The following is a 72,089-nucleotide window of genomic DNA, read 5'->3' as shown; positions in this document are numbered from 1 at the left end:
TAGGTTTAAATTGCCTAAGTGTATCTCATTTCCTCATGATCCCTCCTTACTTTGAGCTGTCGCTATTAGCCTTCCCTATTGCAGACTGAAGAACATTGATCATATTTGTTCAAGTTACTCCCAGCCTCTCCATTTTTCTGCGGATAGACCTTTGCCTCTCATTAGCGGCCAACCATTTCAGTTCCACGCCAACATGTCTGTTCATGGCTTCATGCGTGGCCAAACTGAGGCCACCCTTAAATCGGAGGAGCAGCGCCTAATATTCTGACTGGCCCTCTCCAGCCGGATGGCATTAACATCGGCTTCACCTGTTTCTGCTGGCCCACTCCCCATTCTCCCTCTCTTCTCCATCACTCTGTCCCCTTTCCTCCAGCTCTCCACCCCCTTCCCTCTCCATTCACAGAGCCATACTCCCCCCCACCCCCTGTTTGCTGCTGTGTCCTCCCTCCCTTATCCACCTATTACCTCCTGTTTGTGGGGCTGTGCTCTTCCCCCTGCTCCTCCCATCCACCATCTATTCAGGCACCTGCCTACAATTTGCTCATACCTTGAAGAAGGGCTGAAGCCCAAAACATTGGTTTTGTATCTTTACTTCTGCTACATAAACTACACTGTTTGACCTGCTCAGTTTCTCCAGCGTTCTGTTTTTACACCAATCACGGCATCTGCAGACTTTCATATTTGACTCATTTGCCTGTCATTTAATGGCCTTGTCCAGGTCCATAGGTCTCGCTCCTCTTTCCATTCTGAATTTGAGATATTTTAATTCCTACATCATTGGAATTGTGCCAAAAGATGCATAAATATGTGTGTGGGAGAGAGAGAGAGAGAGAGAGAGAGAGAGAGAGAGAGAGAGAGAGAGAGAGAGAGAGAGATTACAAAAGCAGAAACTCTCGACCAATCATAACCAACTCAATGGTGGAGTGTGATAGTACAGATCTATCACCAATGTACATAGTGTATATAGTTACTGTATCTAGACTGTGCCTTACAGCGATTGGCTGAGAGCTAAGCCACACCTATTGTCTGGGCCTTAAAGGGTTGTGTCCCTAGCCAGGTCAGATCATTCCGGACTGGTCGGCCACCTGTGAAGAGCTCCGGTCTTTTGCTAATAAAAGCCTTGGTTTGGATCAACAAGTCTTTGGTTCTTTCGACGAGCTCTACATGGAGTTTGTGGTTAATGGCAGGATTCTTAATGTACAGAAAAACGGAGGGATCTTGGGGGTGCAGGGTCTACAGGGTCCCTCAAGGTTACCACGCAATTTGATAGGGTGGTCAAGAAAGCGTATGATGTGCTGGCTTTCATTAATCGGAGAATTGTGTTCTACAGACACGAGCTCTATAAAGCTCTGGTTAAACCACACTTGGAATATTTGGCTCATTTCTGGTCAACACATTACAGGAAGGATGTGGAAGCTTTGGAGAATTTGCAGAGGAAATTTACCTGGATCTTGCCCGGTTTGGAGATCGGTCTTGTGAGGAAAAGTTAACAGATCTCTTTGGAGCAAGGAAGGATGAGAGGGGACATAATACAGGTGTACAAGATTATGAGGAGCATAGATGATGTGGACTGCCAAGCACCATCAACAACGACATATACCAGAGGATATCTGTTCAAGGTGAATGGAGGAAAGTTTAGGGGAGACGTCAGAGGTAAGGTTTTGTACACAGAGAGTGATGGGTGCCTGGAATGTATTGCCGGAGGTGGTAGTGGAGGTAAAATAGGAGGATTTGAAAGAAATTTAGATGGGCACATAGATGTAAAAGTAAATGAGGGTTATGCATGTGCGGTCGGGAAAAATCAGGTTGTTGTGGAGTAGGTTTACATGGGTCGTCACGACATCATGGCCCAAAGGTTCTGCGCTGTGCTGTAGTGTTCTATGTTCTGTTTCCACAAATCCTATATCAACCCCTTTTTATTGTTGCCTCATTCCCATCAACTTAATTTGTCCTCACTACCCTGCATGGGTTTGGGATGCGGGAGGAAACCAGCGTACCCAGATTAAATCCAAAGGGAACTTCCACGGAGACAGCACGCAAGGTCGGAATTGAGCCCCGATCTCTGGCATTGCGAACATAGGTCCCACAGGAAGTATGGTTTGCCCATAAACTACAAAGGGACACCTAGATACACTGAGGGGCTGACACAAAGAGGTTCTTGTCGAACCAAAAGTCCAACAGAAACACCTTCTCACATGTGGCCACGATTAGTAGCTTTCAGACTGTAAGGCAGAAAAAAAAATTAGTTAATTTATCATCTGATTGTACAGTATAACCCGATGAAATGGCGGGCACTGGTCCTTGGTGCAAAAACATGCTGTGGTGATATGTTTTATCCATTGTATATATTTATCATTGCCTGTTGTATATATGGAGCTGGTCCGCCCACTGATGACTCATACCCTATAATTCCACCCCCGTGGTCCTGGGCCATAAAGGTCGAGCCACCTTTCCCTTCCCGCCCTTCCTATCCTGGGATCCAGGCCAGCAAGGTTCTTCTGTGTATTAAAGCCTATAGTTTCCTCAACCTAGTCTTTGTGCTTACTGGTAGTGCCCTACACATCAAACACACACACACACACAGACGTAACACACATAGAGACAAGCCAAAGAATGATGTCCACAGATTCATTGTGTGTTATGAGAGGGAGTTAGATGGATACTTTAATGAAGGAGCTGGTTGACTTGACCAAATGGAATACTCTTTCAGGGATCCGGTGCAAGGCCAGTTTACTTAAATGACCTTCTTCCATACTTGAATCATTCCAACAGCAGGTCATTGAAACACCTGTCCCGGTGTTGTTAATTCCACATCATTCCTTGTAACTAGCTGCAAAGTTTCTTTCCTCAATTATAAATCAACAGTGGGGTTTCAGGAAATCTGAGGGCATGCATGGTCGATTGTCAAGGGATGTCATCGTATCCATTTTGGCATTTTCCCTTCTATGTCTGTGAGCTCCTGAGCATCTCCACCTGCCTGTGATAATTATTCCTGATTTGTTATTTCAGATGAAAGGATTTGACCTACTTAGTCATTTATTTTTAAGGCTTCATGAAATGTCTGTTGTGAGCTGTGGAATTCAAGCGTGAAGGACTCGTGTGATGGAGGGAAAAAAAAAAGAAGAGGTGTAATGGAGAATAAAAAGGATGAGCTATCCCTTTCGGCAAAGGTTAAGGGGAAATTCAACTGTGCCATCTATGATCAACATTAATTCATGCAATGAGAAATGACCACACTTGGAGTATTGGGTTCAGTTCCGGTCAGGAAGGATGTGGAAGTTTTAGAGAGGGTGCAGAGGAGATTTTCCAGGGTGTGGCCAGGTTTGGAGCATTTGTCCTCTGAAGAAGGGGTGAGCGAGCTAGGCCTTTTCTCTTTAGGTGACAGAGGATGAGAAGCAACTTAATAGAGGTGTATAAGATTATGAGGGGCATAGACAGGGGAGAAAGCCAACACTTTTATGTCAAGGCTGCAATGGCCAGCAGCAGAAAACACCTTGTAGTGACATGTTTTCTCCTTGTACATTATTCTCTACCTGTATTCTGTTGTATGTATGAGGCTGGCCCGCCCACTAATGACTCATCTCCTATGTTTCCTCCCCTTATGACCTGGCCATAAAGGTCCACCTCTCTCGCCCCTTCCGACATTCCTGTACCTAGATCCGGGCCAGCCAAAGTCTTGTGTTTATTAAATTGATAGGCTCTATCAATAACCACAAAGTTGAGAGCAGGGGAATGAGAGGCTTTAATAGACACAAGACTTTGGCTTTTCCAGGTAATGCACAATCCTTGGGACCAGGCCTTTGAATATGTCCCATTATAGCCTTGTCTCTCCACTCCATCCTGATGCACCTGGAGAACAATGCCTCATACGCCAGGCTGCTGTTGATCGACTTCAGCTCAGTGTTTAATACGATCATTCACCGGTGGCTGGTGGAGAAGCTGTCCTCGCTGGGACTCACCACCTCTCTCTGCAACTGGATCCTGGACTTCCTTACAGAAGACCACAGTCTGTCCGAGCCGGTAGAAGAACATCAAGCACCGTCACGCTGAGCCGTGGTGCACCTCAGGGATGTGTGCTCAGCTCGCTCCTGTACACGCCTCTGACCCATGACCACAATGCCAGATCCACCTCCGACAGGGTCATCAAGTTTTCAGATAGAAACATAGAAGATAGGAGCAGGAGTAGGTCATTCGACCCTTCGAGTCTGCTCCGCCATTCAACGAGATCATGGCTGGTCTTAAAGTTCAGTACCCCGTCCCCGCCTTCTCTCCGTAACCTTTAATACCCTTAGACTGAAGAAATAGATCTAATTCCCTCTTAAATATATTTAATGAACCTGCCTCTACTGCCCTCTGTGGCAATGAATTCCACAGATTCACCACCCTCTGGGTCAAGAAATTCCTCCTCATCTCGGTCCTAAATGGTTTGCCTATTATCCTCAAACCATGGCCCCGGGTTCTGGATTTTCCCATCCTTGGAAACATCCCATCTGCATCCATTCTGTCCAGTCCTGCCAGAATTTTATAGGTCTCTATGAGATCCCCTCTCAATCTTCTAAACTCCAGCGAGTCCAATCCCAATTTGCGCAATCTTTCCTCATAAGTCATTCCTGCCATTCCAGGTATCAGCCTGGTGAATCGCCTCTGCACTCCCTCCATTACAAGAACATCCTTCCTTAGATAAGGTGACCAAAACTGCACACAATACTCCAGGTGGGGTCTCACCAAGGCCCTGTACAGCTGCAGTAAGGTATCCTTGTTCCTAGACTCAAACCCTCTTGATATGAAGGCCAACATACCATTTGCTTTTTTAACTGCCTGCTGTGCCTGCATGCTCACCTTCAGAGACTGGTGTACAAGTACCCCTAGGTCTCTCTGCACTTCCCCATCTCTTAATCTATTGCCATTCAAATAGTAATTTGCCCTCCGGTTTGTATTACCAAAGTGGATAACCTCACATTTATCCACATTGTAGTGCATTTGCCATGTATCTGCCCAGTCCCTCAATTTATCCAAATCACACTGGACCTTCCTGACCCCCCTCTTCAGTGCACACAACCCCTCCTAGCTTAGTGTCATCTGCAAATTTGGAGATATTACATCCAATCCCCTCATCCAGATCATTAATGTAAATTGTGAACAGCTGGGGTCCCAGTACAGATCCCTGTGGCACCCCACTGGGTCACCGCCTGCCACTCAGAAAATGAGCCATTTATCCCAACTCTCTGACTTCTACCTGCCAGCCAGTTCTCAATCCACATCAATACTTTACCCCCAATCCCATGAGCCTTGATTTTGGAAGCCAGTCGTTTATGCGGGACCTTATCAAAGGCCTTTTGGAAGTCCAGGTACATCACATCCACTGGCTCTCCCCCATCTATTTTACCTGTCACCATCTCAAAGAATTCCAATAGATTTGTCAAGCACGATTTACCTTTTGTAAATCCATGTTGACTCTGTCCGATCCCTTCTCTGCTAGAATTAATAATGGATTCCATAATTTTTCCCACTACTGATGTAAGGCTCACCGGCCTATAATTCCCCGCTTTTTCTCTACCCCCCTTTTTAAATAGTGGGGTAACATTAGCTACCCTCCAATCCATGGGTACTGATCCTGAGTCGAGTTCTGGAAAATAATTCTTAAAGCATCTGCTATCTGAATGGCCACTTCCTTAAGTACCCTAGGATGTAGATTATCAGGCCCTTGGGATTTATCTGCCTTCAATCCCATCAATTTCCTCAAGACCATGTCCTTAGAGATACTGATTTCTTTCAGTTCCTCCCTTGCATTAGTCTCTATGTTTCCCAACATCCTTGGGAGGTTATTTGTATCCTCTCTTGTAAAAACAGAACTAAACTAAGAATTTCATTGGTCTGCCATTTCCTTATTCCCCATTATTAATTCCCTGATTCCGACTGCAAAGGACCTACTCTGGATTTCACCAATCTTTTCCTCTTGACATATTTATAAAAGCTTTTGCAGTCGGTTTTCATATTTGCCGCAAGCTTACTTTCGTAATTTATTTTTGCTCTCTTGATTAATCCCTTTGTCCTCCTTTGGTGCATCTTGAACTGCTCCCAGTCTTCGGTTGTGGTACTTTTTTTGGTCAATTGATATGCTCTCTCTTTGGACCTAATGCTGTCTCTAATTTCCCTTGTTATCCACGGTTGAGTCACCTTTTTTGGTTTATTTTTATGCCAAACCGGTATAAACGATATATATACATGTATGTATATATATACACACGCTGCTGAAGATCCAACTGCGCTGGGTAGGTCACGTCTCCAGAATGGCGGACCATCGCCTTCCCAAGATCGTGTTATATGGCGAGCTCTCCACTGGCCACCGAGACAGAGGTGCACCAAAGAAGAGATACAAGGACTGCCTAAAGAAAGCTCTTGGTGCCTGCCACATTGACCACCGCCAGTGGGCTGATCTCGCCTCCAACCGTGCATCTTGGCGCCTCACAGTTCGGCGGGCAGAAACCTCCTTTGAAGAAGACCGCAGAGCCCACCTCACTGACAAAAGATAAAGGAGGAAAAACCCAACCCCAACCCAGCAATTTTCCCTTGCAACCGCTGCAGCCATGTCTGCCTGTCCCGCATCGGACTTGTCAGCAACAAACGAGCCTGCAGCTGACGTGGACATTACCCCTCCATTTAATCTTCGTCCGCGAAGCCAAGTCAAAGAAGAAGATATATATATACACACACACATAAAATAACAAATACATGTGCGTGCACACACAAAAACCCACCAGAAGATAATACACATACATTCACACACACACAAAATAACATATACCCACAATAACACATATAGATATTTATAAAATATTTTAAAATTATACAAATATAAAATATATATTTATTTATTTATTATATATACCCACATGTGCTATTTAAAATAGTTAACTATGTGTATGCCAATTTGCTCATTCCAGTACATGTGTTGAATTCAAATTCCTAAACACTGTTATGTGCATTTTCTATTCTCCATATATAGGGTGTCCCCGACTTACAACTGAATTGGGGACAAAAAAAATTGGTTGTATCTTCCAATGGACACAAGTCTGAATTGTGCCTGCACATGTGCATTAATGAAGACTTATAGCCAAACTCTTCAATGAAATCTTTTTCTTCCTTGTACGTTTGACAATATTGAACTCGTTGATCAACCTCGGCGAATCTTTCCTCATCCTGGTTCAGTCGGTGTTCTGGGGTCCCAGTGCTGGGCATGGCCCTCTTGATTCCTGTGCACGTGCGTTAGTCTTTGGTTGGCGCATGCGTAAGCCCTCAGTGGGTTCACGTATTGGAGTTCAGTTGGCACATGCACGAAAATTAAATGCACTGACGATATTGAATTCATTCCCTTGACTCTCACCCGTGCACCAACCGAACTCCAATACTCCAATACAGGAACCGATACTTGAAGATTCGCGCATGCGCACAGGAATCAAGAGAGCTGCGCCCAGACTAAGGACCCCGGGACACTGACTAACAAGGTAAGTACGCACAGTTTGGCTCTTACGTGCTCTCTACCCCTATTATAGTTTGTCAAATACAACATAAACCATGTACATTTAATTTTATTTATTTATTTTTTTATTCGATCATATATGCGGATATAAAAATATACCTGCCCTTAATACGCCCAGTGATGACAAGGATGTGGGTCATGCCTTCTCTGAACAAGCTCTGGTTAGCGAAACAACCCATCCACAGGTTACAAATCGATTTTACAGTTGTCCATAAATTGATATACAAAAACTGCTCAATATGGTAATGATCTCTCCACAGTATCGTAATGAATGGCATTAACAGCATACTACCATATACATCTGAGAACAAAGAAGAATTAAAGTAGAGAGAGAGAAAGCCTGTCCCGCATCGGACTTGTCAGCCACAAACGAGCCTGCAGCTGACGTGGACTTTTACCCCCTCCATAAATCTTCGTTCGCGAAGCCAAGCCAAAGAAGAAGTATACAACTATGTGCATACCACTTTTGAATTTCCTGTTATATGTAGGGGTGTCCTCAAGTCAGATGTTCAGAAACTGGGAACACCCGACATTAAGCATGTGTCCCCGTGAGATTCCAGCTGGCATGGACTTCTGTACATCGGAGAGACTGGATGCAGACTGGGAGATCGCTTCGCTGACCATCTTCACTCTGCCGTGGCATCAGTGACAGTGATCTCCCAGTGGCCAACCATTTCAATGCTGCGCTCCACTCCTGCGCCGATATCTGTCCATGGCCTCATGCCCTGCCAAACCAAGCTATCCGTAAACAAGAAAAGCAATGCCAAATATTCCGTCTGGGCACCCTCCAACCGGAAGGCATGAACATCAGCTTCTCCAGATTCTGCTAGCCCACTCCCCATTATTCCTCCCTTCTCCATCCCCCCTCCAGCTCTCCACCCCTTCCCCCTCCTTTCACAAGGCCATCCTACCCCCCCCCCCACCATTTGCTAGTGTGCCCTCCCTCCCTCTTCCACCTGTAACCTTCTGTCCATGCTCCCCCTTCCCCTTCCCCCTCTCCACCATTTTGTTTGGGCACCCACTTACATTTTTCGAATACCTTGATGAAGGCCTGAAGCTCGAAACGTTGGCTATGTATCTTTATCTTTGCTGTTAAAGTACGCTGCTTGTCCTGCTGAGTTTCTACATTATTGTGGGTTTTTACTTCAATCACGGTGTCTGCAGACTTTGGTGTTTTGCAATCGGTTGATGTGGTCAGGACCTGTGTACTGACAAACACCCAGCAGTGAAATATTAATGACTGCCAGATTGAAATGTTAACACTCTGAGCATAATTGAAATGGGGACATTTGCAATTAAATCATGTTTTTTTTTCACACGCTATTTGTATTTGGATAAGAAAACATTTATTTTCTGTTTCCTCTCCAATCAGTCATGACAGCAACAAACTCCAGATTTTCATCTAATTTGCAAAGAGGGTAAGTTTCAAAGCCTGCTGGTTTTATAATTTATTTTCATAGACAGTCCAAGATAATCAAAATTAATTTCGTTACCTTAAACTCGGATAAACAATTTATCCTTTGGAGCCATCACAATATAAGATTGTATTTAAAAATATCTTCTCATTTCGCTGACAATCTTTTTCACAAAGAGGCCTCAGACACCAAAGTGAATCCAATTAAGATCAATTGAAATAAAAATATGATGTATATTCTGGCTGGCTGATTGCTATAATTCAATATTTTTTAATGCAAAGCTCTTCATTAAAAGGAAATAATGCTTCAAGAAAGAGGAAAAAGTCAGGTGAAGGCAGGAGGAACAAATTAGACACATCTCTCATTCAGAATACCCCTTTCTTCATTGTGTAATGACACTCTTGGTGCCTGCCACATTGACCACCGCCAGTGGGCTGATCTCGCCTCAAACCGTGCATCTTGGCGCCTCACAGTTCGGCGGGCAGCAACCTCCTTTGAAGAAGACCGCAGAGCCCACCTCACTGACAAAAGGCAAAGGAGGAAAAACCCAACACCCAACCCCAACCCACCAATTTTCCCCTGCAACCGCTGCAATCGCGTCTGCCTGTCCCGCATCGGACTTGTCAGCCACAAACGAGCCTGCAGCTGACGTGGACTTTTTACCCCCTCCATAAATCTTCGTCCGCGAAGCCAAGCCAAAGAAAAAGAATGACACTCGTACTTTCCTGCCAAGGGAGGTGGTTTCAACACCTGAAACATCATAGAATCATCAATTCATATAAGTCTTTGGCCCAAATTATCCACGCTAACCAAGTTGTCTACTTTTCCTAGTCCCATTTTCCTTGGCCCAAATTATCCACGCTAACTTTTCCTGGTCCCATTTTCCTACATTCAGCCATATTCCTTTAAACCAGATGTTTTCAAACATTTTATTCCCACTTACATACCCCCTTAAGTTTTCCTTTACTACCCCAAGAGCACCCTATACCACCTATGGGGCGTGGTTCTGTGATAAGGGTAAAGAGCTGGAGGAAAGACGCTGGAGATGTTAATGCCTTCCAGAATATTCTCCTCCAGTTTACAGATGGCCACGGTATAGCAGTGAATTAGGCCATGAGGCACAGAATTTAAATGGTTGGCCGCTGGGTGATCCCTGCCATTGATGTTGATAGAGTGAAGATGGGGTGGTGAATGTCTGCCAAGCTGCCTGTTTCTCCCCTCTGGCGAGCCTTCCTGTACTAACATTGGCTGTGCATTATCTCCACTGTTAAGGACATTCCCCTTGGATATAACTGTATCTGCACCTATTGTCTTTCATTATTGTACCATGAGTTTCTGCTAATAAAAGCCACGATTATTGTTTGACCACATCGTCTTTGTCTACTTCATCAACTGGCACTTCAGGTGGTCAGCGAAACTATCTCCCAGTCTGCATCCGGTCTCTCCGATGTACAGAAGTCCATGCCAACTGGGAACTCACCGGGTCACATGCTTAATGTAGGATGTTCCCGGTTTCTGAACATCTAACTTGAGGAGATCCTAATATAACAGGAACTTCAAAAGTTGGATGAAACAAGGGGAACACGACCCAGTCCACATCAAGGGCTCAGTAGTGGAGAGGGTCAAGAATTTCAAATTCCTGAGTGTTAATATCTCCGAGGATTTGTCCTGGAGCCTCTATGTTGATGGCATCACAAAGATGGCTCACCGGCGGCTATACTTCGTGAGTTGTCTTAGGAGATTTGGTATGTCACTGAAGACGCTTGTAAACTTCTACCTTGGTGAGCATTCTAACTGGGTCCATCACTGCCTGGTATGGAGGCTCCAACTCTCAGGGCAAGAATAATATCCAAAGGGTTGTTAACTCGCCCTGCAACATCGCAGGCACCAGACTTCACTCCATCGAGGACATCTACATGATGTGGTGTCTTAAAAAAGCAACCTCTATCCTCAAAGACCCTCATCACCCAGGTCATACCCTCTTCACTCTGCTACCATTGGGGAAAAGGTACAGGAGCCTAAAGGTGAGCACTCAGCGACACAAGGACAGCTTCTTCCCCGCTGCCATCAGATTCCTGAAGAATCAATGAACCGCCTTACTTTTTGTGCAGTATTATTTGTTATTTTTTTATAGTAATGTTATAATATGAATGTTTTCACTATAAGGCTGCCGCAAAACACTGAATTACATGACTTGTTCATGACAATAAATCGTGATTCTGTATATTTTCCTGTCATGAGTGCTCTGTGGTTAGTAAGGGAATGCTGATGGTGGTACATGAGTGGAAAAGAAAGTTGAGAACCATTGCTTTAAGACCTAAGTGTCTTTGAAAGATTAAAATTGTGCCCAGTTCTCACACTTCAATTGATAGCTTTTTCCACATCCCAACCAATCTCTGTGTGAAAAAAGTCATCTGAAATATTGTTCTTTAATTTTAGACTCCCCTGCACTGGGGAAAAGTCCATGACCTATTTACGCCAATATCTGAGCAAAAACTGGGCAGGTCAGCAGTGATGTCATTAGTCCATAGGAGCAGAAGAACTAGAAGCAGGAGGAATTTATATTGGCCGTCAAAGAGAGGCATCTGGGAATAAAGATACATAATTCCCTGAAAGTGTCATCACGGGTAGATAGCACCATAGATCAATGTATTGAGTATTGGACTTGGGTTAGTACCATAGAAACATAGAATATTACTGCACAGAAACAGACCCTTTGGCCCTTCTAGTCTGTGCTAAACCATTAAATGTTCAAATTTAGCCCACATTCACCATCTCAGCCAACAGCTCGTTCCACATTCCTACCGCTCCGTGTGTGAAGATCCCCTTCATGTTCCCGCTAAATATTTTCCCTTTCACTCTTAACCCATGTCCCCTGGCTTGTATCTCACCTACCCTCAGTGGAAAAAGCCTATCTACATTTACTCTGTCTGTCCCCCTCATCATTTTAAATACCTCTATGAAATCTCCCCTCATTCTTCTACGCTCCAGGGAATAAAGTCCTAGCCTGTTTAACCTTTTTCTGTAACTCAGTTCCTGAAGTCTGGGCAACATCTAGTGTAAATCTTCTCTGCAATCTTTCCATCTTATTCATGTCTTTTGTAGTTAGGTGATCAAAACTGTTTACAATACTCCGAATTTGGCCTCACCCATGTCTGATACAACTTTAACATAACATCCTATACTTGATACTTTGATTTATGAAGGCCCATATGCCAAAAGATCTCTTGACAACCCTATCCACCTTGAAACCACTTTCAGGCTGTGACAAACCAAGAACCCTTTTAATTTTGTTTGGGACTAAAGGGACTTTGTTAGTACTAACAAAGGGACAGCAATGGAAAATACACTAGACAATGATAAATTCAAAAATAATGGTTTTTATTAAACTATTAATAACATCATATTTCTTACTTATCTCTAAACTCAACTCTAAATTTAACCCCAATATGTCCAAATATAAATGTGTATGTGTAATAAAGTCCCAACCTCTGAAAGGTCCATTTTTAAAACTTCAGCATTATTTTAGTCTTGCTTGAAGGACTTAAATTTTCAGTTCAGAAATAATTATAAAACACTCTTAAACATCACATTTTCAGGCATTTAAATTCACAATTCTTTTGATGAGTTGTCCTTGAGATATAATCTTCAAGCAGAAGTGACCATCTTCTGAGCAACAAATGTATCTCCTGTGAAAAGGAGAATACAAATCCTGTCTTCCCAGGATCAAATATTTTTCTTTTGAATTAAGACTTTGGAATCCGTTTTCCAAATGATAAAACCATATAACCACTTACAGCACAGAACAGGCCAGTTCGGCCCTACTTGTCCATGCCGTAGCAAATCCCCACCCTCCTAGTCCCACTGACCAGCACCCGGAGCTAACCCTTCTAGTCCCCTCCTATCCATGTAACGATCCAGTCTTTCCTTAAATGTAACCAATGATCCCGCCTCGACCACGTCTGCCGGAAGCTCATTCCACATCCCTACCACCCTCTGTGTAAAGAAATTTCCCCTCATGTTCCCCATAATTTTCCCCCTTCAATCTTAAACCATGTCCTCTAAGTTGAATCTCCCCCACTCTTAATTGAAAAAGCCTATCCACATTTACTCTGTCTGTCCCTTTTAAAATCTTAAACACCTCTAACAAGTCCCCTCTCAATCTTCTATGCTCCAGAGAAAAAAGCCCCAGTCTGCACAACCTTACCCTGTAACTCAGACCCTGAAATCCTGTCAACATTCTCGTGAACCTTCTCTGCACTCTCTCTATTTTGTTTATATCTTTCCTATAATTTGGTGACCAAAACTGTACACAGTACTCCAAATTTGGCCTCACTAATGCCTTGTACAATTTCATCATTACCTCCCGACTCTTGAATTCAATACTCCGATTTATGAAGGCCAACATTCCAAATGCCTTCTTCACCACACCATCTACCTGAGTATCAGCCTTGAGGGTACAATTTACCATAACTCCTAAATCCCTTTGTTGCTCTGCACTCCTCAATTGTCTACCATTCAATGTATATGACCTATTTAAATTTGCCTTTCCAAAATGTAGCTCCTCACATTTATCTGTATTAAATTCCATCAGCCATTTCTCAGCCCACACCTCCAGCCTTCCTAAATCACCTTTTAATCTACGGTAATCTACCTCACTGTCCACAACACCACCAATCGTTGTGTCATCCGCAAACTTGCTTATTCAATTCTCCACCCCTACATCCAGATCGTTAATATATATAACAAATAATAGTGGACCCAGGACCGAACCCTGAGGAACTCCACTAGTCACCGGCCTCCAATTGGACAAACAATTTTCAACCACTACTCTCTGACACCTTCCATCCAACCATTGCTGAATCCATTTCATTACCTCTTTATTTATACCTAATGCCTCCACCTTTTTTCCTAACCTCCTGTGGGGAACTTTGTCAAAAGCTTTACTAAAGTCCAAATAGACAACATCCACAGCTTCTCCTTCATCAACCTTTTTTGTAACCCCCTCGAAGAACTCAATCAGGTTTGTCAAGCATGATCTACCCCTGACAAAACCATGCTGATTACTCCCTATCAAACCCTGTACCTCCAAAAATTTGTAAATAGCACCCCTCAGAACACTTTCCATCAACTTGCCCACCACAGACATCAGACTCACGGGCCTATAATTCCCAGGTTTTCATTTGGACCCTTTCTTAAACAGAGGAACCACATGTGCCACCCTCCAATCCTTTGGTACCACCCCCGTGGCCAGTGACATCCTAAATATCTCTGTTAATGGCCCCACTAACTGTCCACTAGCCTCCCTGAGTGTCCTAGGGAATATTTTGTCCGGTCCGGGAGATTTATCCACCTTTATCTTTTTTAACACAGCCATCACTACCTCCTCGGTTATCCTTATATGCTTCATGACCTCCCCACTATTTTTCTTTACTTCAACTGGTTCAACATTTTTTTCCCTAGTGAATACCGAGGCAAAGAAATCATTCAAAATTTCCCCCATTTCCTCAGACTTCTCACTCAGCCCACCCTCGCTATCTATATGGGGTCCAATTTTATCTCTCACTAATCTTTTACTTTTAATGTACTTATAGAAACTCTTTGGATTTATTTTTACTCTGTCAGCCAAAGCCTCTTCATGCCTTTTTTTGGCCTTCTAATTTCTTTCTTAAGATTCCTTCTACACTCCTTGTAGTCCTCCTTCAACTTCTCAGCTCCCTGCTTTTTATACCTCTTGTACAACTCCCTTTTTCTCCTAACCAAATTTCCAATATTCCTCGAAAACCAAGCCTCCCTATGACTTCCAGCCTTTCCTTTGATCCATACTTGGACATAACTACTCTGTACCCTCAAAATTTCTTTTTTGAATATCCTCCATTTTTCATTAACATCCTTACCTGAAAATATCCTGTCCCACTCAATACTCCCCAAATCCCTTCTTATTCCTTCGAAATTTGCTCTTTTCCAATCCAGAACCTCAACTTTATGCCTCTCCTTGCTCTTCCTTAAAACTACCCTAAAACTAACAGAATTATGATCGCTAGACCCAATTGGTTCTCCAACATTAATGTCCGCTACCTGACCTAGCTCGTTCCCTAACAGGAGATCCAGTATTACACCATCCCGAGTCGGTTCTTCTACTAACTGATTTAGAAAACAATCCTGAACATATTTAACGAACTCCAGCCCATCCAGCCCTCTAACCATATGGGTATCCCAATCAATGTGTGGGAAGTTAAAATCTCCCATGATCACTACCCTATGATTTTCACACATATACATTATCTCCCTACAAATTTGTTCCTCTAATTCCCTTGGCCCATTTGGTGGTCTGTAATACACCCCTATTAGCACCCTCTTGCCTCCTCCACCCCTCAATTCCCTCAATTCCACCCAAATAGCCTCACTGGTCAATCCCTCCATACCATCTTGCCACCTCACGGCAGTAATGTCCTCCCTAACAAGCAGAGCAATTCCTCCTCCTTTTTTAATCCCTGATCTATCATATCCAAAACAAATGTATCCCGGAACATTAAGTTGCCAGTCCTGCCCCTCCTGTAGCCAGGTCTCACTAATTGCCACAATATCGTGACCCCAAGCTCATCTACCTTGGTCACTATGCTTCTTGCATTAAAATATATGCATCTCAGAGAATGACCTTCACATATATTCTCTTTTTTACCTTCTACCCTGATCTCCATCCTACCTTTCTTATCTTTTTTATTCCTAGCTAGGCGGCCATACTCCCTGGACACTGCTCTCACACTCTGTTCCCCACCTCCCTGCCAAACTAGTTTAAACCTTCCCCCACAGCTCTAGCAAATCTACTTGGTCCCCTCCAGTTCAAGTGGAACTCCTCTCTATCACTGCCTCTGCTTCCCTTATGATCCTCAGTTCATCCAATTGCAGCTCAAGCTCCTTAACACGGTCACTCATTATATGCAATTGAATGCACCTTTTGCAGGTGTAGTCGTCAGGAACAGCTGTGCAGTCTCTGACTTCCCACATCCCACAATTGGAGCACTTAACTACCCCAACTGACTCCATTTCCTCCTTTCTTACTATAATACCCTTTACTAATAAGCTCCTTCTTAGCCCCTGCTCACCGAAGTCCCTCGAACCAAAGTCCCCACTCCTTCACTGGGCCTCGAACCAAAGTCCCCACTCCTTCACTGGGCCTCGAACCAAAGTCCCCACTCCTTCACTGGGCCTCGAACCAAAGTCCCCACTCCTTCACTGGGCCTCGAACCAAAGTCCCCACTCCTTCACTGGGCCTCGAACCAAAGTCCCCACTCCTTCACTGGGCCTCGAACCAAAGTCCCCACTCCTTCACTGGGCCTCGAACCAAAGTCCCCACTCCTTCACTGGGCCTCGAACCAAAGTCCCTCTTGTACAGGTCCGACCTTCCCCAGAAGAGATCCCAATGATCCAGAAATCTTATCCCTTGCCCCCTGCACCATCTCTTTAGCCACGCATTCATCCTCCACATCCTCCTATTTCTACCCTCACTAGCTCATGGCACGGGCAGCAATCCAGAGATTACTACCTTGGAGGTCCTGTTTTTCAACTTCCTACCTAATTCTACATAATCCTGTTTCAGGACCTTATCCCCACTTCTAACTAAGTCATTGGTCCCCAAATGGACCACGACTTCTGGCTGTTCTCCTTCCCCTTGCAGAATGCTATGTACTCGATCAGAGATATCCCTGACCCTGGCACCAGGGAGGCAACATACCAACCTGGATCCCCTATCTCTTCCCACAAACCTCCTATCTGTCCCTCTGACTAATGAGTCCCCAACTACAAGAATCCTATTCTTATCCTTCTTTCCCTTCTCAACCTCAGGGGCAGCCCCTGTGCCAGATACCTGACCCCCATGACTCGTCCCTGATAGGCTGTTCCCCCCCAACAGTATCCAAAGCCAAATACATGTTGCTGAGGGGCACTTCCACAGGGGTACTCTGCACTGGCACTCTCCCTCCTTTCCTCACAGTCACCCAATTCCCTGACTCCTGCCTTCTAGGGGTGACTGTCTCCCTGTAACTCCTCTCTATCACTGCCTCTGCTTCCCTTATGATCCTCAGTTCATCCAATTGCAGCTCAAGCTCCTTAACACGGTCACTCATTATATGCAATTGAATGCACCTTTTGCAGGTGTAGTCGTCAGGAACAGCTGTGCAGTCTCTGACTTCCCACATCCCACAATTGGAGCACTTAACTACCCCAACTGACTCCATTTCTTCCTTTCTTACTATAATACCCTTTACTAATAAGCTCCTTCTTAGCCCCTGCCCACCGAAGTCCCTCGAACCAAAGTCCCCACTCCTTCACTGGGCCTCGAAACAAAGTCCCCACTCCTTCACTGGGCCTCGAACCAAAGTCCCCACTCCTTCTCTGGGCCTCGAACCAAAGTCCCCACTCCTTCACTGGGCCTCGAACCAAAGTCCCCACTCCTTCACTGGGCCTCGAACCAAAGTCCCCACTCCTTCACTGGGCCTCGAACCAAAGTCCCCACTCCTTCACTGGGCCTCGAACCAAAGTCCCCACTCCTTCACTGGGCCTCGAACCAAAGTCCCCACTCCTTCTCTGGGCCTCGAACCAAAGTCCCCACTCCTTCACTGGGCCTCGAACCAAAGTCCCCACTCCTTCACTGGGCCTCGAACCAAAGTCCCCACTCCTTCACTGGGCCTCGAACCAAAGTCCCCACTCCTTCACTGGGCCTCGAACCAAAGTCCCCACTCCTTCACTGGGCCTCGAACCAAAGTCCCCACTCCTTCACTGGGCCTCGAACCAAAGTCCCCACTCACTCACTGCGCCGCTCCCTCTTTTTCTACTCCTTTTATTTTCCCCTTACCAATTAACCCAAATTAACTCCCGGCTCCTCCTCCTCCTCTCACCCGACACCAGGCACTGACTCACTGTCTCCTCCGACCCCAAGTCTGACCTGACTGAGCCCAAGTCCCAGTAAGTGCAGCTTTTATTTTACTCCGTGTATCTAAATTCTTCTGCTTTCTTCTCTCCTATTTTATTCAATTCTATATTAACCCGTGCTGATTTTTTTATTTTCAAAAAACGAAGTAAGAAATCTCAATTGTGCCACTCGGTAATAATTTAGAAAGTTAAGAAGCTGTAAACCTCCCAATTCGTATTTCCATGTTAACTTTTCCATAGCAACTCTTGACATTTTACTCTTTACCTTCCCAAAGAAATTTCCTGACGTGTGAACTGCCTGTTCAATAGTGGGAACACGGAGAGTTTCATCCACCCCATCACAGTGAGGCATTACTCCCTCGCGGAAAGGCCAGTAAGCCATAAAGTCTCTGTGACTTCGAAGTCCCAAATGGCTAATGTCCGTGGCTACTGTGTAGTGACTGACCATGCGGGGCTCAGACTACAAAGACTTTAAACTCCTGATGATGGTCACAGCTCTGCGCTACCATGCTACTGGGGTTGGACTTCAATGCCAACTTTAAAGTGAAATGATGGAGTACGATGGGCCCCATCCCCCCTTTCACTGTCTGTAAATGGCAGTTTTTAAACCTCCCACTGCGCTCCACCATCAAGAACACCCGGCCCCTTTCAGCAACCTGAAGATTGGCCACTGTGCATGACCTGTGGACTCTCAACTCTCAAGATTACCCCTCCACCACTGGTCGCCAACCTCACCCTCGACCGTAAACCCGTTGCCACCAGGTGCCTGCAGTACAGTTCAGGGGACTGGGCCTTTATTAGGTTAGAGGTGCAGTGGCTACTCAATGAGGGGATCATTGAAGCCAACACCTGCTTCTGGAGAGCCTGAGTTGTAGTGGTGAGGAATGGGGAGGAAAACAGAACGGTCATTAACTACAATCAGACCATTAACAGATACATGAAGCTGGACGCGTACCATCTTCCCCACAAATCCCATATGATAACCAAATCGTTCTCTTCACCATTGATCTAAAGTCAGCATACCCCATCCACCAAGAGGACCACCAATATACTGATTTTGAGGTGGATGGCCTCCTCTATCATTTCCTGAGGGTTCCCTTCAGCATCACCAGAGAGGTTTCGGTCTTCCAGCAAGAGATGGACTGAATGGTAGACCAGTTTGAGCTGCAGGCCACATTCCCATACCTAGACAATGTCACCATTTGCAGCCATGACCTACAGGATCATGCCGTCCACCCTCGCTGTCATGTCTTGGCCCAGTGCACTCACGACATGGTAAAACATCGTGGCATCTGCGGAGATGTTTCTAAGCTGCAACTGTGCTTCCACTTGCCCGAACCACATCCTCAGATGGTGGGTCCAGAAAGGGGAAAGCATGATCGATACGGCGTTAACCTCTGTCGAATCCACAGTTCAGTGTCCAGAGAAACTTTTGAGCTCATCGGGGTCACCAATGTAGTGGGTGAGCAGTATAAGAAGCACAGTCACCATGCTGAGGGTCATTAACAACTGTTTTATTTGAATTTGGTGACGTGTCCCTTTAAAGGCAGCGTTGGTTCAGTCACCACTTGCGTGATGACATCACAATCGCTGCCCGGGGCACATGCCACATGGGAGGTTTGAGTGAGGAAGAAACCCCCAATAGTGCCATCTTCACAGGGCTGCCCCGCCATGTGGTGCTACAAGTGGGGGTGGTTTGCCCTGAGCGAGTGTGCTGCCACAGTATATCAATATGATTTTGAAGGTGATAGATTGTGGGGGTTTAGTGTAGATCACAAACAAACACAAACACTTCACAAAACAGATCTCATTTAAAATGCATGAGCTTTGCTCAAACCGGACCCTCCGGGCCCAGTGCCTTTTTAAAGACAATAAAAACTGCTTTGCTGAAGGTTTTCACAAGGAGGTGCAAATAAAATAACGAGCTCAAGAGACTTCACAAGTAGGTGTTAATTGGACTGATGCTGAGTAAATGGATTATTGTTTTGAAAGCAACAGGTGAAGCAGCTCAGAAGGCGCTGCCATCTGTCTGGTTGCAGTATGCTGTTCTGAAATGTCATGTGGTTTTGCAAGCAGAGAGAGAGAGGGAGAGGGAGAGGGAGAGGGAGAGACAGAGACAGAGAGAGAGAGAGAGAGAGAGAGAGAGAGAGAGAGAGAGAGAGACAGAGAGAGACAGAGAGAGAGAGACAGAGAGAGAGAGAGACAGACAGAGAGAGAGAGACAGAGAGACAGAGAGAGAGACAGAGACAGAGACAGAGACAGAGACAGAGACAGAGACAGAGACAGAGAACTGGTTTCTGCAGTTATGGCAAACTGGCAGCTTGTTGAAGTCCTGAAGACGGATTGTGAGTTCCGAGTTCAGTCTGTTGAAAACCCTTGTGGTCAATACAAGAGGAGGTGGCTGGCTAGAGTATTTCATGTGAAAAAAGGGGAAAAAAAGGAATCCTATGGTAACCTGCAGAAGAAGAGGTTATCATTTGGAAAACCCATGATGGGGCAAGTTTCTTTGACAAGACACTGAAGGGGCTGGTCAGAGGGAATCAGTTTATGTCCAACAAGCAACAAATCTCTCTCTGAAAATCAACAAGAACCTTCCTGAGCGGTAACCATTTACCTTTCAAGCACCAAAGCCTGGTGAAAATTCATAAATGTTAAATTCTGTGCACAGTCTAAGAATTGCTTTCAACCAGTGAACTTGGAGGAATGAGAAGTGAGATTAGACTGTGAATCAAATATCTTTTCTGAACTTATGTACACATTGCATACATGTGTGCTTAAAATTAGAAGAAGGCCGTTGGGTTAAGTTAATAATAATAATAAGTTATAGTTTGATTCTATTTTTATTTTTAAAGGAAATTAAAAATGACTTTTGCTTAAGTCACCATTCGTCTTGGTGAATTTCTATTGCTGCTGAGTTTTGGGGTCCTCTGGGCCCGTTACAGTGGTCTAGCAGAAACCGGAAAAATTGATGTTAATGTCACGTGGTTGGAGAGTGCCTGGAAAATGACGTGCTGCTCCTCCAATTTACAGGTGGCCTTGACCTGCGTACATGTGGAATAAGTTTGGCAAAATCAAATAATAGAAATATTTTACAAGCATTCCTCAGTCAGGCAATCGGCTGTCTGGATTGTACAAAAGGCAAATGTACAATTAACTCCAATGTATGGAGAAAAACATAAGAAATAGAATTAAAATTAAACTATTCAACTCCCTGACCCTGCACCATTCCTCCGTTATTCATGAGCTTCCAGATATCCTTTTGACTCACATTATGTCAAAAACTATTTCCATGTGGAATTCACTCGGTGCTCAAACAATTAGAGTTCAAGATTCAAGGTTCCATTTATTGCCATGGGCACAAATGCACAAAAGAGTTTTATTTGCTTTGCCTTGTGAAGGCGCTAGTCCGGAGAGAAAGAGAAGCAAATAAGAATCTACTCAGATACATCGAGTGCCTATGGATCCCACCACCACCTCTGATGTCGCTGCATCCTGCGTCCCCCGTGACCTCTGTAGCCAGATGACCTCCTGTCAGTTCCAGCAATGAACCCGAGCACCAGGCATCTGATATGCTGTCCTCGGCTCCGGTTCCGAACCTCTGATGTGATCAGGATGCTGCCAGCGCCCAAGGCCCTTAGGGAGCCCTGTTCACCGCTGGTGCTCTCGTGGATCCCTGGTTTGCAGAAGCAGGGCTGGTATGAGCCCCCATGCCCCCATACAGATCTCCTACCCTGTCATGTCCTCCATCAGGCATCTCCTTCTAAGTTTGGAGTGGGTTTGGGGGGGGGGTGGTAAGGGATGGGAAGAGTATGTCCTCCTGCTCTGAGCCTGCAATCCTTGAGGTCCAAGCTGTTGTACCTAGGCACTGCCATCTTGGGACCCCAACTCCATGGATGCTACTTGCTCTCTTGTACAGGCTCTTTTAACCCACTCGGACATGGCTAGGCAGTAGGACCCTGTGGAAGGATGCTGGGAGACTGCTTTCCTGCTCCCTGCTCTACCTATGCTCTACACTAGCAGTAACAATGCCAATACATTTCGAAGACTTACAACTCTTTGAATGAAGGAACTATTTATCTCAGACCTAAATCCTGAATCCTAATATTTAGATCAATTCTACATTCTACACTGAGAAGAAACGGGCATCTTGAGAGAGGCCACCTCTCATTCTTCTGATTTCCTGTGAGTCTAATATCAGTAAAAGTACACCAAAATTCTGGAGCAACACAGGCGGTCTTTTCAGCATCCATAGAAGGCAAAGGTATATCGCCGACGTTTCGGGCCTAAGCCCTTCTTCAAGGAATAATCAGAATGAGCCAGAAGCGGGAAATCTCAGAAAGTCTCTGAATTCAGACAATGCCGGCTGGGGGAGGACTCCAGACCAGCGAAAGGTGTTCATTGGATATGATAAGGGACAAGGTAAGAATTTATCCTGCTTGTGTGAAAGGAGACAGAAGGGAGAGACAGAATTCGGGGAAAGAAGTAGGGGGGGGGTAACAAAATTCAGAGAACTCAATCCTGTATTAATGCCCTCTGGTTGGGGGGTGCCCAGTCAGAAGATGAGGTGTTGTTCCTCTAATTAGCGTGTGGTCTCAGTCTGGCAGTGCATGAGACCTTGGATAGACGTGAAAGCAAGGGAATGGGATGGGGAATTGAAATGGTGGTCACTAGGAGATCCACGCTATTGTGGTGGACAAAGCTAAGGTTTTCAACAAAGCCATCTCCCCATCTGTGTCCAGTTTCTCCGAGGTAGAGAAGACCACAATAGTAAACGATCCCTGCAGGTGAGTTAGTGAAATGTTGCTTCACTTGGAAAGACTGTTTGGGCCCGCAAATGGTGCTGAGGGAGGAGGTGTGGGCGCAAGTGCAGCATCTCCTGTGGTCACAGGGGTAGGTTCCAAGGGGATGATTGGTGGGGAGGGAGGAGTGGTCAAGGGAGTCATGGAGGGAGTGGTCTCTGTGGAAGGCGGAGAGGGGAGGAGAGGGGAATATGTGTCTAGTGGTTGGGTAACATAATAGGTGCCGGAAATGGCAGAGGAGGCTGTGTTGGATGCAGAGGCTGGTGGGGTGGGAGGTGGGAGGTGGGAGGTGAGAACAAGAGGAATCCTGTCCTTGCTGTGCGAGGAGAGACCGAGGGGGCCAGGGCAATTGTGTGGGTAACGGAGGTTACGCGAGTGAGTGCTGAGTTGATGGTGGTAGAGGGAAAGCCACGTTGTTTGAAGAAGGAGGACATCTTAGTTGAGTTGGCATAGAAGTCCTCATCCCGGGTGCAGATATGTCAGAGACGGAGGTATTGAGAGAATGGAATGTAATCCTTACAAGGAATAGGGTGGGAAGAGATGCAGCTGTGGGTTTATAGAAAATGCCTATTGAGTGTCTGTCAGTTCACCCTATCTAGGCCCCTCTTGATCTTAAAAAGCTCCATTAGGTAACCTCTCATCCTTCATCATTCCAAAGAAAAAAGCTATGACAAAGTCAACCTTGCTTCAACCATGCTCTTCAAGTTCAACTTTATTATCATCTGACAGTATTTCTCTGGACCAAGGTAGACACAATGTACAGCACATAATAATAACAAATATGAATAAAGATATGATACCAAATAAATGTATACACTATGTCAAGGTGGATTCCCATGTAGATAGGGTGGTGAAAGCTTTTGGTGTGCTGGCCTTTATAAATCATAGCATAGAATATGGAGGTGATGTTGAGAACGTTGAAGGCATTGGTGAGGCCAAGTTTGGAATATTGTGTGCAGTTCTGGTCTCCAAATTATAGGAAGGATATCAATAAGGTAGAGAGGGTGCAGAGAAGATTTACTAGAATGTTGCCTGGATTGCAGTATCAAGAATACAGAGAAAGATTGAGTGGACTGGGTCATTATTCATTGGAGCGTAGAAGGTTGAGAGGGGATTTGATAGAGGTATATAAAATTATAAGGGGATTAGATAGAGTAGATATGAATAAGCTCTTTCCCTTGAGGGTAGGAGAGATTGGAACGAGGGGTCATAAGTTAAGGGTTAGGGGGAAAAACATTAGAAGTAACATGAGAGGGAGCTTCTTCACTCAGAGAGGGGCAGCTGAATGGAATGACCTTCCAGAAGAGGTGGTTGCAGCAGGGTCAATTTTGTCATTTAAGAGGAGGTTGGATGAGTACATGAATGTGAGGGGACTGGAGGGTTATGGGCAGGGAGCAGATAGGTGGAACTAGGATGTTTCACTTAAATCGGTGCGGACTAGAAGGGCCAATATGGCCTGTTTCCATACTGTAATTGTTATGTGGCTATATAGTTATATATTGTCCTCACCTACCACGGCATCAGCCTCAGCATCAAACAATTTCTGCCACCACCAGACACTCTCTGTCACCCCCACTTTCTGTGAGAACTGCTCCCTCCGGAGCTCCCTCGTCCACTCATAGAGTCACATGGATGTAAGAAAAATAGAGGATTACGGGTGTGAGGTGGGGAAAACTGAGATTGTTGTGGAGTAGGTCGGCACAACATCGTGGGTCGAAGGGCTGTACTGTGCTGGAATACACTATGTCCCATGTTCTGCTGTATATTAAGATCACAGATTTATTGATAGATTGATCTCGGACTTTAAATCCTCTTTCCTTCACACTCGATCTGATTCTCCCAGTTCTGAAAAACCCATTGCTCCTGTCCTTGGACATTATTTCTAGTGGAACACTTACCGATTCAAGATTCAAGATTATTTTATTGTCATCCAATGAACCAGAAAATGTAATTTCCTTTAGTTGCCATCAGTATTGCCTGGCACCTCTTACAGTAAGAAAGCAAAGCAAAAGAATGTCCCTTCAGAGAAACTGAGTGACTGTGGATTTGTGTTGTGACAAAGTATAGAGAAATGTTTTTGTGAGATAAATTGGAAAAGGTAAGTCACATGCAAACATTTTAAACATTAAATGACTTCTCACACCTTTTTGCAAGAGCTTTGAAGAGTGCTCAAAAGATGTCACTAATGGATTATTGTTTATAGTCATCAAGGCAACAGATGAAAGAGCAGGCTGCAGGAGACTTGCTGTTGTAAAAGGATCATGTGATTTTGCAAGCAGAGAGAGTCAAACAGGCTTTCTCTCAGTCTTAGAATGTGTGTGTGTGTGTGTGTGTGTGTGTGTGTGTGTGTGTGTGTGTGTGTGTGTGTGTGTGTGTGTGTGTGTGAGAGAGAGAGAGAGAGAGAGAAGCAGAGATCACTTGACAGTGTTACAGCCAGCAGAAGTTGCTGGGTCTGAAACCTGACAAGCTGGCAAGCTTTCGGAAGACAGCCTGGTCGAAGCCCTTGTGTTTCATGCAAGAAGAGGGGACTGGCTGTCTAATGTTTCACTTGTAATAAGAGAAACAAAAAGGAACTCTGTGGTGATCTGAAAGAAAGAGGTTATCATCTGGAGAATCCTGAAAGGGGCAAGTTTCGTCAGCAAGACAGTGAGGTGAGAGTTGAAAGTACATCAGTTGTGGATGTCCTGGAATAACAAATCTCTCTCTGAAAACTGACAAGACCTCCCTGAGCGGTAACCATTTATCTTTCAAGCACCGAAGCCTGGTGAACTTTATAAATGTTAAATTCTGCGCACATTGTAAGAATTGCCTGCAACCAGTGAACTTGGAGGAATGAGAAGTGAGATTGGACTGTGAAGCATAGAACTTTTCAGAACTTACACCCACATTATATGCACATGCGCTAAGAATTAGAAGGGGGTTAAGTTAAGTTAATAATAGATGAAGTGTAATTCTGTTTTCATGTTTAAAGATAATTACAAGCAACTTTTGTTAAAGTAACCATTTGTCTTGGTGAATATCTATTACTGCTGGATTTATGGGTCCTCTGGGCTCTTAACAGTGTCCAGTGCTCCCACAGCCTCTTCAGCCTCACAGAGGCAACCTGAGCTCCAGATTCAAACCGCCCATACAATCAAGAAGATTTCAGCGCCTGAGGCCCCTCGGGAGCACTTCTTGCTGATTCCAATGCTTGGCTCCCATGAGCCAGTCTGCAGCAGCCTGCAACCTCTCTGGGTCCTTTCACTGCATGTCATCTGAAGTCCACAGCCTGTGTGTGTCCTTCAGCTGTTGAGCCCCTCGCTGGTGTACGGCTCACTGAGCTAGAGCAGTTAAAAGGTCCACAACCCTTTGAGAGAAGACATTCTCCCACCCTTTGAAAGCGGCCAACCTTTCATTCAGGAACTATGTGCCCTGACTTTTCACCCTGCCACCAGGCAACCAGCCCCTCATCAACTACCCTATCAAGATTGTGCATTGCACCATGAACAGCAAGGCCAATTCTGCTCAATCTTTCCTCTGAGGACGCTGTCCACATTGCAGGAATCAGTCGAGTGTATCTATGCTGCAGCTGTTCCAACACAAGAATAGAACTCCATTGCTAAGGAGACCATTCCAGGAGTGGTTTTAACAATGTCTTGCATTGTCTTAGTCAGTGTCCTTCAACTTTACACTCCAATTTCTTTGGAACAAATATCGATATATCAGCTTTCTTGATTGATTACTGCATCTACACGTTAACTTGCTCTCATTTGTGTACAAGAACTTATTGGTTTTCTTTGAGTAACTGCTGGATATTTCCTGCTTTTCTCTGTTGTTTACATCAAAACGGAAATTATCTATTCGCCAACATCTTACTCCATCTATCAGTTTTGTAACTACAGCCTGCATCTCTGGAATTCCAAAAAATTTGAATGTACGTTCATCCCAGTACACAAGAGGGCGGCAGTAACAGGCCCCAATGATCATTGCCCTGTGGCGCTGACCTCCACCCTTACAAAATGCTTCAAGCGTCTGGTGTTGGCAAAACAAGACACATCACCTGGAGACAATGGACCCAATAGTGGCGGCGGAGTCAATTGTATTATTTAAGAAAAGGTTGGACAGGTATATGGATGAGAAGAAGATGGAGGGTTATGGGCATTGTGCAGGGAGGTGGGACTAGAGAGGGGTGTTTGGTTTGGTGCGGACTAGAAGGGCCTAATGGCCTGTTTCCGTGCTGTAAATTGTTATGTTATGTTATGTTAGTTTAGTTTATTGAAGAAGCCATTCCACAGATGATGCCATAGCCTTGTCCCTACACTCCTTCCTGACCAACCTGAAGAAAGAAGCCTCATATGACAGGTTGCTCTTCATTGAGTTCAGTTTGGCATTTAATATGATCATTCTCCAGAGGCTGGTGGAGAAGCTGTCCTCACTGGGACTCAACACCCCTCTCTGTAATTTGATTTTGGGCTTCCTAACAGAAAGTCCCACTACAGAGAAGAGGCAGAAAATCTCATTGAATGGCACAAGAGGCTCAACATGGACAAGATGAAGAAGATGATCATGGACTTCAGGAGGGCCAGGCACAAACACCCTCCACTATGTATCAAGAACTCGGTTGTGAAGAGAGTTGGAGAGCACCAAGTTCTTTGGGGTTCACTTAGTGACCTATCGTGGGCTCTCAACATCTCCTCACTTGTCAGGAAAATTTAACAGTGACCGCACTTCCTGAGAAGACTAAGATTGGCAAGACTACTGGCCACCATTAGGTCAACCTTCTTTAGGAGCTCTATCCTGGTCCGCTGTAATACAGCGTGGTACGGTTGCTGCAGAGAAATGGATCAGAGGTCAATCCACAGGAGTGGCAGAGAGAATCACTTGTCTCCCCCCCTCCCCCGCACCCCAACATTGACATGATCTATCTGGATCGTTATCTAAAGAGGGCGCGCAAAATCATTGCAGACCCCATCCAACCCACACATAGCGTTTTTCAGCTGCTTCCATAGGGAAATTGATTCAGGACCACCAGGTTTTTTAGAAATGTTATTTATTAGTTTAAAACCACACAATGAAACACTTAATTAAAGATAATTCAAAGCAATACAAATGGTATATAAAAGAAAAGAAAAATTTATACACCACCCCCCCATATCTTCTTTGGCTTGGCTTCGCGGATGAAGATTTATGGAGGGGTATGTCCATGTCTGCTGCAGGCTCGATGGTGACTAACAAGTCCGATGCGGGACAGGCAGGCACGGTTGCAGCGGTTGCAAGGGAAAATTGGTTGGTTGGGGTTGGGTGTTGGGTTTTTCCTCCTTTGTCTTTTGTCAGTGAGGTGAACTCTGCGGTCTTCTTCAAAGGAGGTTTCTGCCCGCCGAACTGTGAGGCGCCAAGATGCGCAGTTGGAGGCGATATCAGCCCACTGGCGGTGGTCAATATGGCAAGCACCAAGAGATTTCTTTAAGCAGTCCTTGTACCTCTTTTTTGTGGCACCTCTGTCTCAGTGGCCAGTGGAGAGCTCGCCATAGAACACAATCTTGGGAAGGTGATGGTCCTCCATTCTGGAGACGTGACCCACCCAGCGCAGTTGGGTCTTCAGCAGCATGGAATCGATGCTTGCGGATTCTGCCAGCTCGAGTACTTCAATGTTGGTGATGAAGTCATTCCAATGAATGTTGAGGATCGAGCGGAGACAGCGCTGATGAAAGAGTTCTAGAAGCCGTAGGTGATGCCGGTAGATGGGTGATACCACCCATCTATCCCCCTACAAAAGTCTAAAACTGGGACAAGAGACCCTTAACAGGGGTCTATTACTCAAAATGTTCTTAGGGAGAAAGGGAATATCTTCCTTATAAATAAGGGTTCCATATCTTCCAAAATATATACTATATACCAGGTTGAGTGGAACAACTTGCCACGTGAAGTAAGGATGCTGAACGACCAAAGGAACTGCTCACTCAAACCATTCGAGATTCTCATATTCATCCGAGACTCTCATATTCATGAAACGATATACATTTTTTTTTTGTATATGTGAATACTTGCCTGCACATGTATTGTTCATCTGGACGTGTGCTATATCTGGTTGTGTGTCTGCGTGTTTTTGCACCGGGGACTGGAGAACACTGTCTCGTCAGGTTGTACTTGTGCAATCAGATGACAATAAATTTGAGTTGACCTGAGTTCTCTATTAGCTACAGGACAAGCTATGAAACAAGTAGCGATTCTCCCTTGAAGCAGAGACTTTGGAGACTCACACTATTGGAAGCCGATTGCAGTAAAATGCAGGTACTGTATATCTTCAGTTCAATGCACAAAAGTGCTGAAGAAACTCAGCAGGTCAGGCAGCGCTCTTCATGTAGCAAAAAACATGTAACCAGTGCTTTGGGCATGTGGTGCCCCATCAATGGCTCCAAAGGACTGAAGTCGAGCAAATTGATTGGCTTATACTTGCTATAGAACAAAGGCACGTCCAAGCTGCTCAACTGTCCTGCACTGGGGAGGGGGCTGTGGAACAGTCACCTTTATTTAGGAGTCTGTGGGAGGGGCCACAGGTACAGTCAGCCAATGGGTGTGCCCAACCAGATAAGCATATACATGGAGTGGTTTACTCCTGTTAGAATAGTTATGGGTAAATATGCCTTTAAAAGAGATAGATTGTGGGGGTTTAGTTTAGGTTACACTTCACAGAGTAACACTTCACGAAAGACATCTCCTTTAAAATGCAAGCTTTTGCTGAAGCCAGATGTTGAGGCTCCAGTCACCTTTGCAGAAGCAATGAAGAATTCTGATCTATTCTGTATAGGCAATGAAGTCCAGGCTCAGAGATACTGATAAGATCTTTCAAAGATTGGGTTTGGAGCCCTGCAAGAAGTCATTTGGTTTTTACAAGCAGAGAGAGGAAAAACAGACAGGTGATTTCTCTTTTGGGAGAGAGAGAGAGAAGCCAGTTCTACAGCAGCAGGTAAGACTGCAACATGGCAAGCTGGCAGGCTTGTTGAAAATCCCATTTGAAGACGGGTTGTGAGTTCTGAGTTCAGTCTGTTCAAAATGCTTGTAGTCCTTACAAGAGGAAATGAATGTGGTGAATGTCTGCCAAGCTGCCTGTCTCCCCGCTCTGGCGAGCCTTGCTGTCCTAACATTAGCTGTGCATTATCTCTACTGTTAAGGACACTGCCCTGGGATATAACTGTCTATGCATCTATTGTCTTTCATTATTGTACCATGAGTTTCTGCTAATAAATGCCATGATTATTGTTTGACCACATCGTCTTTGTCTACTTCATCAACTGGCCCTTCAATGGGTGGCTCGAGTGTTTCTCCTGGAATAAGGGAAACAAGAGGAACTGGAAGAAGAGGTTATCATTTGGAAACCCATGATGGGGAAAGTTTCTTCGGCAAGACACTGAAGTGGCTGATCAGAGGAATCAGTTTGTGTGTGTCCAACGAGCAACAAAAATCTCCCTGAAACCAACAAGAACCTTCCTGAGTGGTAACTATTTACCTTTAAGCACTAGAGCCTGGTAAAGATTCATAAACGTTGAATTCTGTGCACAGTATAAGAATTGCCTGATACCAGTGAACTTGGAGGAGTGAGAAGTGAGATTGGACAGTGAAACAAAGAACTTTCCTGAATACATACACATTACAAACATATGTGCTTAGAATTAGAAAGAGGTTAAATTAGGTTAAGTTAATAGTGTTAGTTTGGTCCTGTTTTCATGTTTAAAGACAATTAAACATAACTTTTGTTTAAGTAACCATTGTCTTGGTGAATTTCTATTGCTGCTGGGTTTTGGGGTCCTCTGGGCCTGTAACACCCCATTCTCCTCTTGTTTTTTTTTAAAGAGTCTGACGTGAAGAAGTGGTGATTATACAGTTACAATTTAAGTCTTTCAGGTGGTCTGGATTTTCGCTGTGACCATCATAATTCGGGCTGTGGTTGTGGTGCAGCGGCAGTGACCTGGGCAGTCTGGGGCGCCTGTGTGCAACTGTTGATGCTGGGCTGGTGAGTATGTGGCAATGAGTCTGGTGTGTCCTCTGTTGGGGGTGAGGTAATGTGCCATGGGCATGATGCATCATGGGTGGGTAGGGGTGAGGGGGATGTGGAATGATCAGTGGAGATCTCCAGGGTCCCTGAGGGCACCAGATCCCTAATGGACACAATGTCCTCATGCCCATCAGGGTGTGCCACATATTGGGTGTTGGTGTGGAGGAGGTGGGCCTTTTCGAGCAGAGGGTTGGACTTACAGCTCCTCACGTTTACGGAGTAGGACAGGCCACGCTGGCAGTGTGGTCCCTGTTGCAGATTTCCTGGGAAATGAAAACATACATTCGTGTGGTGTGACATTCGTGGACGTACATAGGATGGACTTGATGGAGTGGAACACCTCTGAGAGGACCTCTTAACAGCAGCAGACTGGAAGGGCCCTAGACGTCAGGGCAAGGAGGACAGCCTTCCAGACCGTGGTGTTCCCCTGGGGATTGTAGCTGGTGGTCCTGCTCGTGACAATGCTTCTGGCTAGCAGATAGTGGCACAGCTCGTCATTCATAAAAGAGGACCCCGGTCACTATGTACATATCTGGAGAAGCCAAATAGAGTGAAGAGGTTGCGCAGGGCCTTGATGACTGTAGCAGCTGACATGTCAGAGTAGGGGATGGGCAACAGAAAACTGGAGTACTCATCAATAACATTGTGGTCTGTGGAGGGCAGAGGTCCTTTGAAGTTGGCACTCAATCATTCAAAGGGGTGGGTGGCCTTTATCAACTCCGCTCCGTCTGGCTGGTAGAAGTGTGGTTTTCACTCTGCATAGACCTGGCAGTTTTTGGGCATTGACCTGATTTCTTCAATGGAGTATGGCAGGTTGCAGGCTTTGACAAAGTGGAAGAACCTGGTAATTCTGGCTTGTAAGCCCTCAATCTTTGCGCTGGCACAGGTCCCAAGGAATAGGGCATCAGGTGGCTCACTGAGATTCCCAGGTTGGTACAAGATATTGTAATTGTACATGGGCAGTTCAATTCTTCACTCGATATCTTGTTGTCCTTGATGTTACCCCGCTGATGATTATTGAACGTGAATGCAACAGCCCATTGGTCAGTTAGGAGGGTGAATCGTTTACTGGTCAGGTAATGTCTCCAGTATCACACTGCCTTGACAAAGACTTGGGCCTCCTTGTTGAATTTTGGGGCTCTGGAGGGTACAGGAAAAGAAAACAACCTGCAAGTGGATCTTAGTGGGTCAAGTAGCATCAGAGCTCTGTCCACAATGGCCACCCTACCCTCCTGCTGACTGCTATTTCAACTCCACTTTGCATTCCCACACTGATCTGTCCATCATGTCCCATCTCCACCGCCAGAATGAGCCCCAATGTAAACTAGAGGAACACCACCTCATATTCCTCCTGGGGAGTTGTATGAACATAGAATTTTTGAATTTCAGGTAAGGATCCCCTCTCTCTTTTGCCTTACCCTTCCCCTCTTCCCCTTTTCTCCTCCTCTTACTGCCCTTTTGGTCCTCCTCCATTCAGAGCCCCAAACAGTCTTTCCAAGTGAAGCAGGGGTCTTCTACTGCATCCAGTGCTCCTGTTATGGTTTCCTCTACATCAGAGAGACTGGGAACAGGCTGGGTGATCGCTTTTCTGAGCACCTTGGCTCTGTCCGCCGCAATAGCGTGGATCGTCCAGTGTCCACCCATTTCAGTTCCCTGTCCCATTCCCTTGCTGACACATCTGTTCATGGTCTCATGCACTACCAGACGAGACCATGCACAAATTGAAGGAACAACACCTTATCTTCCATCTAGGACCCTCTAACTGGAGGCATTAACGTCGACTTTTCCAGTTTCCTTTAAACCCCCCCTTCTTCCCCCAACACCTTTCCCCAAGCTCTTTCTTTCTCTCTCTCCCTCACTTGCTCACTTTCTCTCTCCTCTTTTCCCCCTGACTCCTTTCATAGAGCCAAAATCAATTCTCACCTTTTCTCTTATCATATCCAATCAACATTATTTGTAAGTTTCCTCCCAATACTGTTTAGTCTTTATCCTGATGCATTCCTATTCTTTGCTTAAACCTTGACAAAAGGCTCAGGCCTGAACCATCAGTAATATACCTTTACCTCCTATGGGTGCTGCAAGACCATTTTTACTACAATCTGAGCCTGCTCCACCATTCAATACGATCATGGCTGATCTAATTTATGACCTAACTCCACCTACCCGCCTTCTCCCCATATCCCCTAATTCCTCTGTTCCTCTGTTGCTATGGTCCGTCATGTTTCACTCTTCCTGGAACACCAATCCCACTTTTGTTCCCCAACCCTGTCTTTGACTTTACACCTCCTTCACACTCCTCCACATTCCCAGACCCAAAGAGGGGCTCTGGCCCAAAATGTCAATCACTCTTTCTATCCCACTTGCGTTCCTCCAACAAATTGTCTTCAACCTCAGATTCCAGCGTTTGCAGTTTCCAGATGTTCCATCTTCAGCAATGCTCTGATTGCCTTTGAGGTGGAGGTGTGAGACTCTTAAAATCGAGATCCACTGTGGGTCATTTCTCCTGGAAATACAGCAAAACCCTTGTTATCCGGAATTCGAGCTGCCAGCAACCTCAAGCAACTAGCAAAAAAATCGAGGAAAATAAATCGGTCAAAAATACGCAAGTTTAAAATTGGCACACCTCGCCATTAGTTCACCAATCATCCCACATGCAGTCTCAACCAACTGGAAAATTCACTCATCCAGCATCTACCAATCCCCATAGGGAGGGATACCTGGGATTTTAACCGTAGTTGAATCTGTCGAGAGGGAGGAAGATCCACCAGGCCAGTGGAACTTCAGTTTCACAGTATTTACCACTTTTTCTACCATTAATACGGGAGCTGGTGTCCAAAGGGAACCTTATCACATTTATCAGAAGTGAATTACAGTTCAGAAATCCATGCAGTTGACTTCAATTAACCCATGTCTTAGTTTTAATTTTGATCCTGTCCAGTTCCACTATTAATAATTTTGGACTGGCTTCTCTTAAGGTTATTTGCACACTCCCTTACCTTACACCATTTGTTATCATCAACACCTCCTCTGCGCCTCAGCTCCGGAAATCTCTTGGGGTAGAAGATGACTTGCTTCCATTTGGATTTTGTCAATTCTATGGAAATCATTCGTACATGAATGATGATCTGACAAAGCAGAATCTTCCACAGATGGAACAGGAGGTGACTGGCAGGACAGATGGGGAGCTTGTGAACCCCTGTTTGGTTAGGCAGGGTTTCCGTATGCTCTCAATGAGCATTCTCGAGTTTCCAATATCATCCCCAATGCTCCTCCTCCACTTCAGCTGTCATTTGCCAGAATTTCCCATGAATCTTTGGGATCAAATCTTTGATCTCATCTCTTCTTCTCCTGGACACCCACTGCTATATCTTTTTACTTCTGTCTGACAGCTCCACAGGGAATATTCCAAGAAAAGCACAATCTGCTGAAGGAACAAAAGTGGTTGAGCATCATCTGTGTCTCTTTTGTCACAGAACATTCCATTCCTTGCATCTCCTCTTTGCTGAATGAAAAATGTTCTTTTTTTTTCAAAAACATATTTTATTTATACTTCATTGGTGTGCATGTAAAGGATGATTGATCCTGGTCCCACAGCACCTCCTCATTAGTCATGAAAGTGCAGCAGTACCTACACATCCTCAGGAGGTTGAGGCTATCAATTCCTATCTTGACAACATTTTACAGGTGCACGATTAAGAGGGTCCTATCCGGCTGAATCATTGTATGGGACAGTAGTTGCAAAGCATTGGACCCGAAGTCAATGCTGAAAGTCATCAAAATGGCCACAAAAATTGCTGGGTCTCCCTTTCTTCTATGGTCAACATTTACTGTGAGCATTGTTTAAATAGAGGTCTAAGAGTTATGGAAGAACCTTTCCATCTAGCAAGCAGTATCGTTGACCCACTGCCATCAAGAAGGACGTACAGGAACATTAAAATCAGGACTGCAGGCTGTGAGACTGATGAACAGTATCCTGTAATGGAGTAAATCATTCCAAAAAATTTATTTTAAATTATATCGATGTATATTTGTGATTATCATTTACCGTGTGTGTGTGTGCGTGCGCGCGCCTGTGTGCACGCGCCTGTGTGTGCACACCCACTGTGGACTGGCTTAGTGCTATTTTGTTGGTTTCTATAATGCAAAGTCAGATGTTAATAAACTTTTTTGAATATTTTATTTAAAAATTTCAATCCACGTAATTGACATATTTTTACATAAACAAAATTTGATTTATATAAAAATGTACAATGATTACATGGTAATTTAACCTCCCTTGCCCTCTCTCCCCTCCCACATATATCCTCTTCCAACTAAAATAAAGAATAGAAATAGATAATAATGTATAGTTATATAGAAAAAGGAGAAAGAGAAGGAGAAAAATTAATATTAATCTGGATTGTACAAAGGATCAGCTCCACATATTGGGATTTTACAGTATTTCTATAGCTGGGAAGAAGATTATTACAGGTCTTAGGACACTGTAAATACATTTTTGCATCTGGATCCTTAAACCTTGCATATATGGGCTCCAAATTTGTAAGAAAATAGAACATTTATTTCTTAGATTACCATATATGTAAGTTTCTCCAAAGGTATGCAACTTCGCATTTCCATACTCCAGCTTTCCAAACCAAAGTGTGCATCTGATTTCCAAGTCACTGCAATATATACTTCCTTGCCACCGCTAAAACTATTTAAATAAATTTCACTTGATAAAATTATCATTTTAATTCAGGTCTTCTATGTTCCCCAATAAAAATAAATCGGGATTTTGTGGAAAAGCATGGCGTCGGCAAGTGCAACGACAATGGGCGCCTCGTGTTGGAGCTCTGCGCAGAACAGCGGCTTGTCATTACAAACACCCTTTTTCAGCAGAGGGACAGCCTTAAGACCACCTGGATGCATCCCCGATCCAAACACTGGCACCTCCTGGACTACATCCTGGTGCGAGAAAGTGACAAACAAGATGTGCTCCACACCAGGGTCATGCCTAGCGCGGAATGCCACACTGACCACCGGCTGGTTCGCTGCAAGCTCAACCTTCACTTCAAGCCAAAGCCCAGGAACAATAAAGCCCCCAGAAAGAGGTTCAATGTTGGAAAACTGCAGTCAGACGAAGCGAGAGGAAACTTCCAGGCAAACCTCAAAGCAAAGCTCGACGTTGCAACCCGCCTCACGGACCCGTCCCCTGAAACCCTCTGGGATCAGTTGAAGGCTACCATACTGCAATCCACTGAAGAGGTACTGGGCTTCTCCTCCAGGAAAAACAAGGACTGGTTTGACGAAAACAGCCAGGAAATCCAGGAGCTGCTGGCAAAGAAGCGAGCTGCCCACCAGGCTCACCTTACAAAGCCGTCCTGTCCAGAGAAGAAACAAGCCTTCCGTCGCGCATGCAGCCATCTTCAGCGCAAACTCCGGGAGATCCAAAATGAGTGGTGGACTAGCCTCGCCAAACGAACACAGCTCAGCGCGGACATTGGCGACTTCAGGGGTTTCTACGAGGCTCTAAAGGCTGTGTACGGCCCCTCACCCCAAGTCCAAAGCCCGCTGCGCAGCTCAGACGGCAAAGTCCTCCTCAGCGACAAGATCTCCATCCTCAACCGATGGTCAGAACACTTCCAATCTCTTTTCAGTACCAACCGCTCAGTCCAAGATTCCGCCCTGCTCCAGCTCCCTCAACAGCCCCTAAGGCTAGAGCTGGATGAGGTTCCCACCCTGGATGAGACATATAAGGCAATCGAACAACTGAAAAGTGGCAAAGCAGCAGGTATGGATGGAATCCCCCCAGAAGTCTGGAAGGCTGGCGGCAAAACTCTGCATGCCAAACTGCATGAGTTTTTCAAGCTTTGTTGGGACCAAGGTAAACTGCCTCAGGATCTTCGTGATGCCACCATCATCACCCTGTACAAAAACAAAGGCGAGAAATCAGACTGCTCAAACTACAGGGGAATCACGTTGCTCTCCATTGCAGGCAAAATCTTCGCTAGGATTCTACTAAATAGAATAATACCTAGTGTCGCTGAGAATATTCTCCCAGAATCACAGTGCGGCTTTCGCGCAAACAGAGGAACCACTGACATGGTCTTTGCCCTCAGACAGCTCCAAGAAAAGTGCAGAGAACAAAACAAAGGACTCTACATCACCTTTGTTGACCTCACCAAAGCCTTCGACACCGTGAGTAGGAAAGGGCTTTGGCAAATACTAGAGCGCATCGGATGTCCCCCAAAGTTCCTCAACATGATTATCCAACTGCACGAAAACCAACAAGGTCGGGTCAGATACAGCAATGAGCTCTCTGAACCCTTCTCCATTAACAATGGCGTGAAGCAAGGCTGTGTTCTCGCACCAACCCTCTTTTCAATCTTCTTCAGCATGATGCTGAACCAAGCCATGAAAGACCCCAACAATGAAGACGCTGTTTACATCCGGTACCGCACGGATGGCAGTCTCTTCAATCTGAGGCGCCTGCAAGCTCACACCAAGACACAAGAGAAACTTGTCCGTGAACTACTCTTTGCAGATGATGCCGCTTTAGTTGCCCATTCAGAGCCAGCTCTTCAGCGCTTGACGTCCTGCTTTGCGGAAACTGCCAAAATGTTTGGCCTGGAAGTCAGCCTGAAGAAAACTGAGGTCCTCCATCAGCCAGCTCCCCACCATGACTACCAGCCCCCCCACATCTCCATCGGGCACACAAAACTCAAAACGGTCAACCAGTTTACCTATCTCGGCTGCACCATTTCATCAGATGCAAGGATCGACAATGAGATAGACAACAGACTCGCCAAGGCAAATAGCGCCTTTGGAAGACTACACAAAAGAGTCTGGAAAAACAACCAACTGAAAAACCTCACAAAGATAAGCGTATACAGAGCCGTTGTCATACCCACACTCCTGTTCGGCTCCGAATCATGGGTCCTCTACCGGCACCACCTACGGCTCCTAGAACGCTTCCACCAGCGTTGTCTCCGCTCCATCCTCAACATCCATTGGAGCGCTCACACCCCTAACGTCGAGGTACTCGAGATGGCAGAGGTCGACAGCATCGAGTCCACGCTGCTGAAGATCCAGCTGCGCTGGATGGGTCACGTCTCCAGAATGGAGGACCATTGCCTTCCCAAGATCGTATTATATGGCGAGCTCTCCACTGGCCACCGTGACAGAGGTGCACCAAAGAAAAGGTACAAGGACTGCCTAAAGAAATCTCTTGGTGCCTGCCACATTGACCACCGCCAGTGGGCTGATAACGCCTCAAACCGTGCATCTTGGCGCCTCACAGTTTGGCGGGCAGCAGCCTCCTTTGAAGAAGACCGCAGAGCCCACCTCACTGACAAAAGGCAAAGGAGGAAAAACCCAACACCCAACCCCAACCAACCAATTTTCCCTTGCAACCGCTGCAATCGTGTCTGCCTGTCCCGCATCGGACTGGTCAGCCACAAACGAGCCTGCAGCTGACGTGGACTTTTTTACCCCCTCCATAAATCTTCGTCCGCGAAGCCAAGCCAAAGAAAGAATCTGTTCTAGACACGCTCCTAAATCCACCTAGAAGGTTCTAACTTTAAAATATCACCAAGTAGAATGCAAAAAGAAGTTCTTATTTCTTCATCACATCTCAAATATTTATCAGATAAATCCAATTTCATTTTATGCAATTTTTGCAGTGTTAAATATAATTGATGTAAGTAATTGTATTGAACTAGACTATACCTAACATTTATAATATTTGTCATACAATCTTGACAAAGATCTGCCCATTTTTTCTCATTAATTATAATATTTAAATCAATCTCCCTTTTCTGTCTAGATTTATGATTTCCCTTTTTAATAGAACCTGCTTGTAATAAAAGATCCATTGCAGAAATAAATTTCTTAATATAACCTCTAAGAACCTCCAGCTCACTATAAGCTGGTAAGTATATTAATGGACCTAATTTTTCATGCAATTTTGTCCTTTCAGTTGGAGAAAACAGAGGTATATTCTGAGTTATTCCGTATTTATTTGTTAAAATTACATCAATTAACCTTGTTCATAACAATGTTCTACATTTTAATACCATTATGAGACCACATATTTAAAAATTGATTATCTTTAGCAAAAGGTATAAGATTATTTTGAATCAAAGGCATCTTGGGTGACATCCTTCCTTTCATTCCAATTTCATTATTCCAAATAGTAATCAAATGTTTGAGCTAAGGTGCTCCTTTCACATCAATGATTAACTTTTAATCCCATTTATATATAAATTCCTCTATTAATTTCTCTCCTATTTTATCCATCTCTATATTGACCCATGCTGGTTTTCCTGATCCCTCAAATGAAGAAATTAAGAAATCTCAATTGAGCCACTTGATAATAATTATTAAAGTTAGGAAATTGCAAACCTCCCAGCTCATATTTCCATGTTAATCATTCTATAGATACTCTTGTCATTTTACCTTCCCAAAGAAATGTCCTTATATGTTAATTTAGCTCTTGAGAAAAACTTTTGCCAAAGCAACATTGGTAAAGTTTGAAAAACATATTATATCCACGGAAAAATATTCATCTTGATACAGTTTACTCTATCTACTAATGTTATCGGCAAAATGTAGCAAAGGTAAAGATACATCACCAACATTTCAGGCTTGAGCCCTTCATCAAGGTGTATCTTTACCTTTGCTACATAAAGGCATTGTTTGACCTGCTGACTTTCTCCAGCATTTGTGTGTGTTTTTCACTTATCCACAGTGTCAACAAAATCCTGTATTTTTCCAATGTTATTGTCAAAGTGATCCATTTTTAAGTCCTCTTTGACTTTTTTAAGCAGTGATAAATAATTCAATTTATATATTTTATGTAAATTATTATCTATCTGGATCCCTAAATATTTAATTGTTTCTTTTGGCCATTTGAATTGAGTATTTCTTTGACAGAGTGTATAAGCCTTGTGTAAGGGGCTTAACTTCACTTTACACAAGTAATGTTGTACTCCTCGTAACCAACCTTAAACCCCCTAATTTCCAAGTCACTCCTAATGACCACAGCCTGAGGCTCTATAGCTAAAATAAACAAAGCTAGAGATAAGGGACAACCTTGTCTGCTAGATCTCACCAAATAAAGTGGATCAGACATTTGTCCATTAGTTGCCACTTTCATTTTAGATTTATTATATAATGCCTTGATCCAATTTATAAACATTTGTCCAAACCCAATTTTGTCTAATACTTAAAGCCAAAGGTTCTTAACCTTTTTCTTTCCACTCACATACTACTTTAAGTATTCCCTATGCCATAGGTGCTCTGTGATTAGTAAGGGATTGCTTAAGGTGGCATGTGGGTAGAAAGAAAAAAAGTTGAAAACCACTGTTTTAATTGTATCTCATTGACTCATTGACTTTGGATTCAGTAATCATGGTACCCTTAGTTTCAGCTTAATAATGGAAAGGGGTAGATCTGGTCCAGAGATGAAGGTCTTTGAGTGGGGGAAAACCAGATTTGAAGAGATGAGAAAACACCCCTAACCTCAGGTTTAAGGTTTAAGGATCCAGATGCAAAAATGTATTTATGGCGTCCTAAGCCCTGTAATAATCTTCTTCCCAAAAGTTGCTATATAAATACTGTAAAATCCCAATATGTGAGCTAATCCTTTGTGCAATCCAGATTAATATGAAAAGTGAGTTTGCAGGGAGTAGATTGGGATAATCTTTTTTCTGGAAAGGACATAGAGGAGAATTGGGGAGCATATAAAGGTGAGATTTTGAGAGTGCAGAATCTTTATGTTCCTGTCAGGCCAAATGTTCAAGGGAGCCATGATTTTCTTGAGAGATTAGGAAGTTGGTTTAGGATAAGAGAGAGGCCTATGTTAAATACAAGAACCAAAGGATTGATGGGATGTATGGACGATACATAGATTATAGAAAGAACCTTAAGAGGGAAATTGGAAAGGCAAAAAGAAGGTACAAGGGGGCTATAGCAAATAGGGTGAAAGCAAATCCGAAGGGTTTTTACAAATATCTGAACAGCAAAAGGAAAGTTAATGATGGAATCTGGAAAATCAGATCAGAGGAATCATATGAGATGGGGAAAATATTGAACACATTCTTCTCGTCGGGTTCACAAGGGAAAAGGATATTGAATTGTGTAAAGTAAGTGAGGCAAAAGGGTTAGTTATGGTAAAGATAGGGATTAGTAAAGAGGGGATTTTAGAACTTCTGGGCTGTATAAAGGTAAATAAGTCTCCTGGTCCAGATGAAGGGAATAGATAGAGTAGAAGTGAGTAGGCTCTTTCCCCTGAGGGTAGGGGAGATTAGAACAAGGAGTCATAAGTTAAGGGCTAGGGGGCAAAACTTTAGGAGTAACATAAGAGGGTGCTTCTTCACTCAGAGAGTGGTGGCTGAGTGGAATGATCTACCAGAAGAAGTAGTTGTGGCCGGGTTAGTTCTGTCATTTAAGAGGAGGCTGGATGAGTACTTGAATGTGAGGGGATTGGAGGGTTATGAGCAAGGGAGTAGGTAGGTGGAACTAGTGGAGTTTCACGTAAATCATTGCAGACTTGAAGGGCCGATATGGCCTGTTTCCGTTCTGTAAATTGTTATATGGTTATTTGGTTAAATGTAAAAATTTGGCCAGCATTCACAGCTTGAGCTGGATGCTTGTTCCACACCCCCACCACTCTCTATGTGAAGAAGTTCCCCCTCATGTTGCCCCCTAAACTTTTCCCCTTTTGTGATTAACCCATGTTCTCTGGTTTGTATCTCACCTACCCTCAGTGGAAAAAGCCTATCCACATTTACTCGGTCTATCCTCCTCATCATTTTAAATACCTCTATCAAATCTACTATGCTCCGGAGAATAAAGCTTAACTTCTTTAACCTTTCCCTATAACTCAGTTCCTGAAGTCTGGGAAACATCCTAGTAAATCTTCTCTATACTCTTTCTATTTTATTGATATCTTTCCTGTGGTTAGGTGACCAAAACTGCACACAGAACCCCAAATTTGGCCTCACCCATGTCTTATACAACTTTACCATAACATCCTAACTCCCATACTCAATATTTTGATTTCTGAAGGCCCCATGCCAAAAGTTCTCTTAGCAACCCTATCCACCTGTGATGCCACTTTCAGGGAATGATGTATTTGATTTCTCAGATCCCTCTATTCAACCACACTCCTCCATGCCCTACCATTTACCATGTAGGTCCCCTCTTTGTTTGTCCTTCCAAAATGCCACACCTCACATTTGTCTGCATTAAATTCCATTTTCCATTTTTCAACTCATTTTCCAGGTGGTACAGATCACTCTTCAAGCTTTGAAAACCTTCTTCAATGTCCACAACACCTCCAATGTTGTACACTTTCTGATCGAATTTACTACATTGTCAACCAGATAATTCATATGAATGACAAATAACAGTGGTTCCAGTATCAATCCTGAGGCACACTCCTAGTCACAGTCCTCCAGATTGAGGCAATCATCCACCACTACTCTCTGGCTTCTCCCATCCAGCCATTTTTGAATCCAGTTCACTACTTCGGCATGAATACCTAGCATCTGAATCTTCCTGACAATACCTCCCATGTGGGACCTTGTCAAAGGCCTTACAAAAGTCCATGTAGACAACATCCACAGCCTTTCCTTTGTCAATTTTCCTAGTAGCCTCCTCAAAAAACACATAAAGATTGGTTAAACATTACCTACCACGCACAAAAACTTGTTGACTATCCAAATAATTGTGTATCTGATATCTTAGAATTCCTTCTAATAATTTCCCTACTACTGAAGTCAAGATCACTGGTCTATAATTTCCAGTGTTCATTTTGGCTCCATTTTTAAACAACAGAACAACATGAGCTACCTCTGGCACCACACCCATGGCTAAGGACATTTTAAATATTTCTGCCAGATCCCCTGCAATTTCTACACTAGCCTCCCTCAAGGCCTGAGGGAATATCTTGTCAGGTCCTGGGGATTTATCCACCCTTATTCACATTAAGACAGCAAGCACTTCCTCCTCTTTAATCTGTACAGGTGTCATGACCTCACTGCTTGTTTTCCTCACTTCCCACAACTCTGTGCCCATTTCCGAGTGAATAATGATGAAAAAATAACATTTAATTCCTTGCCCATCTCTTTTAGCTCCATACAAAGCCGACCACTCTGATCTTCAAGGTGGCCACCTTTGTCCCTTACTATTCTTTTGCTCTTCATATTCCTGTTGAAACCTTTAGGATTTTTCTTCACATTGTCTGCCAGAACAACCTCATGTCTTCTTTGTGCCTTCCTGGCTTCTTTCTTGAGGTTTTTCTTGCATTTTGTATACTTCCCAAGTACCTCATTCGCTCCATATTGCCTATACTTGCTATATGCCTCTCTCTCTTTTTCCAAACTAGATCCAAATATCCCTCGAAAACCAAGGTTCCCTCTGCCTTCTAACTTTATCTTTGATCCTGACAGGAACATACAAACTCTGTACTCTCATAACTTCACCTTTGAAGGTCCTCCACTTACATCCTTGCCCGAATACATCTTATCCCAATCCATGCATTTTAGATCCTTTCTCATTTCCTCAAAATTGGCCTTTCTCCAATTTAGAATCTCAACCCGAGAACCAGACCTATCCTTCTCCATAATTAACTCAAATCTAATGGCATTATGATCACTGGATCCAAAATATTTCCCTAAACATACTTCTGTCACCGGTTCTGTCTCGTTCCCTAATAGGAGATCCAGTATTGAACTCTCTATATATTGATTTAGAAAACTTTCCTTAACACATTTGACAAATTCCAAGCTATCCAGCCCTTTTACAGTTAATATGTGGAAAGTTAAAATCTACTAATCCCAACCTTACATTTCCTGCAGCCATCTGCTATCTCTCTGCTGATTTACTCCTCCAATCTCACTCTTAGGTGATATATAACCCAACCCCATGAGTGTGGTTTTACCTTTCCCATTCCTCAGCTCCACCCATATAGCCTCAGCAGACGAGCCTTCTGTTCTGTTCTGTCTGAGCACAGCTGTGATATTTCCCTGATGAGCAATGTCATTCCTCCCCTTTCCCATTTTATCCCATCTAAAGCAATGGAAGCCCGGAACATTGAGCTGCCAGTCCTTCCCCTCCTGCAACAAAGTTTCACTAATGGGCACAATGTCATAATTCCACGTGTCAATCCATGCTCTAAGATCATCTGCCTTTCGTATAATACTCCTTTCGAGGCTGAAAGCAGGACGGGTTCTCCCAGATTAATTTGGTGTCTAATAAAGAGTTAACTGAACTGGTTCTGTGTGCTGTGTTCTTTGCAATGGGAAGTGGCAGTTTCAATACAACACTATCATAGCAAGGAGGTAGGAGAAGGGTAGATGGGCTACAGTCAGGAAAGTGAAAGAGGTCAGGCAGGCTGTGCAGGGCACCCCTGTGGTTGTCCCCCTCAATAGCAAGTGTATCATTTTGGAAACTTGCGGGGACAACCCACCAGGGACTAGTCATGGAGATCTGGCCCTGTGGAAGGGAAGCGAGGAGAAGAGGCGAGCTGTAGTGATTGGGGATTCCGTATTTAGAGGTTCTGTGGAAGAGATTGAGTATCCCGGGTGGTAAGTTGCCTCCCTGATGTCAAGGTCCGACATATCTCAGATCAAGTTCACGCTATTTCAGGAAGGAGGATGCGCAGCCAGGTGTAGGTACCATTGTCATTCATTGGCAGGAAGGGTGAGGAGGTCCTGCAAGGAAGTTCAAGGAGTTAGGTGTTAGGTTCAAGGACAAGACCTGCAGGGCAGTGACCTCAGGATTGCTACCCATGCCACGTGCTGGCAAGGTTACAAATAGGAGGATAATGCAGCTTAACCCATGGCTTAAGCCATGGTGCAAGAAGGAGATCTTAGGGTATCTGCATCATTGGGCTCTCAGGGAACATGCGACCTGTTCCAATGGGACAGTTTGCATCTGAATTGGAAGGGGACTAATGCCCACGCAGGAGAGTTTGCCAGTGCCAGTCCCTGGTAGATCGTCCCCGCAACAGTTTCCAAAATGATACACTTGCTATTAAGGGGAACGGCCACAGGGATGCCCTGCACAGCCTGCCTGTCCCCTTTCCCTCTCCTGACTGTAGCCCATCTACCCTTCTTCTCCTTCCTTGCTGTGAAAGTGTTGTATTGAAATTGCCACTTCACACTGCAAAGAACACAGCACACAGAACCGGCTCAGTTAACTCTTTATTAGACACCAAGTTAACCTGGGAGAACCCGTCCTGCTTTCAGCCTTGAAAGCAGTCTCCTTGGCTCCCCTCCGAAGCAAAGGGATGCATCAACTTTAGTACACTTGAGTAAACAAGTCAAACTTAAAGATTAGATCATTATTCTGCATATAAGTTAAGTAACACCCCTTTTTGCCCCCTCCCCTATATCCCTGTATCAAGGTTGATAATATATTGTTTTGGATCACTGAGAAAAAACACATATCCCTTATCTGGACAAATCCATCTGCTTGTGCCGTGCGAAGGTCATACCAGTCAGTAACACATTCATGATGCCAACCCCCCCACCCCCTTAATCTTTCAAGCATCAGGCTTCCACTTTGTGTTTTAATTCACTTTAATACTTCTAAGTTATTTTAATATTCACTTTAATACTTCAATAGTGTTGCTTTCACTCCCGTCTATCACCCCTTCTGCCTCCCGAATGCTCTGGAGTTCATCCAACTCCAGCTCCAATTCCTTAACTCAGATTGTCAGGAGCTGTAGCTGGATGCACTTCCCATGGATAAAGTCATCAGGGATCCTGGTGGCTTCCCTGACATCCCACATTCTGCAAGAGGAGCTTTCCCCTCCCTCGGCTGCCATTCCCACTGTCTATGACTAGACAAACAAAATATAGTTTGGAATATTGTGTGCAGTTCTGGTCCCCAAATTATAGGAAGGATATTACTGAGGTAGAGAGGGCACAGAGAAGATTTACTAGAAGGTTGCCAGGATTGCAGTATCTAGAATACGGAGAAAGACTGAGTAGATTGGATCTTTATTCATTGGAGTGTAGAAGGTTGAGGGGGATAGATAGAGTAGCTGTGAATAGGCTCTTCCCCTGTGGGTAGGAGAAATTGAAACAAGGGGTCATAAGTTAAGGGTTAGGGGCCAAAACTTTAGGAGTAACATAAGAGGAAACTTCTTCACTGAGAGAGGGGTGGCTGAGTGGAATGACCTACCGGAAGAGGTGGTGGCAGCAGGGTCAATTTGGTCATTTAAGAGAAGGTTGAATGAATGCTGGATGTGAGGGGGTTGGAGGGTTATGGGCAGGGATCAGGTAGGAGGGACTAGTGGAGTTCACTTAAATCGGTGCGGACTAGAGAGGCCGTATTGGCCTGTTTCTGTACTGTAATTGTTATATGGTGATATGGTTAAAATCCTGCCCTTACCTGTGTCTACCTTCTGAATCCTTTTTGTTCCTCGAATAGGGTGGCCCTTTCTGACTTCAACTCCGACTATTCCTCACCTCTTACTTGTTCTAGTCGACGCCTGTTGACCCACAGCCTTACCGCTCTGACTCAGCCCACTCTGATGACGACCGCTCCCGAATTTGTCTTCAACTGTTGAACTCGAATGCCCAATCTGACAATAAATCTGAAATCTGAGCTAAATACAAAATTTGAGATTGGATGATAGACCAAAATGCTCTCTGCGCAGTCAAAGGAGGAAACACACCAGACCTGTTGATCATACCTAAAATTTTGCAAGTTCTAATCTATTCAACCTTTCCCTGTAACCTCAACATTCATTCCAAGACAAGTAGATACATGAAGAGGCCAAGGGAGCCGGTGCCTTGGTATGCCAATGGATGCAGGGAAAAACAGTCCCACAGAGTGTTGATAAAGATGTTGTCAGCTGACCTGAAGTTCCAATTATCTCTGACTGGTCTGACCTTCTTTCATTCTCCACAGTTCACTCATTCTTGCTCACTTTCATGCTGGAAAAGTTTCACTCTCAGAATTTTCATCCCTTATTCTGATTCCCTCCATGCTCACATCCCACCATGATCGAAGAGAATTCTGAAATATCCTGCAGCGTACTGGAAAATTCTCGAGTGTGGAGAGATCCAAGGTACACAAAGTTACAGATAGAGTTGATGCAAACAGGCTTTTTTCCATTTGGGTTAGGAGAGATAAAAAAAAAACTAGAGGACATGGGTTAAGGGTGAAAGGGGAAAAGTTTAACGGGGAACTTCTTCACGCAGAGAGTGGTGGGAGTGCGGAATGAGCTGCCAGCTGAAGTGGTGAATGTGGCCTCAATTTTAACATTTAAGAAAAATGTGGACAGGTACATGGATGGGAGGGCCATGGAGGCGAATGATCCAGGTGCAGATCAGTTGGACGAGGCAGAATCATAGTTTGGCACAGTATGAAAGGGCTGAAGAACCTCTTATACTGTGCTGAACTATGCTGCACTGTACTAATGTGTTCTCTGGTTCTATGGTTCTCACCTGAGGTAAGCTTGCCAAATAAAGTGAAAGCAAAACTGCTTCCTTAAAATCACAGCCAGCATGTTCAGATGGCAGAGCAATATATGCTCTGCACACACAAGGCAGACAGAAACTGACAGACCTGTTGAACATTTCCAGAATTTTCTATTTCTATTTCAACATGTTCAGTATCCAAACTATTTTCTCTTTGCATGATTCCTCAAGTCAGCTTTTACGAAGAGTACTAAAATTGAATTGTACAATGTTTAATGAGGTTTGAATTTTGTTTTAAGATGGTGGTTTATGTGACTAATACGATGATAGATGTGAAGTTAGTTGATATTTGGTGAAGGTTTATCTCTATAGAGAAAGTTTTTTTTTCATCTTTTTTTTCATGCTACAATTTTTTTTTAAGAATTGATTATTGTTTAAGAATTTTTGATAGACAATGTTACTAACTTTACTAATATTTTATATTAAGTTTGAGTTAAATATATGTTTCATCTTTACTCTGTTTGTTAAATATATGCATTTAAGTTTGATTTAAATATGTTTTTTAAGTCTGATATCTTAGTATTAATTACTTTTCTTTTTGTTAGTATTTTAATCGGTTATGTTTTTGTTTTTTTTTGTAAGTGGGTTTTTTTTCTCACATATATTATTAACTTTATTAATTCTTCACTCTTTATTTTGGGGGAAAGGGGGGTTGGACTAATTTGAGTTGGGTTATTAATGTGTAATAATTATTGGGGAGGGTATAGTTTATTTAGATTACTGATACTGTATTGTAATTTTATTATTTTGTTCTTAATTGTTTTTAATGTAATTCTATATGGTATTCATGTTATAAAATCTTAAATAAAGTTTAAAAAAAAAGTCAGCTTTTACATCCTTCCATTCTTTGTATCCAGAGCCAAATGAATAATCTGTTCATTAAAAATGTCTGCTAAGCAGTTCTTCCATGAGTAGGATGTCAGAAATCAGTGAAGGAGCAGGTTATTTGGCTGTTCAAACCTGGTTCCCCCATGGTTTAGGCAGAGGTAACATCATTCATAGAGTCATCTACTTGTTCAGCATGGAAACAGGTCCATCATCCACACCTTGCAGATGAGGCAGAGTTTGCACGCACGTTGACCAGCCTATATACATCGATGAGACCAACCACAAAATGGGTGACTGAAACCATATCATTCTCGGCAGTTACTGCCACCTGTAACAGGTTCCCGCCACCAGACTTCTCCCCGTTCTGCTTTCCTTAAGGACCGCTCCCTCCGCGACTTTCGCCCCTGCTCATCCCTTAGTACCTACCCCTTTGACTGCAAGAAGGGCTCCACTTGAGCCCACACCTCCTTCATCACCACCATTCAGGGCCCCAAACTGTCCTTCCAACAGAAGCATTTGCTGCATCTGGTGTGGCCTCCTTTTCATTGAGGAGACTGGGTCTTTCTAGTTTAGATTGATTAATACATCAAATACATGAACACATTAATTAATTCACACAAAAATATGAATATATTCATACAACTTGCTTAATGCTTCTGCTTGAGAAGTTTGAATGTGCCCTAGAACAGTGAGGGGGCCTAGAACAGTGAGGGGGCCTAGAACAGTGAGGGGCCCTAGGGCATTTGTTTCCTGTAAATGACAGTCTAGCTGATAAAATTCCCACTACCCCTGAGGGGAGGGGGTGCGTGTCTGTAATTGGTCTACAACATGATGCAACATGTAGACGGACATTATGTATTTGATCCCTTTGGACTCCATGTTTCCATTTTTGGGGACAACCAACAAGTGCATATAGTTCATATCTTCTTTTTCCCGTACTGGTTTTACACCCAACCACCAGCTGGTTCGCACTGGTGTTCTGACTGTAGTTTACTCATGGACCCAGTATTGAGTAGGTATTATGAGAGTTTAAAAATGGCTGAACTCCAAAGGGTTAATTCTGATGGGATAATGCTTATTACATGGGAGGAGACTGTTCGTGTTTGGTTAATCTCAGGTAGCATTGGAGAATGTAAACCCATGCATTTGTATGCTTGGGGAGGTGACGGACCTCCCACAAAACTGTCTATCAAATAAAGTGATTGGCTAAAGACAAGTCTGACTTCTTCATTCCTCAGGAAAGTAAACTGTTGTTTGGGACCCGAACCCAGAACTTGGATCGAGGATCGACAGCGATTTTCTACAATGCAGATTGGGAGATCGCTTTGTTGAGCACCTTTTCTTTGTCAGCTGCCACAGCAAGGACCTCCCAGTGGCCAAGCCCTACCCTATGGCCAGATTGAAACCCCCCACAATTTGGAGGAACAACAGTCCCCAATCAGGCAGCAGAAAAATCGATGACTGTAATTTGCATGAACTCCCTTCCCCAGTCACTCTCTTTCCCTTTACGACGTGCCGGACGAACCATAGGCCTCACTTCCAGGTTGAGCCGCATGGAGTACATCACCAGGAGTTTCCCCAGTTCCTCCATAAAAAGGTCACTGTACTCAGAAAAGATTGTGTGTGTCAAAGAATTTTCGGCTGGACTTATCTGGTGCATCTCTCTGCTTAGCGAAACAAGACCTATGTCCATGCTTGCACTCAGGCCCAGCAGAGGCAGGATGTTTTCTTGGACTATGAAAAAAGTTAGTATGTGTAGCCATCCTTGAACGTAGCAGCGCAGTCGCACTGTGTCATCAGTTCTGATTCTGCTACCCTCGAATGCTATTAGGCTTGTGGACTTGGTGCATGATATGACTGTTCTGACTTCCTCAGTAGGTTGAATGTTTCTTGTTACATGACGTTGTTTTTGGCCCCAGTGTCTACTTTCATGTCTGTTGCTTTATCATTAAACTTCATTGTTACAAATGCTTCCTTGGTCCTTCTGATTCTTGCTGGGTCTCCTGTCGTCTGCAGAGACAATCCATCAATGTAATACTCGTCGGCCAAGTTGCAACTGGTTAATTATCCTGTATCTGGGTCTCGTGCTGAGTTGCTGGCTCACTATGCAGCGTCTGCTAAAATGATTCCATTTCCGGCAGGCTCTGCACTGTTGGCCAAATGCCAGGCACATCTCTCGTCTTGCCACGTGGTCGTCTCCGCAGTTACCACTCTCCATCCTGGTGATGGTGTAGTAGGGTTTGGTTGGCTTCATCTTCTTCTGGCTTCCAGCCGCTGCCTATTCACAGGTCCCATCTGGACTGCGTCTACGCTTGCGCCTTGCTGCTGTGGAGGGGCCAGCTTTCTGCTCTTCTCCTCCATGGCTTCGGAGGCCAGACACGTGGAGATGGCCTTTGCAAGCATTAATTCACTGTTAGGCAGCAGTGCCTTTTTCATGCCTTCATCGCAGACCATCCTGTCTTTAATCAACTCTTCCCAGAGCGCTCCAAAATCACGTCTTTGACCTGATTTTTAGGTCACTGACGTACGAGTGAATCGACTCGCTAGGCCTCTGGTTTCTGGTATTAGATCTGTGCCTTTCCATCATTAAATTCTTTTGTGATTGAACATTTCCCAAAATTTTCTTTTTAAACACTCAGGGACCTCTCTTGACTCAGCGGGGCTGATAATGTTACCCACTTCACATACCTTGTTTGCATATATGAATGACCTTTCCCTTTCGATGGCCTCAGTGCCCGCCAAATTTAGTAAAATGTACGCTCTGATATGTGCCAATCCTCGGCCACGTTGCCCTCATAAATGAGTGGATTGGGCCTTCTGAATCCATCCGCCATTATGGCGCAGTTACAAACATGTTGCAAGCGTGGCGTTGGTTACTCACTTTTCACTTGAAGGCTCCAGGCTGCATACTTTCATTCGTCATTGCTGGGCCCAAGGTTTGGAGCTCCTTCTCCAAAGGTTTCATCACTCAGACCACAATGACCTTGAATGGAAGCCCTCTGAAGGGTGATTAAGGGCGGGCATTTCATGCTGGCCTTGGCACCAACACCCACGCCCTGCCAACAAAAACTACTGAGAAATGAATTCACTCCTCCAATTCAGCCACACGGAATGACCATCATAAATCTCATTAAGTTCCCAAGTGTCAGTTTCCGAAACTGGACGTCCACAGCTGGTGATCCTACGAGAGGAATAGGAGGTGAAATGGGGACTCAGCATTCTGAGTGGCTTGGAAGAGATTGATTCCCAGTGGAAATCTTTGCCAAGTTATGACAATCTCTATTGATTAAGTACAGTTTATTGTACATTGAGATTTTATAACATGATTCTATTACAGAAGCAGAACAAAATTTTGTCGAGATGGTACATTGTGAGATAGGGGCTATATTTAACTAATTTATTTTGATTAATTTCTATCTATTTTGATTAAGCTCTATCTATTCAATATAGAGAGATATAAACAATGAAGTGCACGAGTAAGAGTCCTTAAATGAGTCTCTGATTGAGTTGATCATGAGGAGTCTGGTGGTGGAGGGGGAGTAGCTGTTCCTGAACCTGGTGGTGTGAATCTTGTGGCACCTACACCTCTTTCCTGACGGCAGCAGTGAGAACAGGGCGTGTGCTGGGTGGTGTGGATCCTTGATGATTGCTGCTACTCTCTGAAGGCAGCGTCCCCTGCAGATGTTCTCAATGGTGGGGAAGGTTTTACCCATGATGCTGAGCTTTCTGCTCAGGGGTATTGGTGTCCCCAAGCTAGAACGTGATGCAAACAGTCAGCACACTATCCACCACACATCTGGACCAGAGTAGGCCATACCAATTGGGAGATTCCTGGCCACCGCAAAGGCCTCAATCTCATATACAATAAGAAGAAGTGCATGTTTAGCATCAAGCGGCTGGCAATCCTGGGGTACGTGGTAGAGCAGGTGTCATCATCCCCAACCCTGAGTGTATGCGGGGTCTTCTGGAATTACCTCTGCCACAGAACCCCAAGGCTTTAAAAAGGTGCCTGGTGCTTTTCTCGTATCATGCCTAATGGATCCCCAACTATGCCAACAAGGTCCAAGCCCTGGTGAAAACCACAACATTTCCCCCATCAACGGAACCCCATAAGGCTTTTGAGGGCATCAAGGATGAGATTGCCAAGGTGGGGATGCACTCCATTGATGAATCCATCCCATACCAAGTGGAAAGTGACTTCGCTCTGGCTGCCACACTGAACCAAGCAGGCAGGTCAGTGGCATTTTTTTCCTGCACTCTCCAAGGTCTCGAATGAAGGCAGTCCGCCGTTGACAAGGAGGCACAAGCTATAGTGGAGTCCATGCGTCACTGGAGGCACTACTTGGCCAGCAGACCCTTCACCCTGCTGACGGACCAGAGAGCTGTCGCTTTTATGTTTCACAATAAACAGCGGGGTAAAATCAAAAATACAAGAACATGAGGTGGAGAATTGAGCATCCACCTACAATTATGAGGAACCTGTGCCAGGATGCAAGTTGATCGCCTCCATGCCCTCCACGATAGCCTCTGCCACCCCAGGGACACAAGGCTGTACCATTTGATGAGGGCCCGTAACCTCCTCTACTCAATGGAGGAAGTCAGGGAGCTGACTCACAATTGCCCGGTTTGTGCAGACTGCAAGCTACAATTTTACAGGCCAGAGAGAGCCCAACTCATCAAGTCTACTCGCCCCTTCGAACGTCTCAGTGTGGACTTCACGGGCCCCTCTCGTCCACGAATTGGAACATCTATTTCCTGAACATTATGGACAAGTACCATGTTTTCCATTCGTCATCCCCTGCCCTGACATGACCACATCCATGGTCATTAAAGCACTCCACACAGTTTTCAATCTGTTTGGGTACCCCAGTTATGTTCATAGTGACTGGAGATCCGCCTATATGAGTGAGGAGTTGCGGCAATACTTCCTTTCCAGGGGCATAGCTACGAGCAGAACCACCAGCTACAACCTCCACGGGAACAGGCAGGAGAAGAGGGAGAATGGTACGATCTGGAAGGCAATCCTTTTGGCCCTCAAGTTGAAAAGGGATGCCTGTATTCCAGTGGCAAGAAATCATTCCAGAAGTGCAGCGTGCCACCCGGTCCCTACTTAGCATGACAACTAACGCAATGGCCCATGAAAAATTGTTCTCCTTCCCCAGGAGGTCAGTTTTGGGAACCACGCTGACGATCCCAGGACCGGTGCTCCTCCAGAAGCATGTTAGAATGCACAAGGCAGTCTAGCTGGTTGAAGAAGTGAACCTCCTGCATGCGATCCCTCAGTATGTGCTAGTAAGGTACCTGGATAGACAGGACAATACAGTGTCCATCTGGTTCAAGCAGGGGCCCCAACACGGGGATCTTATCATTCTTGATTTTTCCCCTCTGATTTTTATTAAACTTGAATATGACCGCTCGCTGATCCGTGAGGAGAGTGAATAATTTTCCAATGAAGTAATGGCTCCAGTGGCATAGTGCCTCCATGATGGCCTGGACCTCCTTCTTGGCAGAGGAGTGGAAAATTTCAGGGCCATGGAGGGTACGCGAGAAGAAGACGACAGGACTGTGTATGAGTGTGGCAGTCAGGGCAAAGTCAGACACATCGCTCTCCACTTGGAACAGAGTGGACTCATCTATGGGATGCATGGTTGCCCTTGGGATGTCGTCTTTGATACGGTCGAGTGCAGCTTTGACCATTAGGCGAACCTTGTCCACATAGTTGGGGACCTATTAAGTGTAGTATGAGAAGAACCTGATGCATTTTTTTCAGTGCTTTGAGGTTATTTGGGAGAGGTAACTCCAGCAACGGACACATGTGGTCAGGATCAGGGCCAATTTCGCCGTTTTCGATCTCACAGCTGAGTTTGTCTGGTCGTGCTGTCCAGAACACATTTGCCCTCGTTATAAGGAAGATTCAGGCATTTTGCTGCCCAGAGGAATTTATGGAGATTTGCACCGTGGGAAGGTGGCCTGCAGGTTAAAGTGGTCCACCATGTTGTCCATCTGCCGCTGGAAGACAGAGACCCCATTTGTGACACTGAAAGAGACCTGAATAAAATCATAGAGGTGGCCATCCACCTCGAATGCCATATACTGGTGGACCTCTGGGCAGATTGGGAGCTGGTGATATGGTGACTTCAGGTCATTCATGGAGAATACCCAATATTGTGCGATTTGGTTGACCATATCGGATATGTGTGGAAGGGGGCCTGGCTGTAATCTATGACCATACTATTCTTTTCCCTGTCCTTTACCACAACCACCTGCGTCCTCCAAGGGCTATTGCTGCCCTCGATGATGCCCTCTGACTTAATGAATGCCTTGTCTGTGGCACAGTACCATCTACAGTGTCCAACGTGTCTCGTCAATATGAAAACTGCTATAGACATTCAAGCTATCTTCTCCCATCACGTGCAGAATCATAGACACTTTCCATTTCCCATCGGTCTTTCCCATTCCACTAGCTTCCAAATAAATGTTGAATCGCTGTTTGAAGCATTTCCAATTATTGGCTAGATTGCCGGTACCTGCATCAGTGTGGGAGGGCTTAATGTATCCATGTTTACAAACTATTGTCTTCTCTTACTCACTCAGACACTTCTGAACCACGTTCTATTTGTTCTTTCAAGAGGAACAACCTTACGTGGGCTTAACACTTAACCGACTTTATTTTCCTTGAGCTGCTTCGACCGACTTCCTGTTTTGGCCCAACCATGTGCATTGAATGCTGGGAAATGTAGTTCTTAATTTCACACATACTAACACAAAAAGGACCAAAGTTACAAAAAAAAAGGCCAGCGATTTAAAACTGGTGTGTACGAATTTCTTTTCTCGAAAGGCTGGGTATCTCTGGAATTCTCAGTCCCTGTAAGAATTATGAGTATTAAAGCGTATTTAAGATGGCGCTTGATCAATATGTTAAAGATCGAGGAATTGATAGTTATTGGTGAACTGGCGCAGGAGTTGAGACCAACATGGATTAATTTGAATGGTGGGGGGACTGGGCAGGCACGGCTAGCAAAGAGCCAGCAACCCAAGTTTGAATCCGGGGTTATCTGTATGGAGTCTATGGGTTTCCTCGGGGTGCTCCTGTTTTCTCCCACCCTCCAGAAATGAACAGGGGTTGCCAGGGGTTGCAGGTTAATTGATGTATTGGGGGAGCGCAGGCTCTTGGGCTGGAAGGACCTGTTACTGTGCTCCACATCTAAATTTAAAATGTAAAAAGCTTGAGGGGTTGAGTGGCCTGATCTTGCCCTTCTGCCCCTTTAATGCCCTGAATGTGTGTTACCAGCTGTTCTGCAGAGTGAGACTGACGAACAATGTCTTCGCTGTTCCAACAGCGCAGAAAGAGTCCAAAAAAGCCTTTTACTTAGAACAGGAGCGGACCATTTGGCCCATCAATGGTCCGACTATTCAGAATTTTGAAGGGGGTTGAAAAGTTTTCACTATCATAAAAGGTTCCAAAACAGTGAGTTAAAAAGTAGAAAGTTCGGAACAAGTCAGGTGTGAACAAAAAAGTAATCGAGCAGTTGATTAACTTCCCAGGGAAGATAATTAAACAGACAAGATAACTGGGTTCAAGTTGCAATTAAATGTATTTCTGGCAGGGTCGGAAATGGATGTGCACGGTGAACAGACAGCTGTATTAATCATGGAATAACGAGACATGGTGGGGGGATGGTGTTGGATTGGATGACTTTAATGCCACTAATGATGAATGAGAATTATTTAGTATCAGGGTCTTGCATGGGGCAGAATTTTTAGGAATAATATTTAGATTGTCCAACTAGGGGAAGGGCTGCACTAGAGCTTGTGCTGGGAAAGATGCCTGACCACAGGGAGCAAAGTTGCGGAAAGAGAGTGTTTGGGAACACTTGTCATCATTCCATAAGATAGTTCTGGTCCTCAGGTGAAAGTGCTACAATGAGGGAAGGTGGTACACAAGAACATCTGCAGCTGCTGGGGTCTAGTGCAGCGCAGGTCACGCACCATCCATAGGGATTAAAGGCAGTCGGCATTTTGCGTCTTTGTCAGAAATGTGGAAAATCAGATAGATCTCTCCATTAAAAAGGGTAGGGAGGGCAGAGGAGCAAGGAAGAAAAGCAGGCGGGACACAGGGGGATGCAGGTGGGAGGGTAGAAGAGGAGGAAATGGAGAAGTGATAAGGGAAGAGGGCAGTGCGTTAAGAAGGGCAGCAGTCTGACAGGGGCATGGGTAGTGGGAGGAAGGGATAGAGGGAGACCGGGGCGAGGGGGTTCCCAGAAAATGGAGGTCGATATTGAGGCTGTCCTGTCGGAGACTGCTGAGATGGACTTTAAGGTGTTGTCGGCATTAAGGAAGGGTTTGACTCGGCATGAGATCAAGGAGCCTGAGATGGCGAAAGTCACGGGGCATCATGGGTAAATCATGCCCAACTGTAGGAGTCCTTCCTCGCACAAGGACCATAGATGTGATTCCCAGATCCAAGTCTTCCCTACAGGAATTCCTCAGGACAATGTCCAAGGCCGAATCATCTCTTCATCAGTAATCTTCCAGTGTGTCTGGGTAGGAATGTTTGCTGATGACATTCCAAAATCGGATTGAATACTTTATTATTTTCACGCTATTTTTTTTAAATTTAGAGACACAGAAGGTAACGGGGCCCTTCCTGCCTTATGGGCCCGCGAGACCAATTAATCTACCAACCTCGTACGTCTTTGGAACAGGGGAGGAAACCGGAGCACCCGGAGGAAACCCATGCAGGTCACGGGGAGCACATACAAACTCCTGCCAGACAGCACCGGAATCGAACCCGGTGTGACGGGTGCTGCGCCAACCTCGACACCAACCGTGCCTCCTGCACCGAGATACAGCGAAGTACTTTGCTTGTCTGCCACCCAGGTAGACCAGCCCACACATTTACAACAAGGCAAAGCAAAAAATAAGGAACCTAATGTTACAGATGAAGACAGACCATGAATAACATCAGAAATATCCGACGGCGATATGATTTTTTTTTCTCCTGCAGGCTGGAGAAGCTGTAAAGGTGTGCATTAATTACCTGCACTCAGCATTGAGAATTTTTAGTATTCTCCATGGGAAGCTGATTGGTGTCACTGAGGCTGCGACGGAACGCCATGAAATTGTCATTTTTCTGAGTATTTCTGGAAGGGTCCAAAATAGAGGCAGTCAGATGAATTACACATTTCATTATCCATTATAGTATTTATCTGATAAAATTAGCATTGGGAGAATTTGACGTTTTGTTTTACAAAGCACTACATTTAATTGTTTTTTAACAATACAGCATGCTAGAAGAAGCCCCAGCTGCCCATGACACCCGAGTTGCAACATTACCCAATTAAATTATCTGTTTGGACGGTGGGAGGAAACCAGAGCCCCCTGGAGCCCCCCCCCCCGGAGACCCCCAGAGGAAACCCACACAGACATGGCGAGAAGGTACAAACTCCTCACAGACAGCGTGCGAATTCGAACCCGGGTCGCTGGCACGGTAATGGTGTTGCGCTAACCGTGATGCTAACTGTCCATAATTTTAAGTTGGTTACTTTTTGCCTAAGCCTGTGAGGACGGAGAGTCTTCGGCAAATTCACGTCTCTGAAAGAGCGCGGTAACTTGTACGCAGGAGGCCGAGGAATGATCGGAAAAAATTATGAGATGCTTAATGGGGTAGACGGTCAGAATCTTTCCCCTGGATGAAGGACGCGCGTTGGAGGTGAAGGGGAGGAAAGTTTAAAGGAGATGTGTGGGAGACTTTTTATTGATAGAGAGGGGTGGGTGCCCAGGAGTAGTCCAGAAGAGTTTAAGCGACTTCAAAATAGACATATAAATACGTGAAGGATATGTATCCTGTTGGTGGTGAAGAAGGCAGATGCAACGCTGGCGTTCACTTTAGGACGAATAGCCATGTAAGAGCAAGGAAGTGATGTTGAGGCTTTATAAGGCACTGGTGAGGCCTCACTTGGAGCATTCTGAACAATTTCAGGCACCTCTTTTAAGAAAGGATGTGCTGACATTGGAGAAGGTTCAGAGAAGGTTCATGAGGATGATTCCGGTAATGAAAGTGTCATTATTTCTGAAATGTTTGACAGCTCTTGGCCTGTACTTGTTTGAATTTAAGAAAATGAGGGGGGACATCACTGAAAAATTTTGAATGTTGAAAGGCGTGGGCAGCGTAGATATCCCGAGGTTAGTGGGAGAGTCTAGGACAAGAGGGCACAAGTTAGGGTAGAAGGGCATATGCTTTATTATAGTGATGAGGAGGAATTTCATCAGCCAGAGGATAGCAAATCTGTGGATTTCTTTTGCCACAGGTTGTTCTGGAGACCAGGTCATTTAAGGTAGAGATGAATAGGTTCAGCCAGGGCATGAAAGATGATGGGGAGAAGGCCGGGCAGTGGGGCCAAATGGGGAAAATGGATCAGCTCGTGATCAGTGCAGACTCGATGGGCTGAATGTCCTCTTCCTGCTCCTCTGCCTTATGGCCTTATGGTCTTATGTGCCAGCAACAGGTGGCGGCATGGTTGGCAAAGTGGTTATCACACCGCCTTTACAGCGCCAGTGATGGAGACCATACCGGGGTCGCTGAGGCCGGCGTTGTGAACATTCTCGCCATGTCTGTGTGGTTTTATCCGGGGGCTTCCGTTTCCTCCCACCCTTCCAAAACATACCAGTGTGTAGGTTAATAGGGATGTGAATTGGGCAGCACGGACTCGTAGGGCTGAATTGGCCTGTTACCGTGCTGTACGTCTAATTTTTTTTAAATTAAATCAGTTTTACTTTAATTGGGCATTGTGTTCAGTCCAGATATGTGAGCTGGAGGGCACTTTCATATGTTCTACTGTTTTATTTATGTTCTTTTTTTTATGTTCATGTGCCTTATAATCTTGTAAATATGATAATATGTTGTTCTCCAATTGCACATCAAAGAAATGAATGTGACATAGAAGCAGAGCAAGGCAGCAGAACCATGCCCTTCATCCCATCTAGTCCTTGCTGAACTATTATTCTCCCGAGTTCCATTGACCCCCCACTCACACCATACATCTCCCATCCAAGATTCAAGATTCAATGTATTATCATCGTAATAAAAAACAGTGTCGTATTACATAAAATTTATTTTAGCCTGCTGAAAGGCAGATAGATTCTCCTCCGGCAGAAATTGCCAAAGTGCCTCCTACAGTCAGACTTGCAGACAGAAAGAGAGGGAGAGAGAGAGAGAGAGGGGGGGAGAGAAGCAACAGAGAGTTCCCCCAGAGTAACCGAGTGTCTGTAGATTTTCCCCCAGCACCTCCGCAGACCCCGCAGCCGCACAGAGCCCAGTCCAAACCATTGGCAACCTGAGCTCCAGATCCAGAGCTCCAACACAGTTAGGGTGCTTTCAGTGCTTTCGACACCCCATTGCGTCCAATTTCCGATACCCAGTATCCCCTTCAGCCAGTTTGGGACCCGTCTCCTGCAGTCCACAGCCCGAAGGACCATGTGCCAATCGAATTTTTGTTTAATAGAGACCGCATTCACCACTTCGGCTGGCAGCTTGTTCCACACTCCCACCATTCTCTATGTGAAGAAATTCCCGCTAATGTTCCCTTTAAACACCTTTCACCCTTAGCCCATGTCTCTCCAAACTTCAGTGGGAAAAGCCTGCTTGCATTTACTCTGTATATCCCCCTCATAATTTTCTATTTTCTATCAAATCTTCCCTCATTCTTCTACACTCCAAGGAATAAAGTCCAAACCTGTTTGGCCTTTCCCTGTAACTCAGTTCCTCAAGACCCGGCAATGTCCTTGTAAATCTTCTCTGCATTCTTTCAACCTTATTGATCTCTTTAGATAGCTGACCAATATTGCACACAATATTTCAAATTTGATCTCATCAATGTCTAAAACAACTTCACTATGACATCCCAGTTGATATTGGAAGGTGTTCTTAGAGATTGGATATACAATTATCCAGGAGGTTACCAGGAAAGCTGATGAAGGAAAGGTTGTGGATGTTGTCTACGTGGACTTTAGTAAGGACTTTGACAAGATCCCACATGGGAGGTTAGTCAGGAAGGTTCAGACACTGGGCTTTCATAGTGAGGTAGTGAACTGGATTTGACAATGGCTGGACAGGAGAAGCCAGGCATAGTGATTGATGATTGCTTCCCAAACTGTAGGTGTGTGACTAGTGGTGTGCCTCAGTGATCGATGCTGAGACCATTGTTGTTTGTCATCCAGATCAATGATCTGGATGATAATTTGGTAAATTGGATCAGCAAATTTGCAGATGACACTAAGAATGGAGGTATTGTGGGCAGTGAAGATGGTTTTTAAAGCTTGTAGAGGGAACTGGACCAGCTGCAAAAATGGGCTAGAAAGTGGCAGATGGAATTTAATGCAGACAAATGTGAGATGTTGAATTTTAGAAGGACAGACTAAGAAAGAACATATACGGTAAATGTTAGGGGACTGAGGGATCAGGGAATACAGATGCATAATTTCCTTGTAATGGATCTGTGCAAATATTAATATTTAGATTAATGTTAAGCTATATTTCTTATAACTATGGCTTAGGTTAGTTGTGGGTTGGTTACAGGGTTACACACAGGTCATAGTGCATTTACAGAGAGCCATTGTACTTAGAGAAGGGATTTCATTCTCGGAGTCACAGCATCTAGAAAGACAAGGGGAACAGCTCTGAAGTGGGTCTTAATTATTCAAGAGCAATGGAGTGTTTACTTTATTAAAAACTGAAGTCTCTAAGTACTCAATAAGAACTGCTGAAGGAAGCCACCTTTTTTAAAACAGAGATGAGGTCAGAGGTTGTTATGGACATGAAAAAGACAGAAGTTCTGTCGAAATAAAGCTAATAGTCATGTGGATTACAAGAATTGGGACTGACCTCGTTGATGTAACTGTCACATGATTTGGAGAAATATATTATCAAACTTAGACATTTTTGGATCAGTTTGTCAGGACAAAACCCTGTGACACTCACAGGAGTTGCAACCTTGTGGAAGACAGGGTTAAATTACAGTTACCAGAATAGGTGCTGTTATGTGTTACTACGAAGAAAACGGGACACAGAATATGTCGATTTCAAAATAGAAGCCCTGCATCTAATTGGTAAATTGGATCAGCAAATTTGCAGATGACACTAAGTGAGTGGCCTAGTGAAGGAGTGGGGACTTTGGTTCGAGGCCCAGTGAAGGAGTGGGGACTTTGGTTCGAGGCCCAGTGAAGGAGTGGGGACTTTGGTTCGAGGCCCAGTGAAGGAGTGGGGACTTTGGTTCGAGGCCCAGTGAAGGAGTGGGGACTTTGGTTCGAGGCCCAGTGAAGGAGTGGGGACTTTGGTTCGAGGGACTTCGGTGAGCAGGGGCTAAGAAGGAGCTTATTAGTAAAGGGTATTATAGTAAGAAAGGAGGAAATGGAGTCAGTTGGGGTAGTTAAGTGCTCCAGTTGTGAGATGTGGGAAATCAGAGACTGCACAGCTGTTCCTCACGACTACACCTGCAAAAGGTGCATCCAATTGCATATAATGAGTGACCGTGTTAGGGAGCTTGAGCTGCAATTGGATGAACTGAGGATCATAAGGGAAGCAGAGGCAGTGATAGAGAGGAGTTACAGGGAGACAGTCACCCCTAGAAGGCAGGAGTCAGGGAATTGGGTGACTGTGAGGAAAGGAGGGAGAGCGCCAGTGCAGAGTACCCCTGTGGAAGTGCCCCTCAGCAACATGTATTTGGCTTTGGATACCGTTGGGGGGAACAGCCTATCAGGGACGAGTTGTGGGGGTCAGGTCTCTGGCACAGGGGCTGCCCCTGAGGTTGAGAAGGGAAAGAAGGATAAGAATAGGATTCTTGTAGTTGGGGACTCATTAGTCAGAGGGACAGATAGGAGGTTTGTGGGAAGAGATAGGGGATCCAGGTTGGTATGTTGCCTCCCTGGTGCCAGGGTCAGGGATATCTCTGATCGAGTACATAGCATTCTGCAAGGGGAAGGAGAACAGCCAGAAGTCGTGGTCCATTTGGGGACCAATGACTTAGTTAGAAGTGGGGATGAGGTCCTGAAACAGGATTATGTAGAATTAGGTAGGAAGTTAAAAAACAGGACCTCCAAGGTAGTAATCTCTGGATTGCTGCCCGTGCCACGAGCTAGTGAGGGTAGAAATAGGAGGATGTGGAGGATGAATGCGTGGCTAAAGAGATGGTGCAGGGGGCAAGGGATAAGATTTCTGGATCATTGGGATCTCTTCTGGGGAAGGTCGGACCTGTACAAGAGGGACGGACTCCATTTGAACTGGAGGGGACCAATGTGCTGGCAAGTAGATTTTCTAGAGCTGTGGGGGAAGGTTTAAACTAGTTTGGCAGGGAGGTGGGGAACAGAGTGTGAGAGCAGTGTCCAGGGAGTATGGGCACCTAGCTAGGAATAAAAAAGATAAGAAAGATAGGATGGAGATTAGGGTAGAAGGTAAAAAAGAGAATATATGTGAGGGTCATTCTCTGAGATGCATATATTTTAATGCAAGAAGCATAGTGAACAAGGTAGATGAGCTTGGGGTCACGATATTGTGGCAATTAGTGATACCTGGCTACAGGAGGGGCAGGACTGGCAACTTAATGTTCCGGGATACATTTGTTTTAGATGTGATAGATTAGGGGGTAAAAAACGAGGAGGAGTTGCTCTGCTTGTTAGGGAGGACATTACTGCCGTGAGGTGGCAGGATGGTATGGAGGGATCGACCAGTGAGGCTGTTTGGGTGGAATTGAGGGAATTGAGGGGTGGAGGAGGCAAGAGGGTGCTAATAGGGGTGTATTACAGACCACCAAATGGGCCAAGGGAATTAGAGGAACAAATTTGTAGGGAGATAACGTATATGTGTGAGAATCATAAGGTAATGATCATGGGAGATTTTAACTTCCCACACATTGATTGGGATACCCATACGGTTAGAGGGCTGGATGGGCTGGAGTTAGTTCAATGTGTTCAGGATTGTTTTCTATATCAGTTAGTAGAAGAACCGACTCGGGATGGTGTAATACTGGATCTCCTGTTAGGGAACGAGCTAGGTCAGGTAGCGGACATTAAAGTTGGAGAACCAATTGGGTCTAGTGACCATAATTCTGTTAGTTTTAGGGTAGTTTTAAGGAAGAGCAAGGAGAGGCCTAAAGTTGAGGTTCTGGATTGGAAAAGAGCAAATTTCGAAGGAATAAGAAGGGATTTGGGGAGTATTGAGTGGCACAGGATATTTTCAGGTAAGGATGTTAATGAAAAATGGAGGATATTCAAAAAAGAAATTTTGAGGGTACAGAGTAGTTATGTCCCAGTCTGGATCAAAGGAAAGGCTGGAAGTCATAGGGAGGCTTGGTTTTCGAGGAATATTGGAAATTTTGTTAGGAGAAAAAGGGAGGTGTACAAGAGGTATAAAGAGCAGGGAGCTGAGAAGTTGAAGGAGGACTACAAGGAGTGTAGAAGGAATCTTAAGAAAGAAATTAGAAAGGCCAAAAAAAGGCATGAAGAGGCTTTGGCTGACAGAGTAAAAATAAATCCAAAGGGTTTCTATAAGTACATTAAAAGTAAAAGATTAGTGAGAGATAAAATTGGACCCCTTGTAAATAGCGAGGGTAGGCTGAGTGAGAAGTCTGAGGAAATGGGGGAAATTTTGAATGATTTCTTTGCCTCAGTATTCACTAGTGAAAAAAATGTTGAACCAGTTGAAGTAAAGAAAAATAGTGGGGAGGTCATGAAGCATAAAAGGATAACTGAGGAGGTAGTGATGGCTGTGTTAAAATAGTCAAAGGTGAATAAATCTCCCGGACCGGACAAAATATTCCCTAGGACACTCAGGCAGGCTAGTGGACAGTTAGTGGGGCCATTAACAGAGATATTTAGGATGTCACTGGCCACGGGGGTGGTACCAAAGGATTGGAGGGTGGCGCATGTGGTTCCGCTGTTTATGTAAGGGTCCAAATGTAAACCTGGGAATTATAGGCCTGTAAGTCTGACGTCTGTGGTGGGCAAGTTGATGGAAAGTGTTCTGAGGGGTGCTATTTACAAATTTTTGGAGGTACAGGGATTGAGAGGGAGTAATCAGCATGGTTTTGTCAGGGGTAGATCATGCTTGACAAACCTGATTGAGTTATTCGAGGGGGTTACAAAAAAAGTTGATGAAGGGAAAGCTGTGGATGTTGTCTATTTGGACTTTAGTAAAGCTTTTGACAAAGTTCCCCACAGGAGGTTAGGAAAACTGGTGGAGGCATTAGGTATAAATAAGGAGGTAGTGAAATGGATTCAGCAGTGGTTCGATGGAAGGTGTCATAGAGTAGTGGTAGAAAATTGTTCGTCCAATTGGAGGCCGTGACTAGTGGAGTTCCTCAGGGTTCAGTCCTGGGTCCACTATTATTTGTTATATATATTAACGATCTGGATGTAGGGGTGGAGAATTGGATAAACAAGTTTGCAGATGACACAAAGATTGGTGGTGTTGTGGACAGTGAGGTTGATTACCGTAGATTAAAAGGTGATTTAGGAAGGCTGGAGGTGTGGGCTGAGAAATGGCTGATGGAATTTAATACAGATAAATGTGAGGTGCTACATTTTGGAAAGGCAAATTTAAATAGGTCATATACATTGAATGGTAGACAATTGAGGAGTGCAGAGCAACAAAGGGATTTAGGAGTTATGGTAAATAGTACCCTCAAGGCAGATACTCAGGTAGATGGTGTGGTGAAGAAGGCATTTGGAATGTTGGCCTTCATAAATCGGAGTATTGAATTCAAGAGTAGGGAGGTTATGATGAAATTGTACAAGGCATTGGTGAGGCCAAATTTGGAGTACTGTGTACAGTTTTGGTCACCAAATTATAGGAAAGATATAAACAAAATAGAGAGAGTGCAGAGAAGGTTCACGAAAATGTTGACAGGATTTCAGGGTCTGAGTTACAGGGAAAGGTTGTGCAGACTGGGGCTTTTTTATCTGGAGCATAGAAGATTGAGAGGGGACTTGACAGAGGTGTTTAAGATTTTAAAAGGGACAGACAGAGTAAATGTGGATAGTGTTTTTCAGTCAAGAGTGGGGGAGATTAAAACTAGAGGGCATGGTTTAAGATTGAAGGGGGAAAATTATAAGGGGAACATGAGGGAAAATTTCTTTACGCAGAGGGTGGTGGGGATGTGGAATGAGCTTCTGGCAGACGTGGTCGAGGCGGGATCATTGGTTACATTTAAGGAAAGACTGGATCGTTACATTGATAGGAGGGGACTAGAGGGGTATGGACCGGGTGCTGGTCAGTGGGACTAGGTGGGTGGGGATTTGCTACGGCATGGACTAGTAGGGCCGAACTGGCCTGTTCTGTGCTGTAAGTGGTTATATGGTTATATGGTTATATGGAAACATTTTCTTAATGTTTGGAATAAAATAATTATGATATTGGCACAAGGTCTGTATCACCTAAAATGCCATTGATCTAAAATCCTCTTTTAACTTTTTCAAGGGATAATCAGTTCTTCAATATATGGGTTTGTAAAGAGATTGTTAATGAGGAAGATTGTAATGAAGGACATCAATTAACATTGTTTGGGCAATTGAGAAACAAATATGCTGTACCACATAATACTCCTTTTGGTTATTAAGAGCATATTTGAGGGACAAGCATGGACTGACTATGTTTATGTCTAGTTGTACTGAAGTAGAAGTTCTTATTAGGGGTGGGATTGTTAAAAAAATTACTTCTTTGTTATATTCATTATTACAAGCAGGAACTCTTAAAATAAGGTGGTTTTCAAACTGTCCCCCTAAATGCACATTCCACCTTAACCAATCCCTATGCCGTAGGTGCTCTGTGATTAATAAGGGATTGCTTAAGGTGGTAACATATGAAGAAAGTAAGTAATTCACGTACAGAAAAAATACAAAATAAAGTAATACAAGTACAAAGTAACATAGTTAATACAATACCAATCTCGGCATCTCCCCAACAACTAAAAATTAAGACTAAAAAAAAACTATTTTTAACCCCTAAATCCCCCCTCCCCACCCCCACGATAAAGAGTGAAGAATTAATACTATTAGTATAATTAAAAAAAATAAAAATATATATCTTAAAAAAAGATCGATATATATAAAAAAACAGAAAAAATAATTACTAATTATTAATCCAAAAAATTTATTATATAAGAATATATATGAAAAAACAAAAACAGAAAGAACTTAAATGAAAAAAAACAACTAATAATAAAAAACTAAAAAAAAGAAAAAAAAGAAAAAAAAAGAAAAAAAGAAAACATATATATAGAAAAAATATATAATAAAAAAAAGTTTTTTACAGAAAAAAAATGATTAATTCAAACTTATTTAAATTGTATATAATCAATGAATGGGGTCCACTTCAACTCACAAAAAGACATCTTATCTTGAATAGAAAAAGATATTCTTTCCTTAACCAAACAAAACTTCATCTCTGAATACCACCTATACTGGTTATACATTCAATGTGGTCTTGTCCTAATGTAAGGCTCTTTTGAGCAGCTTTACATATTTTTTGGAACAAGTAATAGGAATAGCTTTTTCTGCAAAGTTATGATTTATTCTTATCAGGAAATATTAAATTAAAATTATTAATTTTTCAATTGAAATTTGTTAAATTAATGTTAGGGTAGCAAGGAAATGTATTGCAATGATCTGGAAATCGGATATATCTTTGACTATGTTAAGGTGGCATGCTGAAATTCAAAGTTTTATTGCTTTAGAAAAAAAGATCAGTTATAATTTAAGGAATAAGTACCCTATGTTTTTACAAATTTGGTGCCCATACACCCACATAATGGAATTAAATTAGTAATGACATCATTTTTATCCCTCTAGACCTGTGGGGCTCTCCTCTGTATGTTTGTGTGAGATCTGATGATTTGTACTGGATGACATCTTTCTCTGCAATCCAAAGATTTCTTCTTTTTTTCTCTTTTTTTAAACTTTTTATACCTATATATTTTTTAAATTTTGTACATTGTTTCTTTGAGGGATGTGGTTGGGTGGGAGGGAGGGAGGGACTTCTTGGGGTGGGGTGAAAACCATCATGTATGTAATCAATTTGTTTTTTGATAGCTGTATTGTTCCAACAATTATAATTACTGTATGTGTGGAATTTTAAATAAAAAATATTCAACAAAAAAGAACGCGCAGCTCGTCACATGGCCTTTTACCTGAATGTCCCTCATCAATCTGGCTACCTTGATCCAGCATGATGGAGGCCAGAATTGGATTGCTGTTGTGGAGTGTTTGGGTGTGCGGTCTCAAGATGGTGGCGACCAAGATGGAGGCCCCCGTGGCTCACACACAACCGTATATGGACGGTCCTTGGAGTGGATTGGCAGCTGATGATGAGCATCTTTCAGGTCGATGGTTGAATAGACCCAATATTCCGCAATATCATTCACCTTGTCTGAAATTCGAGGGAGGGGATATGTGTCCAGGAGTGTGTACTGATTAATATTTTGGCTATAGTTAATGACTAGCCTGGACTTGTTTTCCTGTTTTACCATTACCACTACCATTCTCCATGGGCTGGTTCCAGGTTCAATGATACCTTCATCAAGCAGCTCAGACTTTATGAAATCTTGGTCTGCTGTGCTGTACCTCCTGCTCTTGGTAGCAATAAGTTTTTAGTCTGAGGACAGATTCAGGAAGAGAGGAGGGGGGGTGGTCGATATTCACTGTGGAGAGGCTGCATGTAGGTTCTGATTTTAGGGGCCCTCTGTTCTGAACCATTATGGGGGCTGAAGCAAGAATACTCTGAGGTCACACTTTTAAGGTGACCCAGGAAACCAGACCCAACAACACCAGAGCACACAATTCATCAAGTATGTACAAGTAAAATTTACAGAAATCCCCCCCCTTCAAATGATAGATATACTATACAATGTTGTTGTACACGTGTATAATGCGAATGAGACGCGAGGAATATGTGGTAATTGGAAGGATACCTCTTTAGGTTGTTTTCCTGCATAGTCCGTGAGTCTATGAAGCTTTCAGTAGAGCCTGTGTCAATCAGGGATTTAGTGGAATGTACGTTTACCTTCACAGTCACTATGGAGCATCTGAGCTGGTGAGGTCTGTCCTGATCTAGGACCATCGAGGCTAGGTCCCGAAAGACTTCATACTCTTCACTTGGGTGGCCCTGTGTGGGTAAGATGGTGTCGACCTTGTGGCACGGAAAGATGGCCGCCCTCCTTTCTACTCTGACGATGATGAATTTGCGTCATGGCAAGATGGCCACCAAGCCTTTTCGCGCTCTTTCTTCTCTGCCACTGCCACCTTCGATCAGCGTGTAGCACAACAAATGGATTCAAGTGAATTTGGGGCAGATGGCTTGGGGCTGGAATTTAATCAGGGAGCAGTGCAGGCTATGGACTTCCTGTGCTTCCCCTCGCACGGCAAACCCTCGCCCAATGCCCTTTCTTGCCACAGCTGGAACCCACTGAGTCTGTAGCTGGGTAACGAGATCGAGGAGGCTGGCTCTTGCTACAGGAAAAACCCTCCCTAGCACGGGAAGCGGCAGCTGTTAGGGCTGGGGTAGCGGGAGCAGCCTGTCCTTGAAAGGGGTCTCCTGAGTGAGCGAGCTCACTGGCTTTGAGGTCGTTATTCTCAAGCTTGGCCTGTTCCAATGATTTGGCCGGTTCATCGTGGCTAGCAAGGTCCTTCTTACCTGACTCGAGCAGTCGCTGCCTCATGTACTTTGAGCTGACCCCTGCGACTAGGGTGTCCCAGATCTGTTCTTCCCCACGAACGTGGCCCTTAGCCGCTTCATACTTGTACTTCTTCGCAAGCATCCACAGATCCAGCAGGTAATCATCGATGGTCTCTCCTGGCAGCTGGCCACATAGAGCGAGTCAGTGCCTTGCTAGGACCTCGTTTTGCAACTTCAGGTACCCAGCCTTCAACGCCTCGATGGCAGCGTCATATGTAGTGCAGTCCCTGATGACTGCATACCCTTCATTCCTACCCTCGAAATTATTGCAGACCTCCTGAGTTCATCGATGTGGAAGATGTCTCTGGTCGTGTTCAGGTAGGCCTGGAAGCAGTCTAGCCATACGTGAAATCCTCAGCCGCGTCGGGGGACAGAGGGCCCATCAGCAGCGTACCTGGCTTGAGCAGCGCTTCCATCGTTAGGGAATAAGCTAATAAAATTGTAGTGTGAATAAAAGCTCTCGCGACTGGAGGGAGAATAAACGCTTTTATTAGCTTATAACTGAAGTGCCAATTGACGAAGTAGACAAAGACGATGTGGTCAAACAATAATCATGGCTTTTATTAGTAGAAACTCATGGTACAATAATGAAAGACAATAGGTGCCTATACAGTTATATCCAAGGGGAGTGTCCTTAACAGTAGAGATAATGCACAGCCAATGTTAGGACAGCAAGGCTCACCAGAGGGGAGACAGGCAGCTTGGCAGACATTCACCACAGACTCCCCCTGGCAGAAGAAGGATTAAAATCAAAAGGACAGCTGCTAGGAAAGACTGAAGCAAGCGATACATGGAATCCATGTTTGGCCTTGAGATACACTAACAGACAAAATACGCCAGTATCTAGCAAGCAATCGAAATATAATGAGATATTTTATGAATATGTCAGCCTATCAGGTTGTTTACGAATTCTGGTGCTTCTTCTCAATACAGGTGGCTCCTTTGCAACCTTGGGAACTGGTGCAGTTCCTGGGTAGTAGTGTGGGAAAGACTGACTTCTGGACCCACTCCAGAATTGCCACCGTGAGGCAGTGGCGGCTCAGCATGGCCATCTGAAAGCTTACTAGGGGTCACAGGCTGGTGGGGTGGGGGGGGTGAGTCCAACCTCTCAGGCTCACTCTGAGTAGGGGTGTGAGGAAGGGGCGAACTAGGCGAGGCCAGATCTCTTAGGGGTACAGTGTCAGTACTCCCTTCTGGGAATTTAACATGAGCGTAGTTGGGGTTAGTATGCAGTAGCTGAACTGGTTGGACTAGGGGGTCTGTTTTACGCGCCCAAGTATGGCTCTTCATTAGCACAGTTCCAGGCTCAAATAAACAGGCTGGCCAGTCCATCACAGTTTCTGATTTCCTAGGAAGGCAAACATACGTTCATGAGCTGCTTGATTTGTTGCAGTACACAATAATGACTGAATAGAATGTAGTCCCTCAGGCAGCACCTTCTGCCACTGGGTAACAGGGTAACCATGTGTTTTTAAAGCAAGATTAACAATCTTCCAGACTGTAGCATTAGCCCTTTCAACCTGCCCATTGCCCTGCGGGTTGTAGCTCGTGGTACGGCTGGTGGCAATCCCCTTTCATAGCAGGGCTCACCGCAGTTCAGCGCTCATGAATGCTGAGCCTTTATTGGTATGAATGTAATTGGGAAAACCAAAAATGCCGAAAATTCTGTCAAGTGACTTAATGACAGACGCTGACAAGACGTCAGGGCAGGGTATCGCAAAGGGAAACCTGGAATATTCATCAATTACAGTAAGGAAATATACATTTTTGTTGTTGGAAGGTAATGGACCTTTAAAATCTAAGCTAATCCTCTCAAAAGGTCGGGTTGCCTTGATGAGAGTGGCCTCTGGAGCTTTGAAGTATTGCGGTTTGCATTCTGCGCAAATAGGACAGCTTTTAGTCAGTTTCCTGACTTCTTCCAGAGAGTAAGGAAGGTCGTTGGCCTTTATGTAGTGGAAGAATCTCGTGACTTCTGGGTGGCACAGTCTGTTATGGATCTCTTTTAGCCCCTCCAGCTGAGCACCAGCAGCAGATCGTGGCAACGCGTCAGATGGATCATTTAACCTGCCCGGTCTGTACTGAATCTCATAATTATAAGTTGAGAGTTCTATTCCCCAGCGTGCCATCTTATCGTTCTTGATTTTACTTTTGTGTTTAGTACTGAGCATGTAGGCTACAGCTTTCTGATCAGTGACAAGAGTAAATTTTCTGCTGGCTAGAAAGTGTCTCCAGTAGTGAACAGCCTGGGCTTCTTTTTCAATGGCAGGATGTTTAAGTTCAGGTCCGTGTAACGTACAGGAGAAGAATGCCACAGGTCTGCCCTTTTGATTAAGGGTTCCTGCCAAGGCACAATCTGAAGCATCAGTTTCCCCTTGGAATGGGAAATCCTCGTCAATAGACAAGAGTGCAGCTTTGGCAATATCAGCTTTAATTCTCTTTCAAGGCCATTGGAGAGAGAGGAAAAGATTTAGTGTCAAACAGAGGGCGTGCCTTCGTGGCGGAGTCCTGAACCCATTTGCTGTAGTAGGAAAAGAATCCCTTACACCTTTTAAGGACTTTTGCTGAGTTTGGGGTGGTAACTTCTTAAGGGGGGCCATTCTTTCTGGGTCAGGGTGGATTTCGCCCTTGCGGACAATGTAGCCCAGAATGGGTAGCTCTGACACATTGAACACACATTTACCCTCGTTAAATGTAAGGTTGAGTTCTTTAGCTGTTGCTAAAAATTTCTTTAACTTGTGACATTATCCAGATAGGGAAACATACCCTGAAACTCATACGTCCTAACAATCTTATCCATTTCCCTCTGAAACACGGACACACCATTAGTGACTCCAAAAGGTACCCTTTTAAACTGGTATAACCCCCCCCCCATCAGCCTCAAAGGCTGTATAGAGTCGTCCCTTTTTTTTAATGGGGATTTGGTGATAAGCTGCTTTGAGGTCGATAGTGGAGTGCACTTTGAATTGCGCTATCTGATTAACCATTTCATTGATACGTGGCAGGGGCTAGGCATCCAGGTTAGTGTAACGGTTGATTGTCTGGCTGTAGTCAATAGCCAGTTATTTCTTAGTGTGATTTTTCACAACTACCACCTGGGCTCGCCACGGACTCTTACTGGGTTCAATTACTCCCTCTTTAAGCAATCTCTGGATCTCTGCTTTGATAAACTCACGATCCTCTTTGCTGTACGAACGGGTCTTAATGGCAATCGGCCGACACTCAGGGGATAAATCACTGAAAAGGGTGGGCGCTTTAATCTTTAATGTGGACAGACCGCAGTAGCTAGCACGGGGAATGATAAGTGTGGGTAGTTGCCCACCGAAATTTAACACTACACTGTTCAT

The 72,089-nt window shown here is 44.4% G+C and overlaps 1 long non-coding RNA gene across 1 annotated transcript; it reads right to left on the bottom strand.

The window, feature by feature from the left end:
• Window positions 1-32,575: 32,575 nt before the first annotated feature.
• Window positions 32,576-46,188, bottom strand: LOC138752829 (uncharacterized). Its single transcript, XR_011350980.1, has 3 exons — window positions 46,102-46,188; window positions 33,714-34,141; window positions 32,576-33,220 (listed from the first exon to the last, which is right to left on the bottom strand). It is a non-coding gene; the product is annotated as an uncharacterized lncRNA (long non-coding RNA).
• Window positions 46,189-72,089: the final 25,901 nt, after the last annotated feature.

The sequence above is a fragment of the Narcine bancroftii genome, chromosome 2 (genome assembly GCF_036971445.1).
Source record: "Narcine bancroftii isolate sNarBan1 chromosome 2, sNarBan1.hap1, whole genome shotgun sequence".
Classification (NCBI taxonomy): Eukaryota; Metazoa; Chordata; class Chondrichthyes; order Torpediniformes; family Narcinidae; genus Narcine; species Narcine bancroftii.
Note: the sequence above shows the minus strand (reverse complement) of the source record. Positions and strands in the feature narration are given on the sequence as shown.